The sequence below is a fragment of the Nelusetta ayraudi genome, unplaced genomic scaffold (genome assembly GCF_046127955.1).
Source record: "Nelusetta ayraudi isolate G7.1 ecotype Tasmania unplaced genomic scaffold, CSIRO-AGI_Nayr_v1 ptg000042l, whole genome shotgun sequence".
NCBI lineage: Eukaryota > Metazoa > Chordata > Actinopteri > Tetraodontiformes > Monacanthidae > Nelusetta > Nelusetta ayraudi.
Window position 1 is genome coordinate 3,993,788 of NW_027466092.1, and position 72,089 is coordinate 4,065,876.

Genomic DNA, 72,089 nt, shown 5'->3' on the forward strand with positions numbered 1-72,089 from the left:
TAGAACAGCTGAGGTACTGCTTTGTAAGACGCAACGCATGAAACAAGCAATCGACCTTCTTGCTGTGACAGTGCTCACCTTAGAAGAATTTACTAAAAAATTGATGGACGTTTTTTTCTACTTGCTTCAATAGAAGGTTCATATTGCACCACCACGTATCGACAGTAGCCAAGAATGCTGATATCACAAAAGACAGCACTTTATCCAAAATACATCTATACAATATGAATAAACAATATCCAAAATTCTCACCTTCAGATGTCACTGAATCTAGGGCATATTAAAATGCCCAAAAAAATAAATCATATTTACGAGAATACTTATTTTCTCTGCAGTAGGAAACTATAACTGGCTGTAATAATACGCCTGTCAGTATGTCTGACCTGAGATGAACTCGTGACTTGTCCAGCTTTCACCCTGCTTCTCTCACTCAGTGACAAATGGAATGGGCTGCAGCCCCCCGTGACCCTGTTTGCAGAATGAGCAGTGATATATAGTGGATGGATGGATGGATAGACGGACGGACGGATGATTAGAAGCTACGGCCAGATGAATAAAACCCCCCAGCTGCATCGTAAACCAGCGTGTAACACACACTGTTTGCATGCGCCCGTTCATGTCCGGCAGCTCATCTGTCAGGGGCTCTCACCTTATCACACAGCCGCTGTCAGTCACAGCTGTTGTGTCCCAGACTGACACAATCACTCTTTAATCCTCCTCACTTGATCTGCTTTTCTCTTTTCACTCAAACTCTTATCAGACACCTGTCCCGGCCAGATGGATCCCAGGCCATTTCGGCAATGCAACACCTACGCACACACATACGCACACGCACACACACATGCAGGCCCGCAAACATACGCACACACACACTTGATCTGCGGCGCCTCATTAACCCAGGAGATTTTTCCTACCTGATACCAAGTTTTCAGCCTTTCAGCGTGACAGATGAGTCTCCAAGCCGGTCAGGAACACTGTCAGACTCGTTATGCGGCCTTGAAATTAAGATCGACTGATGTGGAGCGTTCACATTTTTCAGGTTTACCATGCAGAGAGGTCTTCAGTGTATCTCGAGGGCGTCTGTCATCCTGCTGCAGCTCGAAAACAGCTTTACGAAGCTGATGGGTTCGTCTGATTTGAAGAAAAGAATAATCATTAAGCATTACTGAGGCGCTCCAACTAGTCACTGCAGTGTGATATAATTCAATGGTGCTGGATTGGCTGCAGGGGCGACGTGGCAGTGCAGCAGTCAGCACTGACGGCTCACAGTAAGAAGGTTCCCTAGTTCAATCCCCACCTGGGGCCTTTCTGTGCATGTTCTCCCTATGTCTGTTTATGTCATGTTCTGTGTGTAGTCAGTTGTCAGCGTCTTTAATGTTGCTTCCTGCCTGTGTCTCGATGTCAACCCTGTCCAGTCATGGCTAAATGGTATCAAAGATTCACAAGGAAGTGACGTAGATTCTAAGGAAGTCTCGAAAAATCCTGTTGAAGATGAAGAAAGGTCAAAGAGGGTGGCTAACTTTGATAGAGATAGGCAAGGATTTTACCCCATGTATCATCCTTAGCCTCCAAATCTATTCTTGACCGGTACCGTATCTTGAATTCTGATCCTAAACGTGACTCGGATCCAAGTCCTAAACCTAACCGTTACCCGAGTTCTGATCCTAAACCTAACTCTTGATTGTTTGATTTTATTGAATTCATGCTTGCAGTCAGTGGAGCCTAAGCTACTCGGACCCTCCATCTCTTCCGACGATAGTTGGAAAGAATCCGACGATAGTCGGAAAGAATCTACGTTATTTCCTTAGAATCTAAATCACCTCCTTATGAATCTTTGACACCATGAAGCCATGACTGCTCTGCCCTTGATTGTTTTCACCTGTGCTCTCCTGCCCCCAGTGTATAAATAGTCCCTGTCTCCCTTTGTCTATTTGTGTCTTTGTTTGTTTGTGGCTCAGTGATTTTGCCATTGCGTTCAAGCCATAGTTTCCATGCCGTAGCATCCTTGTCATAGTGTTCTCGTCATTGTGTTGTTTGCTTTTTATTATTAGTAACCTTCATGGCACAACTTTAGTTTAGTTTTGTCATAGTTTCAAATAAATCTTTTTTTTTTCTGCGAAAACCTAAGTGTCCGCATGGGTCCTGCCTCCACGCACTGGTACTGACCGTTTAGGCCCAGATGAACAGACTGAAGAATGTTATCTCAGAAGCTCACCTGCTGAATCGCAGACCTTGCGATATTTGTCCGCTCATTTTATTGTGGTTGTAGTGTGGGTCACACTTTTTACAATCATGCAGCAGAAACACAGTTCAAAACAGTTTTGAAAGTATTCAGGTTCACCCAGGAGGTTGCAGATGCTTTTATGATTTACTCCTATATTACTTGATTGTGTGTTGCATTCCAAGTGTACAGCCGGCTTCCCCCAAAGAAGGCAAACACGGGATGAATATTTTATTTCAAGAAAGATGCAACTGGTGTCGTTTCACATTGAATCAGCTGTCTGCCGGCCCGGCTGCCTCCTTCCACAAAGAGGACCCTCTCGTTAGCCTCGCTACCTGACAGCTGTAGCCGTGCCACGCATTCAATCAGTGTCAAGGAAAATATCTCACATCATATTATTCATAAGCCCCAGTTGGAAATCTCTCATATTGGGTGCATTTTTAAAATCATGTTTTTTTTTGCGAGACAAATCGGAGCCGTCCTCTTTGAAGGCGGAGTTCTCAGAGCTGCAGAGGAAGTTGCCACAGTTTGACAGTGTGTCCCCTCTCCCGTCACCGACAGTTGTCAGCAGCGTCGCCTCATCACCGGCGTGTCTCCTTCACTTCCTGTCACTTCTTTCACACGTGCAGACCAACCATTCTCATGCCTGCTATCCATCTGCTGCCCTCCGTATCTCTCCTCATTCGCTGGCACACCTCCACGTCCACTCCGCTGCAGCAAAACGCCTCACCCGCCTTTGTAATTCAGGGTGACTTACAGCCGCACCGCCCTTTTGTTAAAAGCCACCTCCTTTCATTCCCCAGGAGGTCGTACAGGCTGGATGGATGTGACGGGCAGCAAGGGACACACTTCTTTACCGGCGGCGTTTGACGAGTGCGCAGGCACAATGTGGGAATCTGGCGGTGATTAGGAAGAGACACATTCAGGTCAAAGAGGAGAGAGAGTAGCGAGGAGTGATCGGCATCTTCAAATACAGACTGGTTCATACATTGAAGAGGGAGGTGTGATCTAACAGTAAAAACACTGACGAGGCTCTTTATCCGGTAAAATGTTGACAATCACACTGGGGAAGAGAGGGGCTTTAAGTGACACGTGTTCACTTAACCATGTTCACCACAACGTGGCACAACATGGTAGTTGGAGTCAGACGGGGCTGATCTGAGTGTTTCAGGAGGGGGACCAAATGTCCACTTTTCACATCCTGTCCTTTTTTTTTAAGCGATAGAATTTTGCTGATTTTCATCTTTTTCTTGAAAGAAATTACATATTTTATTTATACTTGCAATTCTTTGTTTTTCTGTTACTGAATTACTACATTTGTTGGTATTTTTTCTCAACTTCTCCTCCCTTCTTCTCCCAAGCAGGCAGGTGGTGGTGAGGAGGCGTTTTCCGACCTACTTTTCTGAGGAGTGCAGCGAGGCTCACCTGAGTAACATTCTGTAATCACCCATCTTTCCTAAAAAAAAAATAATAAAAAAAAAGGACAGCTCAGCGTTGCTCATACTGCTGGATAATTCCATTGAATTAGAAGTTGGGGGGGGGCGACGCGGTGGCACGCTGCCGCCTCACAGCAAGAAGGTTGTGAGTTCGATTCTGGGCCTGGGACCTTTCTGTGTGGAGTTTGCATGTTCTCCCTGTGACTGTATGGGTTCTCTCCGGGTTCTCCGGCTTCCTCCCACAGTCCAGAAACGTGCATGTGAGGTGAATTGTAAACTCTAAATTGTCTGCAGCAGACCCCCGTGACCCTGAGTTCAGGAAGAAGTGGGCATTGAAAATGGATGGATGGATGGATGGATGGATGGATAGGAGTTGGTGCCTTGCTGCTTCGCAACTCTTATGTATTTTATGCTCATCACCGGCCTACAGCCACCTGCTGAGTTTTTTGTTCCTTTGTTCTCAACTATTATATTTTCCTTCCTGATGAGACCAAAAGAAATACCTGAGTGTACCTGAGAGCTCTTCCTCGTCTCCTGCATTGTTGGGTCTGAGGTCAAAAGGGGCAGAGACTATAAACAGGGAACAGTAACACCTGGTTCAAACAGTGGTCGGTCACCCAAGTTCCTCAGATATTCCAAACATACCACAAAAGCTGTCAAGGCATCTAATAATTAAAAAAAAAAACACACACATCTGCTTCCTCAGTACTTCTACCATGTGATGTGACTTTAAGGTATCTAAACATAGCACTTGTGAAACTTCAAGGCTGTGCAGCATCAGCATCTCTAATACCCCCTGCCCTTCCCCCCATTTTTACCTTTCCTTTGTGGCAAAGTGAAATATAGCCGTCGCTGGTAAATTGCGTAACCTCTTTTATGGACGGTAAACACAGTGAAATTTTCACCTTGGCAGCATCTTGGCTGAATTGCTACCACAGGAGCAGCAGTATTACGCTGGGAGTGTCCTCATACTTCCAGGGTCTTCGGAGACTTAATGTGCTGACAGCTGCTTTTTTATATTTTCACTGCTGGGAGAAAAACAGCAAAAAGAAAGAAAAAAAGAAATGTTGAGTGGCACGCGGCCGCTATGCATGCGAAGGAGGGGGATGTGGCCGTCACATGAATGGGCAGCGGTGAAAGCAGTGCTGAGTATCCATTAGCCCCTGTGGGAAATAGGAAGCCATAAAACACTTAATGCGGCAGAAGGAGAAAAAAAACTGATGAGCTCTGTGGGAAAAGTAACGTCAGCGTTCCGTCTTCTTCTTCTTCTTCTTCTTCTTCTTCTTCTTCTTCTTCTTCTTCTTCTTGAGCTGTACGTCTATAACGGCGGCAGGTTCGGGGGGTAGAGCAGCCTGGTTATCTTGGCCAAACACTGACCTGTTGTCCCGATGGCTTTAACTTGCACCGCACAGTCGCGCTCCCTTAGGACAGCCAGCATTGATTGGTGCCCCAGGACCCTTTCCTGCGACCTTTATTCCAGTGTCATGCTTTTGCTTCACTCGTTCTGTTTTTTTTTTGTTTTGTTTTGTTTTTTTTAATGAGTCCATCCTGTCGCTTGTAAACACCTGCACACTCAATGACTGTATTGAACACATTCCTGTATGGTGTTGTGCTTTATGGGAGGATTTTCTTTTCTTTTTTTCAAAAGGAAGCTGCTGCATCCACTGATAAAATCTGCCTGTTGCTAAAACAGGCAAAACTGATTCAAATATGCTGGTCAGAGGATCTTCAGATCGTCTCTTAATGAGGATTAAGAGAAGAGAGTTTCTTATTTCAATGATTAAAATTAGCAAATTGGTGTTATTGTCGATGTTTTAGAAAAAATAATTGTTGGGTTTTCTGGGCACTTGGGTGACTCCACCACAGCAACGTGGAGACATATTTTTTTCATCTGTTGTTTTCTTTGTGTTGGAGCCCTTGGACACTGTGGGTGGAATTCATTATGTTCGTGATACACTGCGATGGTCCTGCTGGTTAGAAAATGTCACTAAGGCTTTTCAAAACCTTCAACAACTCCAGGCTGAGTAGTGAATGGAAGACCTGAGTGAGTCCCTTTCATCTTCTCTGTGAACCTGTGTCAGGTGTCATGCTCTAACAAGTGGTCATATGCTGTGCACCAATTCATTTGAAGCATGTTGAATCGTCCATTTCTGCTGCGGAAGCCTTGCACAATAAGTCTGAGCGCTCAGCTCTCATACAAGAATGCCACTATTTGCAATTCCAATTAAATTGAAACATTAATTATTTTTTTGGCAACTTCTGAGTCCCTCCAGGGGAAATACAGAAGGGCTGACTGTAATTGAATTAGCTGTGCAGCCACCAGTGTGATTGATGCAGCCATCCGCACGTTACATACATCACAAGCTCCTGCCATAAAGTAAGTGACCCCTGAACTTATATTGCTGTTATATTATTCAATATCCCCGGTGTCATTATGGTTGATGCAGTAGTGTGTGAAGCATGCAAACAAGTGAGACATCAAGAGAGCCACATAGTCACATTTTATTGTAATTGCTTCTCTGTAGACCATCACAAAGGGTTAATAAAAGAGACAACCAGAGAATTCAACGCTGAAAGAATTCCTTCTTATTCATCTTACCAACCTCCAACAAACAGCGTTTTAATTTGTCTCAATTTTCCATGGATTCCAAATATAACCAGCTTCACATCGTGAAAAAGAGGTGGCAGGTGTGAGAGCAAGAATCTGCTGCTCTGAAAAACCACAGAAGAAGACGGCAGGTCGGATTCAACGGTTGGTGCCCCATGAAGCATAAGATGAACCGGGAACAACTGAAATATCACTATACAAACCTGTTCACTCTCCATGTGTATGAGGATTCACATCATCTCCTACAAAATGAGAATTGTGTGCATGTGTCGATCAAAGCAACAGATCAATATCATGTCTGCATATCTCTGTCGAGACATCATCAGGAGACACAACAGCAACCACCATAGCTACTCTTAGTATACACAGGTGTACGCTGCTCGAACAGGAGGAAGAATGATTATAGTATTTGTCCATGTAACCCACTCACCAAAACCACTGTTCTGAAAATTTGGACTTGACGTTATCAGCAGCATAATATGGTCTTGTAGACTAAGGTTCAAGACAGTGTAATAATGGTTTAATTTGTGTCTGAAGGAGCAAATTAGGTGAAAAGTGTCGTGAAAGAAGATTTTTGCTGAGGTGCAATGTTGTCTCATTACACAAAGAGAGTTTTTGTGACTCGGCAAATAGACACGGAGACATTCAGTTTCCTCACATTTTGTTGATGATGTTGTTTTGGAAAGTTGAAAAGAAAAAATACTTTACAATTGTCTAGTGAGGCTCCCCTAGCAAATGAATGGATTTCTTTGCAAATCATAATTAAAATGATTTCCTGATGAAATGTCCAGTCGAGTCTCAGTCAACATTGACTCCAGCTGCTCCCTAAACCCTAAGCCACAAACTCACTGGGAAAAGGCGATTTTAAAATGGGCTTTTAAAACATCAGCAGACAACAGTGAAAGGACAAATCGTGTAGTGCCTCTGCACAGCTGTCTCAGGGTAGCCAAAGCCCCAAGATCCCTAATTAATTTGGAAAGCAGTTATTTACACCCTTTAATAAGCCGAAATCTTTACTGCAGCTGCAAAACTCTGCGTCCCCAGTGAGGAATTTAGCCTTCTGCCGGGAACAAACCATTTCTTTTCAAATTCAGTGTGGACTCTCGGAGCTGCAACAGTGTTTTGCTGTTTTGCTCACTAAAACGATTCCTGGTCAACAACTTCATAAATCTTCCACTGTATGGGGCCGTAGAGGTAATAAGTGAATTTCCTTGGTGGCTGAGCGATTCTCCTTACTTTAAAGAAAAAAAAAATGCCGTAAACAAGGAGGTCCTGTGATTGCGGTTGCACGTAGCATCCCTGGATTTCTTTCACTGTTCGCTGTCTCTCGGCTCTTCCAGGCTTTACAGCTTGTTCCCAGATGATCGTCTTGGAGTTATGGTCCTGAACAACATATGTATGGCTTCAGTGCCACCGCTCCTGTCAGCCAGCAGCTGTTTTCAGCCAACATGCTGCGATAAACCCTCTATTGTCGTGTGCGCAGGGTTACAAAGCCCCAGTGAATGTTAATTCTTCTGTAGGAGGAGTCGCCTTTCAGTATTGCACTTTTTGTTCTATGTTATTCACTTTTGGTAATGCGGAATCCATTCTCTAAGTTACTCTTCAGCTCTTCAATTTCAACAGGAAGGAAAATTGTAACAAAACTCTTTGAAGTAAACAGAAAGGAAGAAAATCCAAGAGAATCCATTCTGATTGAGGAAGCAGTTGAATCTCGCTGAGGTCAGATCTCATTCTTACCACTAACTCAAGGCTAACTCTATACAGCTGCATGTGCCACTTCTGACGCTCATATGAGTACAACAGGCACATTCACACCGGCTAAACAAGTGATACCACAGTGGAAATAAACTGTAGCACATCCCACCAAACCAAATGAGGTAGATGTTAAAGCCCATTATGTCCTAATGAATGATTTACCTTTAATGAAATGTAAAAAAAAAAAAAAAATGAGTAAGGGTAATTGTTTGCTTAATACTCTAAAGTAATTAATTCCCTTAAGATTGCTTTTGATTTAAGATGTGCTTTTGATTTGATTATAGCACCAGACCAAGTTGTCTGTGTATTTTGCTACTGTGGTCATTGCACAAAATAGATTCCAGTCGCTGCACTGAGTGGTTTCTGCCTGGAGTAGAGTGACTGTCAATACACTTCCTGTGTTGTGTCGGTGGATCATTTACTGTAAAAAAAAAAAAAAAAAAAAAAAAGCTAATGTGGCAGATAAGAAAATAGAACAGAAGGTGGGTATTTTGTGGACGGTATGAATGACATATGTGAGGAACTTGTGATGCAATATTGTTTAACTTTGTTTAATTCACACTATTCTGTTAATTGTATAATATAGTATAGAATAGATTTGGGTTGTCTTGTGTGTGTGTGTGTGTGTGTGTGTGTGTGTGTGACTAACCAATCTAGCCATGTACACACAAGCTCACCACAAGGTGGTTATCTGGTGAGTGGCTAATTCCTCCTTTAAGCAACAGGGAAACTCTCCTTTTCAAGACCTTACACATCCGCCTCCCCTCTCCAAGCTCGCCCCAATGGAAATGTGAGACAAATCCAGAGTACCCAGGAAACCTTCCATCTGGCGTGTCAGCTCTGAATTAGCCTGTCATGTCAAAAATTACAGCACCACCGATCTTAATTGGCAAACAAAGCTGTGCGGTTCCATTTATTCAATCATCAATCACTCCTCCATTGCATCCCTCACATTAGACTTATTAACTTGACTGTCACCTCCATCAGGCAGCCAACCAGGTGTTTCCAGCTCATAAGAAACCCATCAGGTGAGGCGGACGAGAGGATTTACATGCACTCCACGTCTGTACAGTGTTCTGCAGAAAAGAAGAGAGGTATAATCTCCGTCTTCTCCACCTGACTTTGTTATTTTTCCCTTCCGGTCTAACCACTGCTTCCTTTCGTCTCCAATCTGCTGAGTAATTGGCAAATGTGCCCCACCACCTGAGACCCCCTTTAACCTTGCCCACATCGAGTCGGAAAGAATGTAGTATGAGATTCTCTCTCCCAAAATTCAGGCGAGTGAAAAGTAGGACACAGAGCCGGATGGCCCCTCTGGGATGAAGGATGCAGAAGTACAGTTTACCCATTTCAAATGAGAGCATTTTGGATCCTGCTATGTCTTTATGAAAATGTATAGCAGTAATTAAGTATGTGGTTTCAAGGGAAAGTTATTGCAATCCTTAAACATGTTTTATTGCCTTGTGTGTTTCCAATGAACTACTGTCGAACATCCAAGATGTTGCTGTAATGTTTGTTGACACTTTAATAGATTTGTTTCCTAACATAGAAAGATCAATATTAGGGTGGGAAATGAGCTCCTCGTAAGATATTAAAATGTGGGGAGTTGCTTGGAGGACAGATACACTAGGTTCATTAAACTTCCATTAACAATCCATCTGCTTTCACCCCAGGTCTCTATGAAGTTTTCTTCTTCTTTTAAAATTCAGAATCATCCTGGGAAGCGAAAGCTAACGGCTAATCTGGTCAACGTTTGCAGCCTGCTCCCATGTCTGTCTGCTTTCATGTCCCTATAACTCACTAACCACTTTAGCAGCTTCCGCACATTAACTCCTGAAAACTATTGGTAAAATCTCGGAATGTCGGAATGTTTTTCCTTTTAAACGTGTTTACACAAAACTCAAGGGACTCAAGAAGAGTTCAGAGAAACAGCACTACAGGGCTGGAAAGTGGACACAATCTATCTGTAGCCTTTTCTGGCACTAAATTAATCACACTCCAATGCAAAAACTCTCCTGAGTAACAACTTGAACAGGACATTAAACTCTTGCTGGCTGATAGTGAAGGCAGAAACGTCCCACTTTCAGGTGATTCATCGATGCATCGAATAGAATAGCAATTGATCTACAGCAGTTATACATGTTTTATTCTATAAAACATGTATAACTGCTGTCCAACAATATATCTGTCGGACTGTTGGACATCTGTCTCCTTCAGTAAATTCATCCAGTATTTTGCCAGATTTTTGATGTGTGCAGCAGTGTAAGCTGTCCTCCCACTATGAATATTCCAATGACTTTGAACAAACTTGACAAACCATGAAGTGTAAGACCGCCCTAAGGACAACTGCAAAAAAGAATAATAGCCTAATGATAATAATAACAATAATAATAATAATCGAACTGCAAAATGCATATGAATGCACGCTGATTTCTTCTCAAGATCCTCTTCGTGCAAAGGAAGGCGAGGCCGGGGACTGATTAACGCTGAACTGCCGCTCTCAGAGATTGAGCAGGTCGGTGAGAGGAGTAATCACTCCCACACACTATCTCAGGGAGAGCGCCTCCATTAGCCCAGGAGGTAACATGTCGGCGATGCGCCCTGGACATTATTGTCAGCGCTAAATCACATTTTAGGGAGGATGAATTCCTACCAGAGGACGGATTAGTTGATTGTGCTTCGCCATTTGGCAGTGGTGCACTGAGAGGTGCGGCTCTCGGGGTGCCCCCGGCTACAACAGCCCTGTTGACAATTACGGGTGGTTGCACTCACACGCACACTCCTAAGACACTACGCTGCTGCGCGAGTGCTCCTATCCTAACCTTGAAAAACGATTATCCATATTAAATGGAACACATTAGAGTTATTAGTCATTACAGAAGCTCATTATGAGACAAAGTGAGCCAACACCGTCCGGGGATAACGACGGTCCGAAGGGAAGCCTCGGCAGCAGTGGTCAAACTGCTCAGGATGTCGTGAGCAACATCCAATGCAAGCAAGCAGTGTTGCCATTTGCACAATCGTGATCGTATTTTTACGATAATTTCGCCCTCCGGGGCGATCAATATCCCAGAATGTACGATCATTTGACAACTTGTGAATCATTTGTTGGGGGTAAGAAAAATGTAAAAAAAAAATGTAAAAAAAGGAAGGAAAATCTATCTCATCTATCTCAGAACAACACACAATGGTTGGAACGTTCAACTGGGTCTGCAAAACAACATACCCACAGATGAATAAAAAGTATGACTAAAAATTAAATATTCTAAATCTATTCCCTAATACTTTGGGTCTCACAGTTTCATTATTAGTTCCCTTTTTTTTTTTTATGGCGGACACATCAGTGCAACCTAACGTGGCTGCTGTGTTGCCATGAATCCATTCTGTACTAATGGAGTAGATATGGCCTGCACACACTTAGCAGCTGCAAAGCCACAAAGCCGCTAGTTACGCGCAGGATATGATCCACTAGGTTTGACTGTAATTGTGCAACGGTGAATTTGTGTTTTGGTTTTGACAGGTGTGCGATAATTTCACTCAAATGATGGTAATTTTCGAGTCTCCAGTGCGATAATCCCACATGTCTCATCTAGAGACGTTGACAGCGAGTGACCCGGTGAGCATTCATGTTAAAGTGTAGCAATATGTCTATACCATGTCTGCGGAGCAGGTAATGAGGCAGCAGGCTGATGGAACGCGCGGGTCCGAGTGGAAGACAGAGCAGCCACCGTGTCTCGGGAGATAAATGCCTGCTGGGTTAAAAAAAAAAAGACACAATCTGGTAAAAAAAAAAAAAAAAGAAAGAAAAGAAAAGAAAAGAAAAAAATACATAGAGATAGTGGTAATTGTGCCACTTTTACAGCACAGGTTGCAGTTCTCCTAAAGCACCAGTGACTCAATACAACATGGAGTGAACTTTAAAGTAGTAAGACGTGGTTTCTTTAAAGTCTGGAGGGCGCGTGCGTGCAAACCAAAGCGGCAAAGAGGCTTTGCATTCATTCCTCTTAGATACTGTATATATACCTGATGTATGCGGCATCATCTTAGCTAATGCTAGCATTCATTTGGAGAGCATTTTATGCTATCCATATCCCTGTGTGTTATCTGAAGTGGTGGTGCATTAGTGCTTGGAGGTTGGCATGTTGTCCCTTTAACGGGCCCATGTAATGCAAAATTCACGTTGACAATGTATTCTATAGGTAATATGGGTCCTTATCCCGCTCTGGAAGCCCATTTCTGTGATGTCACTCTCTCTCACTGATGTGAGCAGGCTCACAGTCACTTAGGCATGTCGACCTAAGTACAAATGATCTGCCGTCACTTATTATGCACGTACTCTGTTTCGGGGTGTAAATCACATGCATGCGATGTGTGTAAGATGGCTGATGATTGGCTTGAGTACTTTAAATCTTCCATTTTCAGCAGCAATGGCAAGAGAACAATTATGTTTATGAGTGTGTTTGAGGAAAGGCCACTACAGATGACAGGACACCACAAACCTGTAAATTTCTTCTCTCTGGCGTTCACAGGCATATTTTACTGCTTGTCAGACAGTTTAATCAGGCAAAAACAGCGGAACAGACTTCGTCACACTCATACTTCAAATGTGCTTCGCCAGTCGCAGCCCTCCATGCGAATTAAAAAATGAGGGATGTGGAGTTCAATCAGCTAAATGAAGCGGCAGTTATTTTACAGCCACGTAAACACTGCTTCCCCACTCAAATGAGCTTGTTGAAGAATTGCAAAGAAATGTTTCCAGAATCGTGCCAGACAGTAAAACACTGGCAGTCACACGTTTGATAACTTGATTATGTTGATCCATCTGCTTTAGTCTTGGTATGTTGCTACTGACCAGACAGGCAGTGCAGTGAAAGCGTCTGGGGAACCCTGAAGCACCAACAAACCCAACTCCTCAATGCTCCCTGTAATTTTTTTTTTTTTTTTTACAGCTAAGCCTATATGCGTGTGACCATGCATCAAAAAGATGACTTTGACCAATTCATGGTCACAGTACGGGACTTGGGGGCATTGTGAAGACTGTAATAAAACTCAAGAGGAAGTCAGAAATATATAGTGTTTTATGTAACTTAAATGTACAATGATTGGAGCTGCTGAAGCAATGAAATTAATTTGATCAACTTGTATTTCTTGTTTTGATTTTCCGAATCAATGTTTGATCACTCATGGAATGCTATAAATCATATATTATGATGTAATAATGATTGAAAAGTATTCAGCTGCCTAAAGTGAAGTAAGACAACTACTTGAATATACACGTATGTTCAACGCATCTGTCCATATTTTAGGTTGTATCTATTTGTTGATTTATATAAAACTATTAGATTTACATTTTTTTGTATTACTTCATCTGAGAGTCTCAGATGAAGTAATGAAAAAAATAAGCATCAGTAAACTGATGCCATAGGTAAAGCACTAATGTGACTTAAGATTGAAGCCTCCTTGTCACTGAACTGTAAATAAGCCACAGGCTCCCTCTTTAACACCTCTAGTGTTAGTCTGATCAGTAGCAGTAGGCTGTACTTTTTGCTTACTCGTTTTATATGACTGATGACTACCGGGACATAAATTTGATTCACATTACAACTTAGCATTTCAGGGGCATTAGCTAAACGCTCCATTAAACAACTGATCTGCAGCCTGTGATTTATTCTCTGCTCACCTCGTGCAAGACCGATGCCAACGATTGGAGAGGCTGCTGTGTTTACACCATCGCATCACGATAAATTCTGGGCGGCTGAAGCCCCTCAGATACGTAAGGATGGAAAAATAATGTGGGGTTGCAAGTTTCAGGCAAATGATATTTCTTCCTCTAGCGTCGCTAAGGCTTGTGTTGTGTTTACGTGGCGTTTTTCTGCACCTGATGGTACCCAACGCGACTTACAGTTGCCTCTCATTCACCCATCCATCCAAACACATTGATGCACCAGTGACAGCTGCTGCCCTGCAGTGCACTGCCAAGCTGTTTGGGGCAAGTCAGGGTTTAAGTGTCTTGCCCAAAGACACCTCCACATGTGGACATTAGAAACCATTGGTCCATCATTGGTCGGTTTGCTCTACCAACTGAGCCACAGCAGTAATACTCAACATTTACATTGTACCCAAAAGGCCTGAATATGGTTGAATTTATATTTTATTTTTTTATTCTCAGTATAAAATTCCAAGTTTTTATGGACTTCTGGAATTCTCCCTTCAGGAAAACTTCAGTGAGTAAATCCGCTATGGAAGGACTCTGTTTAATGGCTTTGCGCCGTCGGCCACCTCAGTGTGAATATGTCTCTTGCCAAAACACAATGTGAAGAAGGGCGCTGTGCACTTGCTCGTCTGCCCCGCAAAAAATATAGATAGCAATTTCAATGTATACAAATAAATCACTTATGTGAATGAGGGCTGATAAAAAGCTGAATGGGGTCACGGGTGACTTTGCCTGCTCCTCTGACAGGCCGTCACCTGAGCCACATATGCAAAACCAGCCCGCTCGGATGAAACTTGTCTAATATTTATCTCTCTATGCCTGCATGGGCTGTCCGGAGCGCAGCAAGGTCACCACCAACAAATTGAATCTATCCACGCTCCGCTGTCCTTGGAATCTTTTCCCCGGTAGCTCAGGGTTGGGGGTTGGGGTGGCGGTGGGGGTGGGGGTAGGGGTGGGGGTGGGAGAAAGAAAAGGAGCAAGGCATTAGCAGGGGCCCTCAGTGAGATATTACAGCCAGAGTGAGTCCTGCCTCATGTGCAGCAACAGTATAGATCAAGCTGAAGGTGACAGAGAGCAGTAGAGGTCCACAGCCTGCGTGGGATAAGAATAATAGGCCCGAGGATGTGGAATCAAACTGTGTGTGTGTGTGTGTGTGTGTGTGTGTGTGTGTGCGTGCGTGCGTGCGTGCGTGCGTGTGTGTGTGCGCCTGCACTTGCAAGTGATATCCGTCCACACTGTGCAACACACTATTGATTATCTTTGGTGCCCCGCAGGGAGCAACGAGTGCTGAGCACTCTCATTTTGATGACATGCATCGTGGAGCAGCGTGTCCATCACAGAAATTAATTATGATTCTGCTGCAGCACTGGGAAGAATGGGAGGGAGGACTGGGGCGGCATGGAACCAACACACTGGGATTACTGGTCTGTAGGCTGATTTTCTGTTGTGTGTACGTGTGTGCTGCGTGTGTATGTGTGTGTGATTTGTGGGGTGGTGTTGAGGGAGGAAAGAGTGATGACTTTTAATCTCAGGGGGGGCAAACGCTTGAGGTTTCTCGACAGCCCCCTTCCAAGACAAACAGCCTTCATGTCAACCTCTGAACCACACACACACACACACACACACACAAATACACATGGCACACACATACACGTTGACATTCCCAGGGTTCCCAGCTTCCTGTTTTTACAGTAGGTGTGTTTATGGGGTGCTGTATCCAAATAAACCAAGATGAGTTTGTGTGTCGGATTAAAGAGTAATTGCAGAAGTTGGGGGATGGAAACAGATTTGCTGATAAGGTTGTGGTGTGGAAAACACTGAAGGAGTCTTTCTAGTGTGTGTGTGTGTGTGTGTGTGTGTGTGTGTGTGTGGGTGGGTGTGTGTGTGTACTTCAAATATCAAAAAAATGTCTGATTTCAAATTCCAAAGTTGTAAGTACAACAGTCAGTTTCCTGTTGTGAACGCAACTTCTCCTTTGGTTTGGTCACAACCTGGTACAGTTGCTTCAACAGCCACAGCAGAGCAGCGTATCTGCTCCAGTCACATTGTCAACATGACCCAATATTTGTGTATCTTGTCCTTGTGCACTGTCAAAACAGTGCACATTGCAATCTAAACCAGACAGCAACCACTTCTCATTTACACTGACTATTACTCAGCGTGTCGACCCCGAACCTGCAAAGCCAAATTTGACTCAACCCCAATTTTGTTGTTTGTCTAAAATTGAAAAAGGGAAACAACTTGGAGTGTCTTCCTGAATATATTGCCTGCACACGGCTGACTTATCATCTCCGGCAGGTGTGTTTCCCTGTCTGATTGAAAGCTGTCCAGGCTGCATTGGCACCTGCAGCCCCTGGTAGCAATCCACAGAGGTGACAACCACCTTGAGAAATGGACTTTTGCTGTTAACTGTCACTTCCATTTCATGCTGTGGGAGGGAATTCCGTTGTATAGATCTCAGACTACAAATGGAACCAATCAAGAACTTCAGTTTGTTTTCGTCAGATCTTTATTTTTCATTCCAGATGGCAGTAAAGACGACTCACAATAATTTACCCAAATACTCACATTAGATACGGAAAATAGCGTATTTGGCCAAAGGTAAACACACCAGTGATGTGTCACCGCCCACTGTGACGTCACAGAGGGAAAGACATTATGATTTCAAGAGCCTGCAGTTTTTGCACACAAGTCCTCAAGTCCTCCGCGAGCAAAAGACAACACAGGAGAAACGTATCACATTTTAGTCCACTTTTAATCCTGAGACACCGATAAAGACATTGTTGGAAAACATTGGAAAAGTCACTTTGGAACAGTGCTAACTCTGAGTACTGTTTGACCTGTATCACTGGTTCAAACACATACCGCTGCAAGCAGTGTTGTTGGGATTACTCCATAAAAGTAGTCCAACTACTGATAACTGATTACTCCTTAAAAAGAATGGAATTACTCCTTTAACTGCTTTGCTTCATAAGTAATGAATTACTAAAAAAATAAAAAAATAAATAAAAAATAAAAAAAGCTGAAGAAAGTGAGTGAGTGAATGAAACATAAAAGCGGTGCTACACAGAAATAAATCATGAATTATGAATGGAGCGATGGGAATAATTCATGACGACGATGTTACAGATCTCGCTGACGTTTCCTGGCGTCTTGGGTTTAGGATTATATGTTTTCTGTTGTCCGGACCCTTCGGCAGCTGCTGCGACACTTAACCTATTGATCGGATGGACGTCCATCTCCACTGTTGCACTAATCTGAAGAAAGCCTCGTGAAGGAGAGTCATCGCCAGCCGAGTGATTTTGCATCAGTCGTTTGTGTTTTTAAGTGGAGAGGGCGGTGGGGGGTGGGTAATCTGTCAATAATAAAAATGTTATTTTTCTGGAAAATCTGGAGAAATATGTTCCTCTTTTCAGACCGCACGCGCGCTCCTCTCCTTGTCCCCGCGCTCCGAGTAGGCGCGCGTGTGAGCGAGGGAGGGTGGGGGTTAAGGAATCAGGTAAAAGGGGGAGGGGAAGGTCGGAGATTGGGGCTGGGGGGGTGGGGTGGGCAGTTTACAAAATAAGAGGGTCGGCACAGCTGGCGGAGCGGACGCGAGATGCGCAGCGCCAGGACCGGTGCGCACCGTCGCAATTAGCCGCGGACAAATTAAGGGGAAATAACCGGATTATACGGATTTCAGAGAGAGCGCGAGAGTGAAAGAAACCACGGCAATAATCCCGTGTCATCCGAGTTGAGGCGGCGGCGGCGGCGGCGGCGACGGCGGGGGATTAAGTTTGGCTCCTCGCCACCTCCGGAGCGCCGACATGGGGATTGACCGGCGCCGGAGAGCGTCGCTGGCTCTCACCCTCAACTTCCTGGCGCTCTTCCTGGCCGTGTCGGCTCTCACCACCAGCTACTGGTGCGAGGGGACCCGCAAAGTGGTGAAGCCCTTCTGCACCGGGCCGATCACCGCCACCCGGCAGTCCTTCTGCATCCGCTTCAACAGCTCCAACCTGAACGACACGCGCCTGGTGCAGTACATCTGGGAGAGCGGCGAGGACAAGTACGTGATGAGGAAGTTCCACACGGGCATCTGGTTCTCCTGCGAGCAGAACATCAACATGACCGGTGAGTGCCCCCGGCGGTCCTGCGTGCCGTGGCGGTGGATGGATGGATGGATGGATGGATGCAGGCTGTATGGCACCGGAGCGCGAGCTGAGCGCATGCAGGACATGCGCGCTGTACCAGGAAGCGCCACGGGAAAAGTCGTTTTTTGTTTGTTTTTTTGTGGTGGTGATTCTCGGGATGAATTGAAGATTTATTTATTTATTTATTTATTTATTTATTTTTATTTATTCATTTATTTATTTATTTTTAGAAAGTTTGATGCACCGTATAATCAGGTGGCAACACCACAGTGTTGAGTGCTTAACAGGTTCTCTTGGCTCTGGAGGAAAGACTCCGGCTGTTTATTCAGTGCAGCGTCAAGTATCAGCATTTTTCACATCTTCCATCCGGCTCCACTGGAGCACAGCAGTTTTTTTTGTTTGTTTGTTTTTTTGACTCGCTGTCTGCCAGGGGCCGGCTACAGCAATGATTGTTCCTCAATCTCAATTTTGCATATATCTGAGATAATCCGAGAAAACCAGTTGATTCTCTGACCGGATCAATGACAGAATCACAATATTTGTGATATGAGGGAAAGTGAAAGAGCACAGTTTATGGACTGGAAATAAATTTGCTTTCTTCATACGCTCACATCATGACTGCATTTCTCTCTAATAGAAATTCCACAATGTTACATTGTTACATTTTTTTTTTATTGTTGAAAAAAAAATAGAATCTGACCTATTCACCACGATATCAACATTTTTTTTTCATTCCATTTGACTGTTATTATTGCCACCCAGACTGCAGTGGCCAGAGACTCCAATGGATAAGCATTAATGTGACTCTCATGAGTACTGAAACTTGCCTATAAACTAACTTGCAACACTCAGGAGAGCCACACTGGTGCTGTTCGTGCGATACCACAATACCAGATTGGAGTAATGCTTAATGTATGTTACAGTCAACGGCTCCCACTGTGAAACCTGACAATGATTATTTGGATTAGAAATTGTGACCGTGAGCCTCCAATGACACTGTGCTGAGTAGTAAATGTGTTGTTATATTTCACCTTTGGGAGTCGTATTCTATTAAAGTCTCTTCGCACGGATGAAAATGCACCATCACTGAGTAACCGCGGCTGCTTTCTGCTCTTTTCCAGGTGAAGTCTGCAGAAGCTTCCTCTATGTTGCGCCTGCAAATGAAAGAGGTGAGATCCCAGCGCCAAACATTTCCCCGATGTCAAGTCTGACATTTGCAGGGTTCATCCAAGCTCCACAACAAACGCTTGAACTTTTACCAGGCGTGGATTTTTAGAATTCATTCATGACATTTCCATTCCATGTGTTGAAACGCTGGGCTTCCAATTCTGGTCCGACGCTGCGGCGATGCTTAATTGGGTTCAACAAAGTGCTTGTGGTTTATCTGTTTCCTCTGAGTTTAAAACCAGCACAATTATACGTCCACACGCACGTACACACACAAACACACGCACACAAACACACACTAATGAGGTCCCGTTGCAAATTGCAGTGTGATTAGCCAAGACTTGTGGAATGACGCCTTATAAATGTGTTTTCAGAAGACGCACAATAAGAGGTCATTGCATACTGGTAGTAGTCATTGTTGTAAGTCTAGAACGTGAGTCCATGAAGACGACACTCCTTCTGATAGTAGAACAAAATGCAACAGTCGCGCAGCAGTCGTTCAGAGGGGCTCTGATACATTTTGTCCTCTGAAGGATCAGTGCTGTTTTCTGATCAGTGAGTTGCTTAAGAGCAGCACCAACAGTTGTGACTCAACTTTATTTCTGGGGACTTTTCCCTGTTATGGAATAAGGACTCTGTCACAGCCAAACACTTTCTGCTTTGTGCGTCTCTCCTGACATCAGATTTGACGCCATCATCCACCGGCTGACTGCTTGTTCTGTCCCTGCTCCAACCCAGCACCATCAAACACAACAGCACAGCGCCGCGGCTAAAGCCCTCAGTGTGCAATATCTTACCCGCTTATTTTAGAGCCAATGCTGCAGTCATTTGCACCAAGTCTCTTCCCAGTCTCCCCAACCCCTGTTTTCTCCTCTCAGCTCAGAGCACCTCGCACCTCGACGTGCCTCAGTATTCAGAAGTGAGCGTTGGTTTTCTCGGATAGCATGAGAGGAAAAAATCAGTCATCGGTGCCGATTCCTGAGGTGGCTTTAGATAAATACAGGAGATTAGATAATCTTTCAGCTCAACTAAAACGTAAAGAGTTGCTGGACTCTTGAGTAATGTTGAGATTTTTGAAATAAATTTAAGTCTACCCTCATCTTATCTCATCACGAAGCCACGTTCAGAGAGTCGGACACGTCATGTGGCTTCCGCTCTCCCCCTCGCTGGTTTCACATTCGTGAAAGATGAGATGTATTGTGTGGAAGTGGAACAGAACATGCTTACAAATCAGGGCCAATTGCAAGACCTAAAACATATCCTGATTGTTTTTCCCCATTTGCTCCGTTCTGCAACATCATTTTAGACAAGGTTAATCAAGAAGCTCTCACTGCCAAAGGAGAACTTCATGTCCATAATTAAAGGGGGACATTTTAGGTAATAGGCCATCTTGAGATTCATTAAGTCCACAATAAGCACCTCCCCTGAGTGATGTACATGATCAGCCCACAGGTTGTACTTTCATCCACTGGTATTTTGTAATATCACACACACTGACCTGAGCGTGGTTGCTGTGCCCCGGCTGCTGTGTGATATATGTTGAATCCTAATGATATTGGTGTAGTGGTGGAAGGTTCATCTCTCTCGGCGAGCTCTCCTCCCCCATTTCCTCTGTCTTTGTCCTTCCCTTGCGTGTCCTTTATCCCATCGTCTGGCCTCTCTTTCCCCAACACTTATTGCTACAGTGCATTTGCTTTTTCTTCCTCTGCTCTGCAATTGTTCTTCACAGTTTTATTTGTTCCCCGACAGGGGTGCTGTGGCTGTGCATCGTTGCGGAGTGCCTGTACATCCTTTTACTGGCCACCGGGGGCATCCTCATGTCCATTGAGGTTTGTCACTTTGGCAACGTCATCGATGGCCTCAAGCTGAATGCCTTTGCTGCCATATTCACCGTACTCTCAGGTGGGTGTTAACAGAACCTTGGTAGGGTGGGTCCTGCTGGGTCACCATTACGGGGTAAAACGCTGACAATGCTATGGACCCAGAAATCCTGGGGGGACCAAAAGATACTATCATAGATATTGTCAATATGCTATGTATGGGAGGGTTACCCGATATGTAGTCATATGGCCCAAAATTGCTAATCACTGATATCAATACCAGTGATATTTTAGTTTAAAGGTCCAGTGTATAATATTTGGTTTGATTTACAATTTTTATATATTTTTTTAAATCTTTGCAGATTTATTACAAAGTTCAGTGTTCATTTTGTAGTAAATCTGCAAACATTTAAACAAGTCTGTGTTTTTCTGGCAATATCGGGTGTTGTGTGTGCTTGAACGAGGAAAAAATGAAATTCATTGATTTTAGCAAATCACTGCAATATGACAAAGATACTGAATACTTTCCGAACTCACTGTTTATTATTTATTGTATTATATATTTTACAGTTACCGCCACCTGAGTGTGATTTGTAGCTGTTTTGTGGCTGATCGGATCAAGCAAGTGCTTGATCAGAACGCGAAACTTATCAATGTTTCGCATTCTTAATAAATAAATAATAAAATGCATATATTTACTTTATATATGATAAGGTGTGTGTGTGTGTGTGCGCGTGCTATTTCTCCATATACACACACCTCATCATCAGCTCTTCAGGGAGGAGAGAGTTGCTCTGACGTCAGAAACACTTTGACAGGTGAAACTGCGCCTGGTTTTGGCTGGCGTTGTTTACGTCTGTGAAGCGGACGTGAGCGCAAACTCTTTCTGGATCAGGCGCTGTTTCGATCGAGGCATATTTGCATAGAAGTGGTGTCATGTGGCATGAAATGACTCATTTAAATACTTTCAAATGAGTCTCGGGCAGCCCTGACGCTACCTGCACTTCGGCACATTTTCCCGCCGCTTTTCACCTTTGCTTTTTGGTGCTACTTGCATAGATTTTCTGGTGTACAATGCGTGCAATCTCTCCGGCCCTGAACCTTAACCTTTAAGCAGTTGGCAGCTGCCAGATGACACTCCTGTCATCGTAGAATATCGATGTACTGGGACACCGCTGCTTTCACAACTCCAAGTGAGCACGTTGCCTCTGTTCTTTCTGTGTCCTGCTGTTGGATCATCACATGACTCAACAGTGCTTGGTCACAGCAATCAGAGTGACACATTTAGCCAAAAAGAGATGTGAGGTTCAGTGCTGGCAAAGTGAAAGTTGAGAGTTCAGTCTTTTACTCCAGTGTATGAATCTGTTGTTCTCTCCTATTTGTACTGTATTATGTGTTTGTTGGTATTGAACTTGGCACTCCTACTAAATGTTGCAGTGTCACTCACCACAAATCTGCCTTTTAGTGTGTAAACACCATTTGGTGTATGCACACACAGTTTGAAAGGAAATTGTCATCCCTTCCCTGCAAAATGGCAGTATGTTATTTAAGACAATTCTTCCCATTTCAAGATTAGCGAAGCATACATTAGATGTATTACATTGATGGCCACCAACAGAAGTACAGCCATAGTAGCAGCTATTACTCAGCCGACTGTGCTGACTGTGTCCTCTTATAGAAAGCAGACAGCTGGCTCTTCAGGAAAAATACAACAGTATTCTTATTTTGTCTCGTAATAAAATGTAATTCTTCCTTATGCTGTGTCGGAAGGCTGGTTTTGCGTGCCAATCCCATATTCAGCTCACTTGTAGCATTGAGCTCCTGAGAAGATTCCCAGCCATTGTACAGACTCTCGGCTGAGGACTTAACAATGATTTTGTCTCTAATCCTCTCTGTGAAAATGATCCCGACCTCCACTCTTCGGCCAGCGAAGACAGAGAGAGAACGTGAGAGAGTGAGAAAGAGAGAGAGATAGAGAGAGAGAGGGATGCTCTTCCCTCATTCTTCTTTTAGTGACATGAAAAAGCAGGTTCAGGAAATTGCTAAAAGAGCCTCAGGAATAAAGATGTTTCTCCCAAAGGTACAACCCTGCCCCATGTGTTGGCTATTGATTCAAAGCAATGATATTATAGTAAAGCTGCTTTCTACTGCTGAGTAGCCCAGATATCTGAATGCATGAGTCATGAGTCAAGTGATGGGAAGTATAGGAAAAGTGAGCAGAATAGGGAGGTATGTAACTTACAAACGGGAACAACAAAGTCACGTATAGTACTTTATTACACTGAGGATCCTCTTCAAATAAAATGATTAGTGAGAAAAGTCTGCAAAAACTATTTTGAAACAAAATAGCTGTACGGATTAGGAGACAAGAGAGGTGTCAACGTCTACTTAATTATTCATCATCTTAAAAAGATCATCTGAAGACAAAGATAGAAATGGGTCGTTGTTAATGGAGAGAGCCAAAGTAAAAAAGGAAACCTGACACTCCCATCAGTAAGATCTGTGTAAAACTGAATTTTAGGGACCAGTAGGGACCATTGAAGTTGCAAAAAAATAAATAAAATAAAATCAGGAAATACGCCCTAAAAGTAAAAATGGTCATAAAGCTGTGGTTAAAGTTTAGTAGTTAGCTCCTGCAGTTGGCTCACCGGCTGGTGGGCAGGTGTTAGGACGCACACAACACTCACGCTCCAATCATAGCTCGCCTCTGGTACCACCCACTCATCCAAATACAGAATCAACCTGCAGTCCCAAGGCAAGCCATCCATCTTGGGCTTTAGAATGCAAAGCAATGTGTGTGCCATAATGACGACTCCATCCATCTTTATACTGTGTCAATTCTTTGAACGTGGATCTTCTCAGGGTTGATGATGATTTTAATATGACATCACAGCTGGTGGGCCTGTGCATGATATGAGATCAGAAAAGAGGGACTGACCTTAAGATTGTTTGCCATATCCTTTCTGATTGGTAGATGCTATCAAATCATACACCCGCTGCTTTGAAGCGATGCTGTAGATATTGGTTGAGCCTAAAAGGCAGAATAAACAAAAACATAGCTGTTAGTGCAACCTTAAGACATATGCTGCAATGAAAGCTTTGACCTCAAATGGGGCAAAGGACTCAAGATTGATGGGATTGTGATGTTCCAGCCTGAAATCAGGGCATGCATTAGCAGGAGAATACCTGCTTTTCTGTGTGGTGACCCTCAGATGTGCACATTTCTACATGTGGCCTGAAAGTGACCTGGCAGTATCCCAATCCATTTTCATTTTTTTCTGCTTAGTCATATCCAGTTTGCGCGGCATGGGAGGGGCGGATCAGAATTGGGTCACTTGAAGCGTTTATTGTAATAGTTCAAGTTCTCATAGCAGCTTCCAAAAGGATGTGATGTCATTTTTGGACATGGCCGCAGACAGAATAAAGCACATGGGAAGACTTAAGCAGCCTGAAGTGAAATTTGCACTTCTGAGGCGTTGACAATGAAGATCCAACGATACTGATAAAGAGTATTTCTGCCAATTGCATCTCTCAGTGTTTTAACTGGAGAGCCGTGTGCTTAATAATCAATAGAGGTTTTTGTGCCAATAAAAGATTTACCATAACTTTAGATGAAACAATTGGTGTGGTGAAAGCGAGTCTTTAAGTGTGAAAAAGAGGGGAAAAGTTCCACGTTGACAGTCATGATTTTGTAACTTTTATGAGGTCAGCAAGCATCCCTCTGAAGCACCACTGTGTCAAGATAAAAAAAACATTAGCTATTCTGAACAACTACTGACCTCATTTACAAAGTTTTGGAGAACCCCTTTCCAAAAAAAAACAAAAAAAAAACCACACAGTTGCTGAGCCGCAGGCAGTGTATTGATCTTCGGGGGTTCTCCTGCTCTGACTAGCGCTTTGATTAGAGTCTGCCAAGTCCCCTTTGATCAGCTGAAAACATGAATCAACGGAGAGGCCAAACCATCTGCTTTAAATACCCTGACATTTTGTAATAACTGCCTTATTAGTGCCGTGGGAGCAATTACTGTTAGTTGAGTTGCTAGGAAAATATCTTGTGTTCACAGGTGAAAGGTGAGAAAGGTGAAAATGAGATAAATAAAACCCGCAAATAAAAATACATGTAATAGTAAGTTCCAGTCACTAAACCACAATACTTCAGTGGAAATACTACAGTCCACTGTTATAAACCCATGCAAAACATATTATTGTGACATGTGTTTTCAGAATGTAACAGGTTTCTCTCGAGGCCAGAGAGAACATCGGGAAATGGAGGGCAAACTTGAAGAACTTTGACTCTTTTGTTCATCATATTTAAGAGGACCAATGAGATTCCGCACAGGCCACTGGAAGTCTGGCTTCCTGGTGAATTCAGAGAGAGAGATTGTTGTCCAGTTCTGACAAAGACCGCCAACATTGCAGCCACCATTGTTTTTTGAGTTTCACAGCAATTTTCTAGTTAAAACCACGAGCACCTACTGGACTCACTGGTTCAGTCATATTTGAACCAGCTCAATAACGATGCAAATGTGGGGCTTTGATTGTGATTTGATTGAGTCTAATTTCAGTTTCAAAATAAACAACAACAGCAACCTTCCAAAATAGGAATCTGGGTCTGAATGTAGTTTCAAGGTAGGTTTTTGCCCTAAAAATTCCCTGCTTGGAGGGCAGAGTAGTTTTCAATGGGTGCTATAGTTTTGGAGATTGGGCTACAGTGTTGCTGTGTTGTGAGCCACAGCTCCGCAGTGAACTAACTGCCACACAGAAACTGTACTTTGTTTGATTAGTTTGGGTTTTATTTTACAGCTTTTGACCCATGAATGTTTTCTCAGGAAGTGACCAGCAGCAAAAGACGACAACTTCTGCTCACTTGTGTCTACGTTTTCCGACTTTTTTGAAGTTGTCTTATGTTTGCGTGTCATTGAACAAATGGACACAGAAACAAATCTGAAATAATAGCATTGCCTTTGTGTTGCCTAATTAAAATTAGTAGTCATATTAGTAATAGTAGTAGTGGTAGTGGTAGAAATAGTTGTAATATTTTGGACAAAACCACAAAAAAATATTATTGTGACTACAAGATTTAACAAGTTCAACACAAAATCAGAGAGTTTAGAAGAACCCCAATAAAGCCTTTGTCCGACCTAACTGGGCCCCTTTGTGGAAGAAAACCCGGGACACAAAGTTCTTGGTTCTTCCGGTGGAAAAACGGCAGAAGACTTGCTTTGCGTTGAGTGTTACAGTGTGTTTGACGGAAGCGGAGGTCAGTGTGACCCTCGCGCTGCCCGTGACCTCGCTGTAACAGCCGTGCCCATTCTAAATTTCCGCCAAACATAAAGCTGCCATCCTTGTCTGGGGATGTTTTATTCACACTCAAATTGCGGTCTGGCTAGAGGGAGGATCTGTTGGCGAGCTGTTACATGAAAGCCGCCGGGTGCTGTTTCCATCCCCAGGAGCGCCACTCTGAGCCTCTGTCCCGGCCCACTGGCTTTTTTTAACGGCTTCCCCGGGTCCTATTACCGAGGGTTTAGCGTGCCTTGTAAAAGTTGAACATTAAGGAAGGCATCTGAAAGCGGCTCCCGTTTTTTTTTTTTTTTTTTTTTTATAGGACTCTATTCAGAGGGGTTATGGTAATGAGGTTCACAGGAACAATTAAGGAGGGAAGTAAAAAAAAAAGAAGCTTTTATTAAAGCTGTCAGTCACCGTGAAAAGGTAGCATCTGAGTACAAGACGTGACAAATGGAAAACTGTTGGCTGAATTGCCATCGGCTTTGTGCCGCATTTGCGTGTTTTCCCCAATTAGAGCCAGGCTGAAATGTTATTTTGGGGGATAAATGAAGCCAGAACAGAAGCACTTAGTGAATTCGTTTGAAATGCACCAAACTTGTGTTTTACACGATAAACAAAGTCCCGGCCCTCCATGGGATTACTTGCCTGAGGTTTTGTTTATATTCAATTCAGCTTTAGTTGTGTCGGGCCACGAAACAACGGTCCTTTCAGGGCACTTTACATGTGGTGCAGGCCTCTTATGGCCCATTTTCCCCCGCCGAGAATGAGCACCGAGCCCACAACCTGAGTCTTGAATCAAGGGTGGTTTGTTCATCCACCTGAACACGACAGAAAATAACATCAGAGAAACATGCGGCAGTGTTTATTTACAAAGATTATTTGCGAAATTGTCTGGTTGGGAAAATAACACCTTGGAAATGATTGACTATAACCATTGAACTGTTGAAACCATTGAAACGATATTGAAAAGATAATTGGCAGAGGTGTTGGAGGCAGAAACTCTCTGCAGCCTGATTGGCGGAACATCTGCTGCCAGGCTCCCGCCCCCCATTAATCAGTTCCCACCTGCGAATCAGTATCAGTCTGATTCTGATTGGCAGAGCACTTGCTGCCCCTCCCACTCCCCCGCTGTAATATCAGTTCCCACCTGTGAGCCCTTTTATAAGCCAGAGGGGCTCAACCTGTGAGAAGGCAGCCAGACTGAGACAAGCTGAATATTGACGACAGACGTTTCCTGATTGGATTGTTCAGCACACAGGGCTCAGAGGAGCTGCACAGTTGTGTGCGTCCATAGAGGACAAAGTGATAGTTTAGTCTTAAGGCTGATTCTTCGTCTTTTCCCTTCTTTTTTTTTTTTCATTTCTTAACACCGCACCTATATGCATCTGCTTCACCTCATTTTCTTCCCTCTGCCTTCTTAAAAGAAACCACCTCCTCAACTAATGACATCATTTCAGCCCTGCCAATTACAACTGGGTTTAGCTCTTCTTTTCATGGTCGGGAGGAATGGGAAGTCTTCACAGTGGAAATGTTTGTTCTCTGAGGACTCTCGCTGCTTCTCTGCTTCACCGCTCTCCACTCACACCATGGGTTGACTTGACACACACTGCTGACTGGGAATTCCTTACTTTATCAGACTATTGATTGGGTAACACCTCTGACACACCCTATGATAAAAAAAAACAAAAAAAACAACCCTTGCCTTGAATACATGGACTGCCATCCAATTAAGCGTGCTGTGGGAAGCTGCAGTGTCTCCCCAGATGGCAGTTTGTCAAGTGCCGCTATAGATCCAAAGGCATCCAGTCGCATTTTGCAGTTTGTATTGGACCTGCTTTTGACCCACAATTCTTGCCACAGTAGAAGACAAGGCTTGAAACATGACTTTTTGGTGCACAATGTTTTTAGTCACATTTGAACAAATTCGGACCGTTACAGTTGCTAAGAGAGGGAAATTAGACGCTTCCAGTATAAGAGGTGATGCATATTATGCAACCTTTTTTATTTTAACTCTTTTTTTCTTTTTGGCCAGGTTAGACCAGGATTCTGTCACCTTCCAAACATCTTAAAAGGTCTAAAATAGCATCAATTTTAGTTGTGGGGCCTTTAAATTTATGATGAAAGGGGAGAAATAAATCAAAGTCCTTTACGTAACAAAGTATGTAAACACACAGATGTAACCGCAGGCAGTTTTGCTGTGTACTTACCCTTATCACTGCTGTGTCTACTTCTTCACATCATGCAATTTATTACAAAGATTTATTGCCGCAAGGCACAAAATCCCAAACTTTTTGGAAGTAGTCTGCCTCATCGTTCAGCAATGGCCGGGAAGAAGCGGCATCTTAGAGAATTCAGTATAATTTTGTATTATGATTCTAAGCAAACGATCTATCAAGTCAGTAAATTACAGAAATAATTGTAAAGCAAAACAGGTTCAATGGTCAAATAGATACTCAGGGCCATTTAAAAAATATTTAGAGACAAAAGTTGAAAGGAAAAAAACAGCCATTAAAATGATTTCATGAGGCCAAACTTCGATTTGAATGGTTTGTCATTCAATTTGATTTGGTTTGTATTATTTTAAAATCTTGCTTTGCCCTGCTGCCCTCCTGGGGCCATTGTCGGACGTCTCCTCTCCGTTCCTCGTGGTTTACACGAGCCTCCATGTCCTTGTAACGTGCTTCAGTCCTAAAAATAAACAACCTGGACTGACACTTATTGACTTTATATAAAAATGTTTGACCTTGCGCGAGCCGAACATAGTGTCAGCACAGTGTTACGTGCCAAGACTGCTGTCTCAGATTTGTTCCACTCGTCCTGACACAAAGCTGGCTGCGATCTGCATAACATTATGATAATGCGATGCCAGGGTTATTTTCAGGAATAAACATGAGAACTTACATGGATCAGATGGGGAATTTAGGTGTTTGCTCCTGATTCTGGTGCACTCATGTTCCGTCCCGGGATTTGAAGGGTTTATGTGGTAATCGGATTGGCAGGATACACAGTCCGGCTTTTTCTTTCTTTTTTTCCCCCCCTCCTTTCTTGCTCTGTTTCATAGGCATAGAGAAGTGTGGGGTGGAGAAAAGCCTTCGCTTTAGCCGACAAAATCTGGGAAATAATTGATGTCGGGTTGGGGGGATGACAGAGCAAGAAAACCATACATGTTCTCGAAAGGTGTCTGGTAAGACGAAGTGCACTTGTGATAAAGGACACTGACAAGAAGGCTGCTGATTGAAGAATAAGTTGTAGATGTTGGACCTGTCAGACCATTCTTGAAGCTAATCTCTTCTGTTTCAAGTGCGGTAATACTAAATCCATTGCCTGAGGGACAGACTTTTTAAAGTTATTTTAGCCTTGTGCCAAATCCACTTGACTGGTGCTGTATGACATTGATGTGTCTCTCTCCAGCCTGCCAGCGAACTACCTAGAAGTGAGAAAAGTTCAAATTGTATAAAAAAAACGGTATGCTGGAACACACAGTTCTGAAAATCAGTTTTTGTGATGTCACAAGGGTCACTGATTACTCTGTAATATTATGTCTAACACTCCCGCTTAAAGTTGGCTTTTGATTGCCTGGTTTTGTCACTGTTACAAATGTGGAAGATACAACAACGTATCAGTTTTAGCAGGAGGCTAAATCTAAAAATGTTGCTAAATATGCTATTTTCTTTCTATTGAATGATTTTAATCCTCCACTGGAGTATGAGAAGAAAAATATTCATCAAAAAAATTTTTTTATAGGTGAGCACTTTACAACAAGCACCACAAGGGCACCTCATGCACACAAGATGTTAAACAGAAACAAATTGGAAAATCACTCGTGTGGGATTTAGAGACAAACACCACATAAAAATGAATTTGTTAAATGTAATAAGCTTTTATGAGTAGCCGGTGGCCATGGTATAAGAAGGTTTTGTTTTTTTTGTTTTACCAAAATGGAAGTTTGTTGCACTCTTTCACCAGCTGGTAATGGGACCTTTTTTATCGCCTTTTTCTGACCATCAATAGAAGTTTTAGCTCTAAAACTAGTCAGCTGGGACAGGTAAGTGCTCCCGGTATTATCCAGCACTGTCAAAACAAAACTGTGAAGAAGATCTGCTGCGATCCATGAAATCAGCAGTTGTCTTCCTCAAAGAGCCGTCGTTTCAGACCCCTGAAAACACATTTCGGGTGATGCATCCAACTGAAACTCTCCTTTCGCACTGCGGAAGAGCAGTTTGTGGTGCATGCCAACAGGCATTAATGAGGGGGGAAAATGTTGTTCTCTCCCTCTGACTTGTTTCTTCCTTTTATCTCCCAAACAAAAGCGAGATCAGATGATTAGCAGCAGATCCCGTCCTCTGCAGCGTCTCCCGCCTGTTGATCACAGCTTGATTACTGCATGAATAAATCATCCACCACCACTGTTGCACATCAGGAGTTCGGGACCTATTCTAAATCAAAGAAACATGCATGAAAAGAGCAACAACATTAAAAAAAAAAAAAAAAACAACCTCCAGTTTGGACTCCAGTTATTCAAGAGTAATAAAAGCATTGATCAAATTTTGAAGAAAATAACTTTTCATTTCTCCAGAATGGAATGTAAACAGAATAAATCTCGTTGCCTTGAGGTCAGAGTATGTGATGCAAGATGTTGCCATGTTTTCATTTAATACCAGTGAATTTATCAATTTATCACCTAATGAGATATTTAAATCATTTTTAGAGATAGTATTTTCTGTTATTATATTTGACAGATAAACTGAGAAATCTGTATTTTTTTTTTCTCCTCCTCCGTGTGATATTAAAAATTTGATTTAATGCCATCGTTAACCTCCAACGAAAGGAAATAAGAGTTTCTAGAATTCAGTTGTGCTGTTCGGTATATTTCTATTCACGTCTGGCAACCAGGTTCTGCTCTGTGTGACACTGCCACCCTGTGGTGACAAAAAAGAAGTGCAGCGATTGTCCTCCGGACTCTGTTGGGGTCTGTCTCTTATCTCGTCCTCTGTGTGCCAGGCCTGCTGGGTATGGTGGCCCACATGATGTTCACCACAGCCTTCCAGCTGACGGTCAGTCTGGGCCCAGAAGACTGGAAGCCTCAGTCGTGGGACTACAGCTGGTCCTACATGTGAGTTCACATCCTGCTACAAAGTCTGCACATAAATTTCGCAACAAGCCCCGTCCCTTTGTCACATGGTCATTATCGTTTTGACAGCTTGTTGGAGTGAGTAATTGTTATTGTAGGAGAATGGCATATTTTTCAGAAAAAGCAATTATTTCTTTCACAGAATAAAAGCTTTTTGTTTAACGGTCAACAAACAACTATGATGACAGCTTTGAAAAGTCTTTCCTCTTTTGTTTGTTTGTTTTCCTGTTCCAATTTCATTGTCATACTACCTAGTTCAAATGTTTATCTTTGAAAGTGCCAACACTGGGTCCAAAATTAAAGACGCAACTCCTCACATCTCCCCCTCAGTTTGGCCTGGAGCTCCTTCACTGCCTGCATGGCGTCCTCGGTCACCACCATCAACCGCTACACCAAAACCATCCTGGAGTTCAAGCACAAGCGCAGGAACATAGAGAAGAACCTGAAGATCAAGCAGAAGCTGCTGGAGCTGGACTCTCCGGAGCAGGTGTGGGACATGTACATCAGCTCCGTGCCGAGCACCGCCGAGGAGCTGCTGGATCTCTCCACCAACGGCCGCAAGCTTTCCAACACCTCCATCTTCCTGGACCTCAACGACCTGCCCGACCCACAGGGAGAGGAGTACTGCTAGAGGGGAGCATTTTGGAAGCAGCAGCCGGAGAGCGTGTCATGTCTGATTTGTGCCAACAGACCATAACTACTGTAAACCAAAGGAGATCATGGCTAGAGGTCCAACACTGCACCCATGTTTAGATCTTTATTGTTCATCCTTGGGCTTCAGCAGAGCAGTTTGCATGGTGAATTATCTAAAAACAAAAGTCCGAGATCTCCAGAAAACAGCATATTTAACCTTCTGTTTACAACCTCCTGCAAAAACGCTAAATTTAAGTTTCCTGCTGAACCCGATGTGTTGCTGGCCCTACTTCTAGTAGGGCAGAAAGAAGGGGACGTCAGGGGCTGGAGGGTGGAAGAGGTATTAGTGCCCTTTGTCTCATCACAAAAGGCAGATTTACAGAGCTGCGTGTTGTGGCCCAGACTGTCTGAAAATTGGAACATGCAAAAGGAGTCAACGATGGACTTTCATTATTGTCTGGGGAGCAAGACGAGAGGTCTCAGTGCTGGTGCGCAAAGTCTGTCTGTCCCGTGCCAAACCAGTTGGGGGCGCTGTGTCAGTGGCCAGGGTGCCATTGTGCCTGTTACAGGTCAACAGAGGGTGAAAACTATTCAGAGACTTCTAATTTCAAGGGTTAAAATTTACATTGATCAAATGTATATTTTGGATATGAACAGTGTATTCATTCCACCGTTAGAGGATTAGACCGTTGATGCTTCAGGCGTCACCGAAACCAAACAAGACTAAAATTGCTTCTTGACCTCAGTGTGTCGACAGTCACGCTTACAGCTTTAACTTGCTTGAGTGTTGCAGAGTTATTTTGAGTTTGTCAAATATAATCCCATGGGATGCGGCGGGGATTATCTAATATTATGGTACAATTTTAAACTACAAAAGTTTTCCAAGTGTCACAATAAGTTTGGATAAGACAAGTTGCCTCTCACAGCCTTGTACATGGCTAAGATAGCCTTTCCAGCCATGGTCTCAGTTGTTTACAGTAAATACATAGCTTAGTGTGCGTACATTGACGAGGTGTCGTATGCATAAATGTTCTATTGTAGCAGCCTGCAGGACCAGTTGTCACCCCAGGGACACCAGGGTGGCGTTAGCTAGCGTGAACTCTAGCTGTACCTCTGCTGTGGCAACGCCGCTCTGCGCGAGTAGAGGTCTTCTCAGTGCCAATGACCGTTCCACTCAAAAGTAGCACAAAACCACTCTGCCGCCTCTCTCTTTGCTGATGGCTGTTTGTCTCTGACTCTGACTAATTCGTCTTGGAAGGAGAAGAAGACACAGAGCGGGAGCGGAGGCCTGCTCGGCCAGACGTGAGCGCTGGTTGGTGTGAAGAGAGGAAAGCCTGAGGATGCCAACGGGCCGTGCTGAGTGCCTTTTACTTCCAGCAGCATGCATCTGACCAAACAGCATGCTCTCCGCTTCTGCCATTTGTTACACGAATGACTCTGCTCCTCCAACTCGATGTCTCACCTTAGAGGAAACCTGTAGCTGTCTGTCCAAACTGCCAAAAAAAAAAAAAAAAGGAAAGAAAAAAGTCTTTCAAAGCTCTCTGTGTCACATCTTGATAATGGGGTGCTTATCTTATGACGTCATTAAATTGTACGGTTGGAGACGCGCAAAGGGAAATCTTGTAATTTATAGTTTAAGTGCATTTTGGGAAAAAAAAAATCTAAATGTTTAATTGGTTAATTGTTGAATGCAACAAGAACTGTATTGTAGTCAAGTTGCAGGTTTGAACATGGTTTGGTTCTAATTCTCTGTCGCCATTTCCTCAGTTGCATTATCTGCCAACGCATGGACTGTTGTATCTTTTTCGTGTACGTCAGATGTTTGTGTGGTGCTTTTTTCTGTGGGTACTAATTTGCAGTTTAATGTATTGATATAAAACATGTTTATATGAAAAGTTATTATACCAAGTTATGAAAGAGAAAATATAATCATAAAGAATTTAAAAAAATAGTTTTTACCAAGACCTCCGCTGAGCTCGTCCACTGCTCAACTAGCGTTTCCTGTAGCATCCACAAGATGGCAGTGTCGGCTGCGGTTGACTTGCTCTTAACCGCACACATCGTTTGATCACAGTTCGCCATCATCACCTCATTTAAATGCATAAATACTATAATCCAGAGTGTGTTTTTTTGTTTGTTTGTTTGTTTTGTTTTTGCTGTTGTTTTGGGGCTCATTTATTCCTCTACCGAACAACAAGATCTCTCCCACAGGCACTAGAAGAAGTATATTATTTTTAGTGACTTTTACAACATTTTCAAGCCACATATTTCTGCGTTCAGTGTTTCAAATTAAAAGAGATTTTTACGTGAAACAATGGGTCTTTAATATATAAACAATAAGAAAAAGGAAGCATTTCGTGAGAAACTAAAAAAAAAAAAAAATACAAAACTCAATTGCTTAAAAATACTTTTTATTTTTTATCCTCCCAAACTAGTGCAAATACATGCAAACATAAAACAGTCAACCCTGTAGGCAGGCCCTCTTGACAGCAACGCAGCAAACGCTTTGCATGCCTCACTCAGAGAAATCCCTTCTGAATGCAGTGTGACCTCCACTTCCTGTTCCTCCCTTCTTCTGCGGTCCCTTTACTTCCTGTAAGGTACAGTCGGCTGGCTCTGCAGCGGGATTACAGACCTCAGACTGGCACACAATTGTGCCGAAAGGGGGAAAAAAAAAAAAAAAAAAAGCATCGAGGAGATAAGTGATCCTCGCCATTTCCCCCTACATCCATTTATCCACATTCATTATTCAGGAATACAAAACCACTCAGTCAAATCTGAGCTCACATAAAGCTTTGCTCCCTCTTCTGCATGCCACATAAAATAATCATCCCCTAAACCATTTTCGGGAACAATGCTTGCTTAGACAGTGTTCAATAAGGAGGCATTGACTGGCCTCCAATTCATCTCCGGTGGGCAAACAGGTTGGAAAAGTTACGGAAATGCGGCAGGGATGTGAGGAGGGAAAGAGAGAGAGAGAGGGAGACAGAGAGTGTGTGTGTGTGTGTGTGTGTGTGTGTGTGTGTGTGTGTGTGTGTGTGCCACTAAAAACTAGAGCAGTAATTACTCTGCAACCACAGACACTAAAGGTACACCGCATATTTGACCTTTCAACTTTTAGCAATCATCATGTGACCAACCTTGCCCTCGAATCCTTATTCAGGTGGGAACAGGTAGCCTGCCAGGGGGAAAAATATAAACTACAGAGAGACACCCATGTTGAATCCCTTTCAAGCACCTTTGACAGAACATGTAAGATGGATAAAATCACACTGCAGCCTTTCAAACTGATGTGACTGATGGTGGTGAACGGGGTTGACAAGCCTCTGACGTACCAGAAGCGAAACTCAACTCCGGTCTAGCAATCTTTTTGAGTCGGTCTCCACTTGTCTTTTCGTCCGTGGAAAACGTCTTTTCCCGCCTTGCGAGGGGCTCACTGCCATCCAAAGTCCTGTCCAGCCATCTGGTAGAAGCGCTGGTTGTGAGGCCGGTAGAAGTCCCTCAGACTCTGCATCACCTCCGGGTCGATGTGCGCGTGTGTCCGTCCCTTTGTCTTGCCCAGGCAGTGGGGCTTGCTGCTGCCCTCGGGCTTCTTCAGGCAGGGGAAGCCCTTGGTCTTGTTGAAGTAGAAATGCTTGTCGGTGACGATCCTCTGCAGGCCCAGAAAGTCCTGGACCTTGCCCAGCTCTCCCGCCGGATCGGAGATGAGCCTCTCGCCGCTGACCAGATGGATCTGAGTCCTGGGGAACCACGCCAGCCAGCGCTCCAGGTGCTGGGCGTACAGGCCGATCCACAGCGGGCTCCACAGGGAGTCGATCTGACCTGGGGTGGAGAGAGGCACCATTTCTTTATACATCACCATGATCACCTTGTGCTTGATTATTCATGATTTCTGTGACGTTGCAGTTTGTTTTCAGCAGTACCTGTCTGCGGGAGGCGCCTTAAATTTCCAGATTAAGTGACAACAGTGCAAGAAAAAATATATAGAGATCCACATTGGACCTACTATCTGATCTTTGTTTTTCATCCTGGACTCTGCTGGAGCAGTTTAGCACAAAAAAGAAGTGAAATTGGCATATTTAGCTCCAACTAATTAATGCTCTGATGTTTCTTCAACATGTTGGAAAGTGGAATGTTTGGAATCAAAAGGTAAAGCAATGCCAGAGTGGAACAAGCACTTGGCTGGAAGTGTTAACTCTGACCTGGCAGAGTGATCACATGATGCAAGCAAAAGAAGTAAATAAAGAATGAATTTTAACTCATTTCTGACGGGACAGTGACTCAGGACCTTTAAATGATTCCAGTCCAGTTCTGTTAACTGTCATCAAGTAGTGATTTGCCTTATCTGTTAATGTTTGGAGTCTGAAGTTTGCATTAGGATATCAGTGCGCAAGAGAACATGTCTTTAGTGAAAACATTACTCAGTGTCCCACATGAGCTGTGTGTGAACAAATAAAAGCTGCTGACTATGTAAATAACAGAACAAATCAGCAGCTTGGCAACTATGAACGACTCCCTGTCACAAACAAACCTGCAGCGTTCACTCAATAAGTCGAGGATATTAATCCCCTGTCTTGACCCGTCGATGTGGCTTTTGTTTTATTTTCTCTGAATGTATTTATTCTGTATATAACCTCAGAAGTTAGTTAATTAATGATTCAGCCCAGTGTGGTTCCTTCGGTTCTTTTACCATAAAGCATCAAAATTAATGAGGATCATTATACAACAATAGACCATAACAACTAAGCGCTGGCTGTTGCTATGACGCACTCATCCACCCCGTAATAGGCAGACTGTTCAACTGCATGATATTTCAAATAGCTAATCAGCCAACCGCATGGCCGCAGCTCAGTGCATGCAGTCACATGGTGAAGATGACTTGTTGAAGTTCAAACTGAGCATCAGAATGATGAAGAACGCTGATTTGGGCGACTTTGAATGTGGTCAACATGGTTGTTAGTGTCAGACGGGCTGGTCTGAGTATTTCACAAACTGCTGATCTACTGGGATTTTCACACGAGACCATGTCTGAACGCTCAGGATCAACCTAGAAGCAGAGGGGCAGCAGAAGACCACCCAGGAACATGAAGCTGAGGCTTCAGTTCACCAAAATTGTGTCATAGAAGACCGAAAAACATAGTTTGCTCGGATGAGTCAGAACCCTTTGCTTCAACATTCAGACGGTTGGGTCAGAATTTGGTGTAAACGACATTAAAGCCTGGATCCACCTTGCCTTGTATCAACAGTTCAGGCTCCAGTGGTGGTGTGATGGTGGAGAATATTTTCTTGCAACACTGTGGTCCCCTGAGTACCAAGAGAGCCTTGTTTAAATGCTGACCGTATCCACAGAGCGCCGTCTTCCAATCGATACTTCCAGCAGGGTAATGCACTACGTCACATTGCTCCAGTCATCAACTGTTTTTTCTTCGCTTCTTTTTTAGCAGAACCTTCACCATACTCAAATGGCCTCCTAAGGATTCTCAGATGTCTGGTGTGTGGTAAAACAGGAAGTTAGCAGTACGGATGGGAAGCATGATGTTCTCGTGTTAATATGGACCAAAAACTCCATGCCATGAAGGTGTGCCTAATAAAGTGGCCAATCAGTTTACAAAATAGAATTTTCAAAAGCATATTATGAAGATATGACGGCTTCATAAAATGTTCTGACAATAATCATCTTGGAAGATAGAATCTAACTTTATCAGCAAATAATTTTTTAATGTTTGACACAAAACGGCTGTGACAGTCAGTCTGTAGATACACAGTATACAAATAAACTGACAGCCAAAATAATCTACCTACCCATCTACCACGGAGCTAATGTCTGGCCGTCAGATGCTTTATATGGGGAATGCACTGTGAGAGCAGCTTCAGTACCTGTGCTGCGGTTCTTGAAGGCGAGGCTTTCGAAGGATGGGATGTCGGGGGTCTTGGAGATGATCTGTGTGTAGTCAGATATGGCTCTGGTCACCGGGTCACGGACAACCACAATCAGCTTCACATCCTGAGACATTGCGTGGACTCGTGCTGGTGTTTCCACGGTAACAAAGTAACGAGGCGTCTTCTCCATAACTAGCTGGCCATCCAGGGCTTTAGGCATCATGCTCCTGGAAGGACAACAAAGAAATGGGTTTTTCTATTGGGGGGACTGAGAGACAGGAAGCTCAGGCCAATGTGTGCGGGTTCAATTCACAGTCAAACATTCTGTCGGTATAATATAACGTATTGGATATTGAATGTGGAAAGGTGTCACAGTTTATAGTGCATAACAATATACCTTTCCTTTCGAATGAGAACTAGAGTATGGATCGTTCTGATCGCCTTAGTTCAGCTGAGCATGAAGGCGAGCAGCGGAGGGGAAACGGCAAAATGTGGCCATTAGTGAGGAATTCAACCACAGCGCAATAACAGAGTAATAACAAACGATAGTAGAGTTGAAAAATGGAAACAATAGAGGAGCTCACTTTCATTTTATAATTGCTTTTCTGACATTTGGAAATCCACAAATGTTGGGGACAATAAGTTTACAGTCCAAAATACATGTATTTACCAGGATATAGTATATACAGTATGTATTTTTTCAGGTGTAGAGCAGTCAAAGATGATCATTTTAATTTACATACTCGGGTGAAACTGATATTCTCATCCTTGCTCTTAAATAAACCCCGGTCAGTTCCATTGGCAGACAGTGCACTCTTTCCGTGGGAACAGCGTCGAGCCGCGTGACGGGACGCTACACAAACACTCCTCTGAATGAGTTTGGCTCTGCTCACCTCTACGTCCGCAGCAGAGACCCAGCAGATGGGACTCATTTAGAGATAAATGACTCCAGAGGGCCCAGGGGACCGGCCGGGCATCTCTGGGACATCTGCCAACACACCTGACTCTCTCACACACACGCGCACACACACACACACACACACACGCCTACCTGACTGTCTGAGCAAACACATGCTCAGTCACACAAGACCCTGAATCAGCATCTCGCCTGTTTAAACTGTACTTAAAAGACCACATGACTGTCTTTAATTCTCTGACAGCAGCTCATCGTTTGATTTGATGCTGTGTGGTTTTAAGTGGATCACAGTACCACAGTACAAATGGGCCTCTTCATTTCTTCTGCTCCTCATGGCACATTTAAATAGAAGGAGCAGCATCACAGCTGTCTTCAGATCTTCTTTTTTCATTGCAGACAACAGTGGACACCTGGCTGCGTGCAAAAAGGGATTGGTGCTCTTTGTGACATCGCATCCCAGTTTCTGAAAAGTAGATCAAGGCTGCATTGGTGTTTTTCCAGAGGTGTTATTGTAGGAAAACATCAGTAAGCTGAATTCTGAGAAATACGGGACCTTTAAAGATGCATGGAACATATATTTGGTGTGAATGTCTTGTTTGAAACAGTGAAACAAGCATGTTGGGGTCTGTTGCAGCAAACTCCTGCAGTACCTCCTCCTGACTGCAGAGGACCTCTTGAGGAATTCATTTAGAATCAAATCATCTGGCCTTTGACCGTGTGGTAACATGTGCTGTCCACTGGACTGAGATTAGCTCAGAGAATTCAGACCAGCTTGAAAACAAACAGCTCTATTTAGTCGTCTAAAAAAAGCAAGAGATTCTCATCTAAAAAAAAACAAAAAACTGAGCAGTTGAAGTAGACTTGCCATTTGAAAAATGAAGTGATGGGTCCACTTAAGCACAATTAGCACAATCCAGAGCAGCAGAACGCAACCTTAAATATCGTCATGGTGAGCTGATTTGAAGTTAGCCGCAGCTAAACCTTGGTTTGTGTGTGACTCAACTGGATGTGACCTTGTTTGTGTCGTCTCCCTCTCCACAGACGCATCACAAAATGTAATGAGTCAGTTTTCAGGAAAACGTCCCTGAGCATTTACAGTCAGAGACAGTAATAGAAGGACAACAGAAGAATGGAAGCGCCACAGAGGACGACGCGGCAAAGTCAGGATGCTCCGGTTTCAGACGCGGCTGCCGCACAACAACCTGCTGTCAATATATCCAAACACCACACACCAGACCCAAGGCGCCCCCTCCCCCGACAACCGCCCCCCCCCCAACCCCAACCTCCCCCACACTGTGATTTTATCCGATTTGAGCCGTGTGAGGCAAAGCCCACCACCACTTAGCCTGAAGACTTCCCTTTTAAGTCCAATACCCTGCATGAGTGGGAGGTGCCGCGCAGTCTGCGATACACACACACACACACACACACACACACACACACACACACACACACACACACAGACTCTCAATATTTACTGGCCGAGCAGTTGCGATTGCGCTTCTCCTCTGCCTCTTCGGTGTACACATCAAACTGCCACACGTCACGCCACAGAGACGTACGAGGTGGGTGCGGTGGATTGTTGCTGAGGTCTACGAGCGTGTCGGAAATAAAAGAGGGAGGGAACAGATGAGTGAGTGATGGGGAGGCCAAACGCGCACCGATCGCACCTACATTAGCAATCTGTCTGCAAAATGCCTCGGAGCCAAGAACCCCGTACAATTACCTCAGCACAAAGGGCTAATTACCAAGCACATGACCACCATCAGAGAGCGGCCTCTCTGATAAATAAGCTTCTACTACATGATTTGCACAGACACACTAATTGGCAAACAGAGTAGCTGTTCATTTTTCTTAATTATTAAACACACTCCTTATGGCACTTTGGATAAAAATGTTTCCAAAGCTATGGCAAGATGGAAGCTTTGGTTCCGATTTACCCCCGAAACTAATGCAAACTGGAGCCTCGGTCATGCAATGTTTCTTTTCTGATATCAAAGGCTCATATTGGGGCTGAAGAAGACAGAACTATAACGATGTACTCAGAAGGAACACCCTCATCTAACAATCCTGTGTACACCATTGCAACTCCACTTCAGGAAGTCACATGATTGGCAAATCACAGCCTGTTTCCATTTCACTTGCGTTTAGACCCTCTTGATACACCAACACTAAAGAAAAGGTGAAAGCCTGATGGAAACTCATCCGCCGCATCCACCGCCAGTCTATGCCAACTACACAAAGGATTGCAAATTTTGAGGGCGGCTGGCAGTTGGGGGGAGGCAGAGGGTATTAAAAGTCAAATCTCTTCACTGCAGGTGAATGGGACCGTCTGGTGACACCATGTGCTACAGAGGAAATCCCCGAGGAGGAAACAAAAAATACAAAAGCCAACTCGATTAATTGGCTGTTTAAAACCCCTGTTTCACCAACATCCTCGCAGAGAGATCAAACATCCAGCATGATGAACACAGGGATTATCCTCAAGCTTATAATAAGCCTGTGTTTTGCCTTTGAGTTACCCAATATTTTAGCGGGCTCTCCCCTCGGCCTCCGTGGATTACCTCAGGCCAGCCAAGGCCACTGGCTATTGATCCTGCGGGGGCATAGCGGGAAAGCAGGCATGGACGGGTACGGACGGTGGCGCACTTGGGAGCAGTCAGGACTGCGTGTATTTGGAATGGGTGGGCTGGGGATGGGGGAGCGGGGGAGGCTTCGCTGCTAATGCGAAGGGACGGGCTACAGCCTGGGCCTCAGCTGGAATCCAGGGTGGCAGGTGGAGACGAGAGAAGCTGGGACCCTCTGGACCCCCATCAGTACCATGCTGTGTCATGTCATTGGTTTTTGTGTGTGTGTGTGTGTGTGTGTGTGTGTGTGTGTGCGTGTGTGTGCGTGTGTGTGAGAGAGGGAAGATATGCAGCAAAGGATGGGGAGGTTGCGAGCGGCTGTGAGATCAAAGATGAAAAAATCTGCCCTATTTGAGGTTTGATGTTGGATCCAAGTGGGGAAACAACAACCAATCAAAGAGCAGCAGACTACCGGCTCATTATTCGCACCTGAGTGCTCACTTAAAATTCAGATATGGGATTCTGAGCCGTTATATGTCCAGATGAATGCATGAGTGTGTTTTTGTGTGTGTTATTAGGGGCCTCTCATCTATATCCCTGTGCATAGGGGGACCATTAAGGGGCTCGGCCCATTGTGGCTGCGCCCTGTCCACTTCCCAGAAACATCCATCATACAGGGGCCCCCGGATCCCCTCACATTGCCACATCCCCGTCCCAGGGGAGGGCCTTAATGAGGACCAAATCGCCCCACCCGTCTGGGTCCTCTGGTGATCTCACCTTCAGTACAGTACCGAGACAGGACAGACCACACCTGAACCCTGGCTAGCATGCGTCCACCAGCAGCAGCAGCCAGCAGGGAGCTCACAACTCAGTCAGCATTCACAGTTTTAATTACATCACACTTGGGTGTGACGTCCCGGGACGGACAAACCGGCCAAAGACCACGAAAATATTCAAATCGGATTCACAGATTCAAAAATTTGCCTTTGCTGCTGCTTTTTCCGCTCACTGCATTCAGCAGCCATTCTTCTCTGATTTGCATGGCAATTATGTTTCATTGTACAAACACAGAAAACACAAATGGTGCCATGTGCCGTGTCACAGGCAGGACAAAGCCGTCAAAGCATGGGAATTAATTTAGAACCTTCGCTTAACAAGTCCGCTATGAATTGCAAATGATCCTGTACCACCAGAGCAGCTGATTCTCAGAACACAAGAGCCACCCCCCGACCCAGGCCCTCTGGCTCCTAGTTATTTAAAACCAAGCAAGACCTGGGAGGAGGAGCTGCCAATATCTTAAAAGGTAGGAAAAAAATGCAAATCATTTATTTATTTGTTTAATTCTAATGTTAAGTGTTTGACTTTCAAGCTCAGGGTGTTTGTGTCTGTGTTTTTGTGGCCACTTACTTTGTCTGTTTGTCTTGCAACTTTTTGTCTCACTGCACTTGTTTTATTTAGTCTATCTCCACAACCACTAAAATACAATGTTTGTGACCTTTTGATCATAACATTTCAGTAGATTGCATCACCAGCTGGCCTCCCTTACTGATGTAGAAGCGGGAACAACGCAACCACAGAAGACGAGCTGGAAGAAGCCAATACGAGATGTAAACAACGGCTCCTTGGAAGAGATGATAGGGGGTGCTGTCATAGTGGCAGTTTTGTCATATCTTCAACCACCTCTCCCCAAGAAAGGAAGAAGACAACTCGGCAAAGATGGAACTATATTTCACTTGTTTCAATCGCAGTCCTGGGTGATAAGATTCCATGAAACACTGCCATGCATCAGCAGCCAGCTAGAAGGCAGTGACCCTCTTCTAATATTGTAATTCTGAGTGTCCATGCTGATTGGTCTGCTTGACGGTAACGAACAGAGGACTTGCCCAATCACTTTCCGGGTTTTGGCCCCCATTTCCAAGTGCCTCCTATGGGCTCTGTACAGGATGGATACCTTGGAGAAACCCAGCAGGTTTTTCTTTTTTAATTAGAATAGTTGCTCACTTCTTCTTCTTCTTCTTCCTCTTCTTCTTCTTGGAAACGAAACTGCAGCAGCAAACAGTGACGTGTCCACCTATCAGGTTTAAGCTGTGCCAGTAAGTCAAAGTCAATAACATATTGACAAATTCTGCTGTTCCTCAGGAACATAATACAACCTGCATCCACTGTCTCCATACAGGGACACAACCTGAAAGAAGTCGGCCTCACACACACACACACACACACACACACACAAGCTCATCTTTACTGTCAGCCCTGCCCACCCCCCACCCGTCTCCCGGGTTGAGGCAAAGGTCACCTGAGATGTGTGAGGTTGCGACAAACACTGACTTCACCCTTAACCTCCAGCTCACCAAAAGCCTTATCTGTATTTCATGCAGGGTTTTTTTTTTTTTTTTTTTTTTTCAACCATCAGCCTGACGTGTTGTCTCCCAATGAGGAGGAGGAACCATCCCACCGCTAAGACACTGAGTTTCCAGCCAGGCCAATTTTAATGGATTCCTCAAGAGCTACAGCCAGTGAGCGGAAAAACAACGCGTAACCTGATCCCTGTGCGGCTACACCGAGGAGGGTGGAGGGCTGTGGCGGGGGGGGGATTATGCCAATGTAGGATAAAGCTTCCTGCTAATTGTAACAGAAGCCGAGCTGACCAACGCTAACCGCTCTAATGCCCGGAGTCAAACCAAGGTCAGCGCGAGGAGATAAAGCTATCGATCGCAGACGAGCGCGCAGATGGAGGAAACTTCCAGTCCATCTCGTCGGCCCATCGCACCGCCGTTCCAATCTCCGCTCCACAGCGGCATTAGTGGAATCTTTGTCCTGAGGGGGGGTAAAGGGGGGGGGGGCTCTGATATCTGTCGCTCCCGCAGACGTCAAATTTTATTTGACCCGCGGATTGACTCTCAGGGAAGATATGCTGTATCTCATTCTGCCTGATTGTCCCTGATAGAGTTTTGGTAGGGGGGGAACAGCCGTGCGCAGAGATGCTCGGAGCACCGCGGCCCGACCGACCCTCCATTTGCTGGCCGATGCTGGAGTGCACTCGAAGGGATAATTCTCTAACCGCCGGCTGTAAACATCCATCACAGCGTCGGAGAGGTGCTTACGGATGCACCGACCTGCCAGGCGAACGCTGAACGTGTCAGTGGGCTTCTTTTCAGGCAGAGACAGACTGGGTCTTCCAGCGGAGAGGAATATGATTTTGGTGTCACATTTGGCAAAGGAGCAAAACGCCGCCTCCTCGAAATTAAATGAGTGAGCACACACACCTGACATTGAAAGTTATCGTAGCGGGAAATGAACCAAATAAATTGGAAATGGGCTCCAGTCTGCCAAGACAATCGCCGTCAGGAATGAGGCATTGCCGGCTTTAAAAACACAACCCATTTAATTAGATTTAATGAGCATTTAATGATCGCTCAGGCAAAATTTGGCACCATTGTGTGTGTGCGTGTGTGTCTGTCTGTAAATTACCTCTTTGAAACTGCAGTGTGGGACCAACACAAACTCTTAATAAGTCTTTTATATCTTTGTGGAGAATTATGACCAAATAGTGCTGCTCAGTCTTTCAGATGCCCACTTGGCTTTAGTTCTGAATATTGCAGATAATAAAACTTTTCCTACTTTTCTATCGGAATAAAGGAATAATGTTACAAAGTGGCAAGCCTGGTACTGAAGCACAAAATCCCTGTGTGGCCAATCAGGCCATTCCCCAACTACCATGGTACCATTTTGTTATTGGGTTGTTGTTGCTGCTGCTGCTGCTGCTGTTGTTGGAGCCAATACAAGCACTTAAAAAAATCTCCATATATCTTAAATCTCACTAAAATCTTTAAATAGACTATACATGGAATGTATAGTGTATGGACTAAGCAGGAACTTGCAGTCAAGGCCAGTGTTAGAGAATAGGAGTGCAGTAGGTCACTTGTCAGAAATTAAATTTGCGGAACAAGGGAGTGAAACGGTTCAGATGAAGAGAATAAACTTTTTAGCGGTAGACAACACTTCCTTGTGGAACAACCAACACTCTCAGTGAATAATATTGGTGACCCTGCAAAAGTGGCACATTGACCTTAGCATGCTAGCTGTCCACTAGCAAGCCAATTCGCCTCTCGCCATAGCAGCCCATTTTAATCAGGTATCAAAAAATGTATTTTGTTTATGTGTGATATATTGAAAGGTTTAAAGTTTGAGGAAAACACGTTTTCAAGCTGAAGTTGTTTTGTTTTTGTTTTTGTTTGTTTTTTTGCTTTGTTTTTTGCCCTGCCACTTCCAGTAAGTCTAACGTGACAATCTTCCAGGCAGTGTGTGACGACGAGGTTGAAGTACATAAACCAAGATATGCAAATTGCAGCTAAAATGCCCCTAGGTGAGGTCACTACTTAACCAGATTTTTTTTTTTTTTTAACGCTAGCGCAGGCTAACATCAGTAAGGTCCCACAAGAAAATTACTCCAGTTTTTGTTTGTCAGGTCAATCAGAAAACCACAACAATACGCTTCCACTGTCAATAACTTTGTAATTGGAACTGCCAGAATTCCCCAACAGAATCACCCCAACAGTATACCAAGAAACTAAGATCATCTTGTATTTTAATCCAATACGTAATAGTATGATTTAAATAACAGTTTAAGAGAACAAATGAAGTGGAACAACTACATGTGATATTTTATAAGTGAACAAGTTTGATTATTTTTGCTGCTTTTTAATCACATGAATCGCTTAATCAGTTTTCCTGTATAAAGAAATTGATTATTTGCAACATTTTATATCCTATTACTTTCACATATCAAGCTGCACTTTTTCCCCAGCACATTATTACAGCAAATATAATATTTGTTTTTTTGCTCTGAATCTATATCTGAAGGGAATGGCACATTGCTACTATACTTTTTTTTTTTTTATCGTAATAATAAAACCAAACCACAATGATCCCTAAGAGGCAACGCATTTAAAAAGTCTTCAATTTAGATGACAACTTGCAAACTCTAAAATATTCACTCACTACCTGCACTCTGGTGTGTGCGTGCTGCTTTTTATAAAGTGCTTGTGAACACATCATTAACTCCCACCGAAGAGTGACCTGAAGTCAGAGGTCAATTGACGGAGCTGACAGTGATGTCAAGTGGCCGACCGTGCAGCGAGCCCCAGCTGGCCCGCGGGACACGACGTGACAGTCTGGTGTCACGTCCACATCAGCCGCTGTGACACACACAGGGGACTTCCTGCCACACAGGACACGCGGCTTGTCTCGGTCCCTTTGGAGTGTTACACTCCCCCGGCATTACAATCAGATAGGTGGTGTGTTCGGGTGTTCGCCATCTCAAGGTTCCACAAAGAATAAGACGCTTTTCATCAGTTTAATAACATTACTATGTGTCTGAGTACACTGTTTTCGAAACCTGTCTAAAACATGCAGTTCTGGAAAATAGCCCCTTGCGACGTCACAAGGGATTTGATAGCTCACACTTGTCCCAGCCAGTTGCAAGACAATTGTTTTCTGTTCCCCTTCCAAAAGTGAATGGCTCAAATTATACATGTTTAGCAGGAGGCCAATCACGGGTGTGCTAAAGGCTGTAAACAGGGGGCAAAATCAAATGTTTAATGGACGTCTGCATTGATTGAAACCTTTTTTTGTTTTGTTTAATTTTGGATGAATAATTATGTGAAGCTGTTCTACTGGACTCCAAGAAGAAACATGAATATCATACATCTTGGTTTATGTAATCTGGAAACTTTAAATCAAAGTGTTTTGGAGGAAGCTTTAAACAATGGGCTAAATATGCTGCATTCTAGAGACCTGTTTATCGAGTGTATATACAGCACCATATAGAGGGTTTTCTGTTTAGTTTTTTGGGGGATATTCAATCCTACAAGGATTCTGATAATGGGAACAATATGGAGCCTTTTGATTTATCTCTTCTTTATTCGGCCTGGTTGTTTCCGTCAAGCCAAGGAGGCCAATGCCATGTCTGGAGAAGACGTGATACACTGGTGAACAGCAGGCCGCACAGTCCAGATTAGGTTGCAGTGTAATCTTGGAAAGATGAAATCACTGTTGACGTTGGTTATTGCAAATAAACACAACAAAGCCTTGAAATGTGAAAGGACCTCCTCTGATGGAGAAACTCCCCCCCCCCCCCACCCCTTTCTTACCAGATTGTTTGAGTGACTTGAATCTCACTCAAACCGCCATTTAAAAACAAACAAACTCATTCATGTGTTTGAATGTTCAGAGTACGTCCAAGTTTTCACAGAACAGGCTCAGAACAAAGCCACATGACAACAGTAACATCTGGCTCGAGCTCCAGAGATGATTACACTGCTGCTCTGTGACGACTCATCCTGCACACCCACGCACACACGCACGCCCCGCCACCATCCCTCTGTCCTTATGTCTCTCTGTTTTCCTCTCTCTATCCCCACTGTACACACGCAAACCCAAACGCACACACACTGAGCAAGCGGCGCAGGCACACGCATGGACACATAAAGAGAAGAGACAGATTGGCGAAGCCAGATGGCACCAACCCTTGGACTGTCACCTAAACCTCTGGGGGAATAGCTGTAGACATGTTTGGGTATGTGGGCAAACAACACGAGGATATTCATTTCTTCAAGAGGAGGAAGCTACAGTAGCTGATCCTGCTTTATTTGGCCAACTTGGACTCCAGATGGGAAACAAGAGCACAGAAAACTCGAAAAGTAATGAAAGTCTATCAAAAGTAATTGATTGAAATGATGAAGGGCAAACAAATGTCCCCAAAAGTTAGATTTAAAGTGCGTGAATCACTTTTTTTCCTCTAGTAGAGGGTTCTACATGATTGCACTGTGAGTTTCCTCAAGTTTTATGATAATAAAAAATCCTAAACGGAAATTGGACTCTCTGAGGTGCAGTCAACAACTTTCCTGCGCTACAGTCAATGCGTAATAGGCGCTCACCTGTACCAGTCCAGTCCCCGTGCGTAATGCCGGTCAAAGAAGTGCGGTTCGGAGCCCAGGGCGCGGATGTCCGGATGGAGTCGGAGGAACTCCAGCAGAGCCCTCGTTCCCCCCTTCTTAACCCCGATGATGAGAGCCTGGGGCAGCCTCCGGGTAGCCGTCCATTCTTTGGCCGAGCTGTTCGCCTCCAGCTCGGGGTGTCCGCCGCGCGCGTCTTCGCCGGCACCGGCACCGGCACCGGTCGCCTCCGCCTCCTGCTGCCCGGTTTGGCGGCTTCTGTTTCTGCCGTACGGCCATCCGGACACGAGGAACGCTCGAGGGGGAGGCTGCTTGATCTCGGAGGTGTCTGTCAGCTCCGACTGGCAGCACCCGGTGAGCAGGTAGACCAGGGAGAAGCAGAGGATGCTCAGAGAGGACGCGATGGTGAGCCGGTGGAAGAGCCGCCGGAGGTCCGCGCTCGGCTGCTGCTGCTGGTGCGGGTGCGGGTAAAAGGCTGCCATCCCTCGGAGATCATCCGGTGAGGTGCCATTCTCACCCGAAGTTCACCTCGCGCCCCCTCATGCTCGACTCGCGGAGGGAACTCCTGGAGAGTGCGCTCCTCTGCTCGCCTCCTCGCTCATGCTGCGCGCCCGGAGCGCGCAGAGCCACCTCCCGGGAACCCTCCCACTCCGCGCCGGTTCCCGACCCAAGCGGACAGCAAAGGATCAGGGGGAGTCCGTTTTTAAACCGTGACACCCACAAGGTGCGACCACTTACTTACTTACTCATCCAAGCCCGGAAACCATCGGCGAGTGAGGCTCTAATGTCCAAAGTGGGAAACTAGCGGGATCTCTGTCTCTCTCACACTCACACTACAGAGGATTACAATGATCTCTCTCTCTCTCTCTCTCTCTCTCTCTCTCTCTCTCTCTCTCTCTCTCTCTCACACACACACACACACACTCACACACACACACACACACACACACACACACACACACACACACACTCTCTCTCTTTGAGATTGGGGGTCATGGCCTGAGGCGCCCACATTCTCACTATTATTTATTAGAAGAACCTGAGGGGGTGGGGGGTGGACACATGTCCTGTCCCTTAATCGTGCTATTATCACCCTCACACTCTCACAATATGACTGACTGACTTCAACTCTGTCCCATATTGCGCTGTGTCCGCCGCAGCTGCGTTTCAAACAACGCTGCCCATAAAACGTATATGTGCCCAGTAACACTTCAAGAGATTCACTGCCATGGAAAGGAAATTAAAAAAAAAAAAAGAAAGAAAAAAAGACATAATTTAGGGACGCTTTTAGTTGGATAAAATCAATAGCCGCCTTGGTTTAATTCCCAAACAATGAGCATGTATATTTGCGTAAAGAGCAGATCCACTTCATCAATATTGTGTGACCACATGTCCATTCTAGTCCAGAGCATCAAACAACGCTGACAATCAAACTGGTTGGATAAAGTCACTTGAAATGAGTGTGTTTCTGCTCCCAAACGTGAAATATTTATATTTACATTAAGATCATCCACTGGTAAAGTACGCTGTCACATTGCACCATTTTCCCAGCATCCCAGGTCACAGATCATAATAAGTTTACTCTAAAATCAGAGCTGATATTCGGGAAAGCTCTGTTTAACAAGGACATTATATTCAATATACTTTCTAACCATTGGATGCCGCTAAAACTGACACATTGGGGTCTTTAAGCATCCCAGAAATGCCAACATATCAAACACTATAGTGTGTGTGTGTGTGTGTGTGTGTGTGTGTGTGTGTGTGTTTAGAGAGACAAGACACGCAGTCACCTGTAAACATGGAACAAAAATGTGTTTTACTTTACATAAAGGTTGATTTGTTGGACAAACACCTTAGCCAATCACGATGGCTGTGGTGAATGGGTGTCACCTTTCAGAGCAGCTGACTCAAGCGCTTTATCTGTGACTCATCGCTTAAATGCGGTTCCAAAAACGAGACGCTAATTATTCAAAACAGCCGCATCTAAAGGCCAACCACTGGTAAAATTACAACCACCAATAGCTAGGTAACTGAAAGTGATGATGATGATGATGATGATGATGATGATGATGATGATGATGATGAAAATTTTATTTTATTTTTATAAAAAAAAAATAAGAATATAAAACTTCACTATACCAAAAATGTATTGCTGTTGAAGGCTATTTTATATCTGTTGGTGCAGTCGCCCTCTATGAACACTTAGTTAACCCTGTCATGTGTTACTATTACATAACATTTGCATATTCTACGTAATGAAACACTGTACTCAATAAGGTACCTACTAATGTGAACATCGTGTGAACTGGCACCTCATGCAAAGCATCAAATGTTCCTCCTGAAATATGGCACTTTGACAAAATCAATATGATCCATTCGTTGTAACGTCAAACCTGCAATTTCAATGAGTGCATTCTAGAAGTCTAGATCCCTGTTTGCAGACAGCTTTGTAACACTCAGGTGACGCTCTGCGCACTAAGACTGATCACATGATTGGCTTACTGGTTAGATAGTATTAGACAGCCACAACAGCACCTGCCAATAGCCTGCGCTGATCCCGACCCTGAGGCCTGATGCTGACTGCGTCTTTACCCAAGTTCAAGCCTCAGGCATCAATGACCGTTCACTCTCAAACAAGACTGTTCATATCCACGACGTCAGTGGGCGTTTGTGATCCAGGGAGGCGTCTGCACCGGGCATCTCTCGCCTTGATGTGAGGGGTTTGTGTCATGTTGCACTCCACCGTTAGGGAGCTCAGAAATGTTGCCTTTTGTTATGGCGCAGCGCAGTGCTAAGGTACGGATAATAGCTCATCGGAGACTCATTAGTTCCCCTCTCCCAAACATGCACTCTCACCGACACGCACGCACAAACACACACACACATTCCTCATGTTCCATTTGGCTTACCCCTGTCATTATCCCGCAGCAGATGTGACCCGCGGCGTAAAAAAAAAGAAAAAAAGAAAGACAGTGTTGTCCTGCGACGAGAGATGCAGAGCAGCCTCCCAGTTCCAGCGCCAGGAAACTTCAGTTCATTGAAAATGTCTTGGCGAGAGGGCACTGGAACGTGACTGCGTTTATGAAACTGAACAAGTCATGACAACACTGAAATTAAATGAGTGTTAAACATCTACAAAGGTACACTACAGGACTGTACTTCTTTATTTTTGATGAATCCCCGTCACCGTATTCTTATTGGTGTTTATCTTTTTTGGCAGTGGATGGACAACACTTTAACAGATTTATCATCTTCTGTTGACATTAAAATCCATTTAGCTGGTGACCCATTGTTTTTGAGCCATGAAATCTTAAACAATTAGAATGACAGTACTATAATAATACTGGTTTACACCTGCAATCCCTTCAATGGATTTATCACAATTAGTCAGCATATCAAGTTCACAGTTACTCAAACTTCTTGCCATATCTTTCTTCAGTTATAAGATTAATGTATAATGTATAATGTCTTATGTATAATGATTACATTTAATAAATTATGAAAAAAACAATGTTTAGACACCTGTCACTTGTGTTGAAAGTAAGACAATATGTTAGCATAACGATATACAACAGATTCCGTCCCATTGACTTCGTCCTGATCTGTGTATCTACCTCATTTTGGATGGAGCTCCTCAATCGTGAAAATATTAGCCTTAAGGCCTCCACCCTCTCTCCAATATAAATTAAATAAAAACACCTTTTTTTTTAAACGCCCTTTCAAAAGTGAGTCTAGCAGAAAGACAAAGTGTGACGTGAGGGAATTTGCACACGGGCCGACTGGACGCTGGCGCTTCGACGTCTCAATCTCGGGTATTATTCTTTGTTTGTTCCATCCTCCAACCTCCCTCCACGGCTGGCGAGGCAAGGTCACTCCGGGAGGCTGCGTGTCTTTTGTCTGCAGTCGTTCAGCAGATTGTTTGGTGATGAAGTGGTTGTCCATAAAAGGGCGACCCCGGGGTCAGGGCCGCAGCGCTGGCGGTGATTCATTACCCGACACGGGGCCGATGACTTGGCTCCTGCGCCGCGCTGCGTGAAATCAAGAGGTTTTTCTAGGAACGTTCGGCTTTAATCGCTGCATTATCGCCTTGTGGAGATCTGCAAGAGTCTGTTTTGTTTCACTGTAAACTCCTCTCAACTTCAGCACGTTCATCCGTCTGAGAACCCTGAACACGCATTTTTCTTTTGTCCCCCCACTGTGTCCGTCACCGCTCACCTGAGTGACAGTCTAATTAGGGTTAAAGTAATGGTGTATGTAATCAAGGCCAAATTACAGCCATAAGTCACTCCGCGGTGAGACATTACAGCCGTGAGCCAATCACTGACGCACACTAATGAACCACAGACGCTGGACCGCTCACCTTCATCCATCCCGGGCATAAGGACCCTCAGTCTGACTCCTCTCAGCACCACAGGCAACACTGACGCAGCTTCTGTGTGTAGGGTCATCGATCTCACACACCTCCAGAAAAAAAACAAAAAACAGAACAAGGCACGTTGCTAATTGGCGTAAAGCTGTTCAGATGGAACTGTGTCATGTGACTCATTTTTATATAATAGCGTGTCTTTTTTTTTTTTTTTTATTGATGTCAACTTGGAATGAAAAAGCTGTTTTATTGTTTAAAAAAAGTCATAAATTAAATATTCAGTTATCGTCATCTTTGATAAAGCCAAGGCTTCACACGGCCATCACTGTTTGTCTTTTTTAAGTGTAAATATTAAATGATGAAAACATTTTTGAAATTCTAAGCTAATTATGTCGCGTCCCACTGAATGGAAGGCATTCCTCTCCTCATGACTTGAGGATTCTCCCCCAAAAAATCACTAAATGACACAAAAAGCTAACTGTTCTGATGCAAAGAGTTGTAATGAAAACTTAACACACCAAGCAAACTGCAACAAAAGGTTTGACAGAATGTTACAAGGCAACGTCTTCAGTCCCTCAGCTGAAAAATCTCATTCTGCTAATGCTGTCATCTGTAGAATTTCTGATCTATTGTAAGTTATTTTCACTGTACGCAATGCTATGTCTTTCAGTGGAGTTTCATTTCCTAAAATGGGTTTATTTTTAACAAGCTGCAGTAGCCTGCATCGCCTCTAATCTACTTCCACTACCACCAATCTACCACTACACGTGGAGCAGTGGACCAGTGTTGGGAGGGGTGAATAAAAAACTGCAACAATGAAATCATCTGCTGCCGTCCCAACAATTTCAATTCCATCCCAAACCTTAATAACCCACAGCCAGGTCCCCTGTCTCGGAATCCAAAACCCTGCATATGTTCCTCTCATCACTGCACACATTTCTTTCCCCGGGGCAGCGTAGCCGGAATGGTCTTGTGCTGTATGGCGTGAAAATGGAGCCTGAGTTGACGTGGACATGAAAGGGGGTGGGGGGTGGGGGGTGGCATGGGTGAGAGGCGGGGGTTGGAGGTCTGATCGCTGCCTGCAGAGGAGCCGTGCTGCGTTCCTGGAGCCACACCCAGATCACAGGCCCGCACCTCCTGCTCCCGCTGCACCTTCTCCACCTGTCATTGATCCACACGCTGGCAGAGCCACTGCACCCTGATGAACAGCCCTGTGTGTGTATTTGCGTGCATGCGTGTGCGTGTGTGTGTGTTCGTGTTTGACCCATAGGGTGAGCCTGGATGAGAAGTGCCACATCAGATCAGAGCAATCCGAGAAGGGATAAGCTCCTCTATGCTACTTTGGGGAGCGCTTTTGTCTGTGCGTGTGTGTGTGTGTGTGTGTGTGTGTGTGTGTGTGTGTGTGTGTGTGTGTGAGTGTGAGTGCGTGTGTGTGTGTGTGTGTGTGTGCGTGTGCCCGTGTGTGTGTGAGTGCGTGCCGCAGGCCTTTTCGTCTATATGGCTTTTTTGCTTTTAATGAGCAAGATGCTTCTTTGACCCCTTCAGTCGGCGTGGCAATGAGGTTATTGTGCAGTTGTACAAAAACAGGTCACGGTCCAACGATCGACTGAGCCGTTTCAATTATAAATTCAGGTTGTGGACAGGGTCCATTTGAGAGATTTTCACACCTACACCGAGTTATCAAATGTGTTTCGTCAAAGGAGGAAAGGCAGAAAGCACCCAGGGAGGGAGGGATGGGGGTTTCTTTGCGACGGCGCCGCAGTCTGTGCTTACTGAGGACTAAATCACAACACCGAAAGGACGACGAGCTAATCAGTGCAGGGAAGAGGGAAGACGCTTTAAATTCGCCTTTTACCAATATACAATTTTTTTCCATTGACAGATCCGAGTTTTTAATATCAGGCTCCATCACCTCTGCAGACATCCTGACATCCTCATATTTAGCCCTCTGTTTTCAGCCTCCAGCCTAAAACAAATACTTTGTCAGCCGTTTTTAGGAGTACGGAGTTATGCGTAATGTCCTTATGTAATTTAATTACAAAATAAAGGTAATTGTAAATGGACTGGACAGTTTTTTTTTACTTACAGTTACTTGTGAATTTATTAACGATTACAATTTTAATTACATCCGACCAATTTCTACAAAAAAGCCTGCAGTTCTTATTTTTATGGTATTGCTTTATGTTTTTTTGTTTGTTTTCTCTTTGCATGGTTTTCTCATGCACTGACTTGGCACAAGCACCATCCTTTACTGTTTCCCTCCACAAACAAAAGTTTGATAATATTCTGATGCTTCTGATTGGTTCTCCTTTCAAGTTGGGAATTGCAGCGCCCCCTACCACTCGCCTGCCAGTTGACTTATCTCTCTCTGTTTTGAGCCCTGCTGGGAGCCCAACAATGTCGGGTCGAAACAGTTGAGAACGTTGATTCAAAATTTAGAACAGTAGTCAAAATGTAATCAAATGTAATTAGTTACATCTTTTTGATAAAGTGGTTGAAATAGTTACATTAACTTGTGATTCTAACCAATTATATTTGTAAAGTAAACTTCCCAACTCTAAACTGTTTGTTGGGAAGGGGGACAATGGCATAGTTGTCGCAAAGTGATCTCAGGCTGCATCCTGTGGAGAACAAGAAGCATTTCCCAGTCATTTTCATTTCCTCCACGATCTGACGCCGCTCCATGACTCCATGCGCCACTTAAAAACATGCCCTGGGTTACTTATGTTGCCACTGGCCTGGGAGAGGAATCACTGCCCTTTGTGACATCATAAAGTCCCAGGTATTCAATCATAGCAGGGACTTCGTAAAAGTTGCCCTACACCGTCAAGATCATGAAGAAAAGATGAAAGTTGGAACGTCTACAAGTAGCAAGAAAGGAGTCCAGTGGTCTTCAGCGCTTAAAGACTATAGTGACGTTGACAACACACACAAACACACGCATGCGCACACACACAGATACAAACACACACTGCTAAAGTGAATTCATTTTAATATAAGACATTTAAATGTGAAAAATAATAGGATTAAAGGTCAACCCAAAGCTTTGCATGAATTAGCATGAGAAAACAATCATTTTACATCAGAAAAGGAGCTCGAGCAGGACCGGGTTTGAACATGTGGCGACCTCAGGAGTAGAAGAACAACATGTGTTACCAGAATGTGGTTCTAATCGAGCATGTTCTCGATTCCCAAATTAGAAAGGTGCTCCGGTTCTCGGCGGGGACTCATTCTAGTCCCCTTGCCAAGACGATCTTTTTATACCAGCCTGACGCCTCCAACAGCGTTGACCTGAGCCCAACTGCTCAACCTACATTCTTGAAAAAGCTTCCCGGCCGCCGTCCTCCTCGGCGTTGCCGTGTCTTCTCGGGCCTTTAAGTAACAAAATAAGTGGACTTTAATGGGCTCGCTTGGCCGACCCTAATCTGGCCGTAATGCCCCACTGCTGGTGCCAACGCCACACACTGCGACTAGCAGAGTGGAGCTAATCAGCTGAGCCACCACCTCTAACCCCTCTGGTGAGAAGATTAACACAGTTGGGCTTGGTGGAGTTCTGGGGGTCGAGCGGCCGCGTCGCAGTTCTCAGCTCGGGAGCTGGAAGCAGGCTTCAGGTGCCGCATCGACGCCGCGCTCCCTCCGCCGATCACCTCATGGAATAATAATGAGCTGTAATTGCGCATCGAGTCACCGTGCATTTTTCTATTTATTTTTTTATTGATTTATTTTTCTTGCTATTGACCCGTCTGCAGTCCGCCGAAGCATGAACGCCTCGCATCGAGTATTGATTTGGCTTTTTTTTTTTTTTTACAAGGACCTGAGAAACTAATATATTTTTCCAACGCTGATCTCCCACCATTAAAATGTGCCATTACACCGCATCTCATGCATGAATGGCCACCTGCACGCACGCACAAACACACACACACACACACACACACACACACACACACACACACACACACGCGCGTCACACTGATAGCCAGTTGCACCAGCCGACTCTAACTGCCACACACACACACACACACAACAGGTTGATGCCCCCCCACCACCACCACCACCGCTTCCCTGCACTCAACGACAGGGAGTTCAGGCTTAAGATTACCTGCTGGAAAGCCTGTCCTCATTTCCGCAAGGCTTCCAGACACATCTGCTAGCATTGTTTAACATACCGGTGGTAGAGGGAGCGGGGGATTAGCGCTCTCGCCGGTCTCTGAGTGGAGGAGAGACTCTGCAACGACATGGACGTTATCCCAGATAAATCTGTTATCCGCCGTTTGCTACTGGGATACTCTCTGCAAGGAGATTAAAAAGCGGAGATAGAGGACAGCAATATGTGTGTAATCCCACCCAGTTTACTGTTTTTTGGTTTTTTTTTATTGTTTGTTTTTATAATTTTTCGTACCGTTCCTCGAAGCCAGCACCTTGGAGAGAGACTGGACGTCCCCAACCCCGATTTCTGCTGTTTTTGATTTACAGGCTCGTCCAAAGGTTTCATTGACTTTCTTCCCCACCTAATGGCAGCATCATCGGCTCTGCTTCATTTTTTTTTTTTTTTTTTTTACTCTAATTCCACGGCTAACAAAGAGGAAACATTTAATCCTCATATGGATTTGTTGGAATAATTATGTGCTCTGTCTGTCTGTCTGTCTGCGGGCTTTCATTTGATTACAATAACACAGGCTTTAATATGGGTCTAAAGTGATTTAGCGACGGTGAGCCGTTTTGGATTGTCTCAGATTTAAACAAAAGAGACTTTTGTTCCAGCTCGTTAGCATTCTCCCCGTCTTTGCTTTAAGAGTGACCGCCCACCCGTCCGTGCAACAACAAGTGCAGGAAACACAATAGATGCCACGTTGTATATTAGCCCATACTCATGTGTGAGATCACGGAAGTGGGTTACTTTAATCACAATTTATTATGCATGAGCGAAGCGGGGATTAAGTTTTTCCCTTTTGCATCTCATAGCGCCGGATTAGCGCCCCCTTTGACCTCTAATCTCAAGGAGGATTACGCTCCTAATGTATTTACCTGTCTTTCATCGTGCTCAAGTCCTCCTACAAGTGTGGATTAGGTGATGTGTTTGAAGCGATTCTCCACACCTCTATGAAATCCACTCACGCCAGGATGTCGGATGATTGATTTCTTGTCGGGACGGCACAGGATTTTGGATTATTTCTCGTAAAATGTTTTGAATCTAAATCGTAAAAATCGCCTTTCTGATCTCATTGATCTCAAACTGTAACAATACCAACCCCAGGTGTGAAAGCTATTACGCTGGACAAAATCCAGTTGGCTGTCACATCCTTATTCACATTCTGACGTGGACACGCACGCCCGTGTGCACTCGCGCACACACACTAAATCAGATCTTGTTCCCTGCAGGCCGGGGTTCTCATAGCAGCAAGTAGCCACAGAGTGATGAGTCTGGTCATTTATTCAGCTTCCCCTCGGGGCCTTCAGCTTTACTGCTCTCAGATAGACCTCACATGTATTCAATAAAAAAAAAAATGATTAAGGCTCAGCTGGCTATCAATAGATATTCACCAATTGACTTCTTCTACCACTATTTTTTTATGCTGACCACATCGGGTTTATTAATTTTCACTGGCTTCCTGTCAGATTGATTTTAAGATACTTTGATTGCTTCAAAAAAGTATTGGATCATCTTGCTTGGTCTTAGTTATTGCATGTGCTTCAGCCCAGCAGAACTCTGTCTTATATCAGCACTGTTGAAAGTTCCTACCTTTTTAATCTCGCACTTAAGACAAACTTTGTTTTTTCCTCTGTGAATGTTCAACTTTTTCATATATTTTAGTGATTGATATGTTTTGTTTTTCTGTTCTAGTGTCAAGTTTTCTTTCTTTTCTGTTAGTCTTTTAATGTCTCATCTAACAAGCGCTGTTTCAGTCCCTTATTATGTGATGGATTTGGATTGAAATGAGTAAGGTATGACACGTCTCCTTATAAATTCACCATCTGATTAGAAGGAAATCCTAAACATAACTTCACTGTAAGACAGTATGATCATAGTTGATCTGTCTCCACAACTTACTTGTTAAATCATCGTCGACATTTGATGCGTTGGTTTAACACAATAATGGAGTAATATCCATTTAAACAGCTTAGCAGAATGTCAAGATAAACATTATTTCACAAAAGCTTAACTTAAATATATTAATATTTAAAGAGAAAATAAAATCGTCAACTTGCTGGATGTGAATAAATAGTCCACTTGTTTGGATTTTTAGCACAATGCGTTCCTGAGGCTTCTGTTTGTCTATTTGTGTAATACAGTCTTCTCTTTGTGTGTCTTTGCCTGTTTCCTGGTCCCGCCCCCTGTGCTCTGCCAGCACAGTCTGCACTGACACACCTGCTCTGCCTCAGCAATCAAGCCCACCTGTTTCTCATCAGCTCGTCACCACACAGTAAATCAGCTCCACCATCTTCACTCCCTGCAGCGCCGTTTCTGCTTAAACAGTCTCTCCACGGCTTCTTTGTCAGTTGCAAATCATACCGCTTTGCCCTGACGTAATCGTGTGGGTTTTATTGTAACAATTAGTTGCTCAAAGAAACAGATGACGCAGCAACATCAATACCGTCAACATTCAAATCATATTACAAAAACCCCAACCACCACTGCGATGACCCGATTGTGCAGTGAGAACAATCCCGTCTTGTAAAGGGGTTAAGCTTAAAGGAGAGCTTTACATATGTTTTGGTGTCGGGTGTTTGTGCGTGTGCGTGTGCGTGTCTGTGCTCCCCTGTGAATGCCAGCTGTAAGAGGTGTATTCCCACTGAGACAGAGGCCCATCTGACAGAGCTGGGACATATGCTGTTCTCACCTAATGGAGCCACACAGGAGACACTGCTCACTTGTGTTTGTCACACGCACGCACGCACGCACGCACGCACAAGCTGCTTAATGACACTGTGTGGGTTTAGGGACTGTCTGCACCCTCCTATTGTCTTTATCAGGAACTATTTCCAGTGAGGACAGAAGGTGATTAGGGGCAACATCATTCTTAATCATACGGCCTAAATAGGATTCATTGCAACGGGCAATTGTGTTTTAGACGCAGGTTACAATGAAGTACTACAATGGATTCAGTGAGTATTTTTTGAAAAGTTTCAACTTTTTAATTATTTTAGGCAACACCTAAAAGGAACAAATAAGTAAAGTATAAGTAAATACTGCAAAAATGCTGGACTGCTTTAAAGCTGTGCGATCATTTTCTTACTCTTGTTTTGTCTTGTTTTTTGGTGCAACTGCTCAAGCCAAAATCCAATACCATCGTACGATCGCCTTTTAATTGTTGCTCTAGCAAATCATGCTAGCACACAGCTGCTTAATTACACATCCAGCAGAAAAATGCCCATTTGGACTTTTCGCTCGTGCTGGGCCAACGTTCCCTTTGTGGCTCTTTAACAGCCAAATGTTGCTCAATGCTTCCCGGCTACAGTTGCACACGCGTACCTTTTATGGTGATTTGCGCCGAGAAGCGTGCTAGCGGCAGTCTTATCAGAGCTCTCTTGCAGAAAACAGCTGCTGGCCTGCAGCTGGATATCAGGTTGATGAGAGCGCAGAGAGCGAACATAAGCAATAAAGCGGCAGCCATAAAAGCAAAGCAAAGACCTGAGAGAGGCTGGAGTGCAGCGTTGACTGATTATTATCAGAGGCTTCGCCATCACGGGAGCCCAGAAACACATTACGCTGTCATCAAGCATTGTTAATGCAGGTTGTAAATATTATTTGTAGCAGTTTTATAGACTTTGACTTGTAATTAGTGCAGTAAACGCCAACGCCATCTTGATTGTTTGGAGTATTAATGCAAACGATTATTGCTTTGATAACACACATGCGGCAACTACACTCGGTGCCAATTTGTCATTGTGGCAACCAAAGAAAAGGTGAAGCCAAATTGCACCGAGCCTGGCTGCAGCTCGGCAGAGGGTTTTGCACATTTTCCCTCTAAGATTATCCACTGACTGGTTGTCTCATGCACGGTGAGGGTGCTTGGCTCACTTTAGCAGGAGAAATTGCACCTTTTATTGTTTTAGGCCATGGTCTGGGGACACTGAAAGTTAGCAAAATTGACAATTGACAAGCAAAATTGTTCTTGATTCAATATTCCACAAATAGTCTGCTTCAGTTTTTAGGACTCAGAACAAACAGAACAAATACCTGGCAAGGAATGTTGTCTTGAACCTGACACCACAAGGTTCTCATTGCTGGCTCCATGTCAGTATTTTTGTCTGTCTGTCTGTTTGTTTGTTTTTTAGCTGCTGAATGGAATGGAACCAAATCTTACCTGACGACGAACTGCCATTTCTCTGTTCTCCTCCATAGTTCAGGGAGGCTGGGATGTTTTATTTAACCTTTTTAAATAAAACGTAAAATTTAATTTAAAAATAAATAAATAAATAAATAAAACTCCCGTTTTTATGTAAATGACTAAATAAATGCAAGCATCCGTATTTCACAGAGGAGCGCTTTGTGTTATCCACACACAATAGTGCCATATAAAATATTTAGCATGCCCTCTGTGCTGGTGGTGATTACAGGACATTTAAAGCATCTCTTCCAGTCTGTAGCTGAGGATTTATAAACCATCCTAAATGGGATTCCTTTCCACACTGCGTGGTGCGTTTCTTTTCCTCTGTAGCTCATCTTCCCTTCAGGACCTGGAGCTGGACGTCAGAGTTACTTTACTGCCAGGTCAGTTGGAGCCTGATGCAACAAGGGTGCAAACCGCTCACATCCTGTAAACCCGATGGTTGTATTTTATTAGATTACTGCTGTGTGAAATGAGAACCAAACACTGACTGGAAATAGATGGCAGATGATGCACAGTGCTTGGCATTAGAAGCTGTTCACTGTTGAGCACACACTCTCTGGAAGGTGAAGCAAGCTGAGCTCTCTGTGGAGTGGGTTGACCAGGCAGGGACACCGTTTATTATTTGAAAAATATTGGCAAGGTGAAATTTACATGATGTGGGAGATTTTGCACTGTAATGTAATTCTGTCTCATTATGAGGTTCACCAACTTCCCGGACACTTTGAGTTTCTGTTGCCTTTCTATGGTCTCCACCAAATCTGCCCATTGTGACCTCTGACCTCTGACATCAACAAGGCATTTTCCATCACACAACTGCCCTTCATTGCATATTTTCTCTTTTTGCGACCATTCGCTGTAAAGCCTGGAGATGGTTGCACCAGTGTGAAAATCCCAGTAGATCAGAAGTTTGTGAAACACTCCTGGGACCTGCAGCCCATCTGATACCAACAACCATGTCCATCCCATTCGAGTCTCTAACCTCCCATTTCTTACCCATTCTGATGTTCACTTTGAACTTTGGCAAGTCACCTTCACCAGGTCAACAAGTCTGAATGCATGGACTTGCTGCCATGTGATTGGCCGATGAGCTATTTCACTCAGCAAGCAACTTAACATTGTACCTAATGAAGTGACCGGTGAGAATAAATTTCCAAAGTGAGACTTCTGTGGGAAATTTGTCTCCTACTCTGAAAGGCTGACTTGACACCGAGCACCCTGCAGTCACTTCCACTTTTGAGCTCATAGTGGAAGGAATAATAAATGGAGAAAAAACACTCCAGTCGATGGAACTCTTATAGAAAACAAACAGACGGGCGAGATCAAACAAAGGAGGAGCTCAAGTCAATCTAGATTATTTCCTGTCTCTAGCTTTGCCTCTGATAAATGTTTGTCGAGCTAAAACCCAAGTCTGCCAATATTTGCCTTTGTCCGTGTTGAGGAAATGAGTAAATACGCTCAAGGATTCTCCATATGAAGGGTTTCTTAGAGCATTAAAAACTTATTATTGATAACATTTTTCCACCATCGTTATATTCATGCATCAATACACTGCATGTTTTAATATAGGAGCCCTGTAATTGTACTATACTTTATGGAAAAATCAATATTACAACATTTGTTTGCACAGTTGTCTCCAAGCATGTTGTTTCTTTGTTTAAGGCGTATCAAAGCCACTCAAAGCCACCCTCCCCATTATCTACATACTCTAATACTCCCACAGAGACCAAAGCAGTTTGCTATTATTTCAGATGAGCTGAGCAGATCCCAGGCAGCGGACCCTGCATCGATCCCCGGCTCCCTCGAGTCCCACAAAGCTTCTAGCAGCGTCCCCACAGTGGCCGCTGCAACCCGGCCTCCATCAGGAGTAATAGCCGTCCCAAATTCATCAAACAGTAATAGGCTGGCTGAGTCACATTAAGCACATCTATGAGCCAAAGCAAGGTGACTATATAATTAAAAAAAAAATAAAAAGTCAAATGAACCTGTTGTATTCAACTTGGATTTGCTTTTTTAATATCTGTGAAAGTCGCTAGAAATGACTTTGCTTGAATCAACATCTCGATTGGAACAACTTTTCTCTTAAAATGTATGCACTGCTTTCTTTAAGCTGGCTCACTCGTTGGGAGAAGCACTGAATCAAGAGAGGCTTTCCTGATTGCTAGAACTTTTTTCATAATTAAAATCAATTCCTTTTATTTCCTGTAACCATCTGGTAAATGTGGAGCCAGAAGGCTTGCTCCCGTGTTTCCAATTGAAAATGAGAATGTTGTTTGAAACCAAATAAACGTTGTGAAATTGAGGTTGTTTTCATTGTGAACAGAGGCTAAAAATCATTACATACACTCACACACACACACACACACACACATTTATACATTTATATCTAGATAGATAGATAGATAGATAGATAGAGACATAGAGACATAGTTTCATTTTGTGCAGACTGAGGCCAGTTTATTGTATGTATTTAAATATGTATATTTTTTTTTTTCATGTATTTTATTTTCATTTCTTATTTTGCAAAGGAAGCTTGAAAAAAAGTGCATGTACATAACACAGGGCACGTTGTCCACTGCCCATTAACTTGTCACAAAATTACCCAACAGCCCACATGGCCTCCATTCAAAACTCCAAAATAACCTGCCCACAGTAGCACCGCAGCCAGCCAATCAAAGGGCAGAGTTCTGCAAGCAGAATCACAACAGTTAGCAGCCGCTCCTTTCAGAACCGGTGATCCGAGACCTGTTAGCAGCGGTAAGACACACTCATAATACACGCACGCACACACACACATACACATACAAGCACACACACACATAGACACACACACACTAGACCTTTTCAGTGGATGAATTAAAAAGAAAAAGGCCATCAGTCCTGCACAAAAGAACAAAAGTCTTTTTAACAAGACAATTATAAATTCTTCCTGGGTTCTTGTTTACATCCATGCCTGCGTCCCATTTGTCAAACTTTTTCTCGCACTCTTGCCACTGTGGTACCCCTGTACAATCCCTGAACCGAATCACACACAGTCCTGCTTTTCTTGACTGTCAGCTCTGTGTTTGGGTGCTGTGAAAGGGGGGATAAAACGTTTTAATACACCATGTATGGGAGAGGGGCCCAAACTGATTTTTTTTGTCATAGGGCCCAAAGTTGCTGGCCACACCCCTGCCTCTGTAGGATCCAAACAAAGAAGAACAAAAAGTTATAAATGGCAGGACACTGACACAGCGACTGCAAGCGGCTCCTACAGATTATTTATTAAAAATTATAAGATAAATATTTTAAGAGGACCTATTGAGTGTGTGAAAATCTGCATTTAGAAGTGTTTTGCTGCATCTGTTTCTACAAGAGAGAGAAGAGTTTTATGACAGTCACAACATAAAGGTCTCGGGGCTGACAGATTTGAGAGTAGTTTTCTTTTCTAACATGGCAGAGCAGTGAGGCGAAATCTTGCAGAACAAGCTTGAAAACCACCTGCCAGCCACCTGAATCCCTTTTAAACCAGTTGGAATATTTTCACCTTTCCTGACTGGCTTTAGGGACCCATCCTGTGGCTTTAAAGGTCCCATGTTGCCTTATGTTTGTGACAACACACGGGCCCTCTGAGACTACCTCATAGCTACCATGTTTTTCGTCCAGCAAAATATGTAGAAGGTCCAAAGCATCCGTTTTAGCAGGAAGCTGAAGCCCAGAGTTCCTGCAGGTTTTAAACAAAGGGTTTAAAAAATATTTTTGTTTTATTTGGACTCCTCCTACCTGCTTTTCCAGTGGAGTCTCATAGGGAAAATATACTGCATAGCACTTTTAAGATATTTTCACAATGTACATGAAATAGATCTCTTGCGTGCATGCAGTAGGCCATGTGGCATGTAAGAATTATTTGATTCTTCTTAGATATCCATATCCATCCAAGTTGAAAACATTAAAATAGTGAAAATTAGAGAAAAAAAATTAGAATCATTCTAAGTGTATGAAACATAGACTCCAATCCTTGCCATTGTTGGCACAGAAAACTTTCCCCACCCACATTTAAAAACAAACACCTGCTGGGGATTTAACCAGATCCGTGACGTGTGACTGAGCACTAAATATGAAAATTGAAGCGGCGATGTGTGTGCACAAGTACTCTTTCCCTGAGCGCGCCGTGGCTTAGGTGAGGTCTACTCCGGTCATCCCAGTTATGAACCTCCCCTGCAATCCTCGGCACACTTAAGCACATGTCCAAGCTCCTTCATCAGCGTGAGGCAAGGCTCTGAAAGGCACCGATCCCCCCCACCCCCCACCCCTTCAGTATGATGTGGGTTGTTTTTTTTCTCCAAAGAAAATCCAATCAAACGCTGTGAAAAGCCGCTGCCACTCACAGAGCCATGCTAGGTCAGAGTACGGTGGCCCAGGCAGGCCGGAGGAGGTGAGGAGCTAAGCCGGGGTCAAGACTACCAGAGACGGCGGGCTTTAGAATTCCCGGCTCACTCGGTGCCCCTTCTGTTTCATTAGCCTCCGCCCCCCTCCGCTATTGTCACCCCCTCTAATTTGGCCCATGAGTGGGTGTGTGTGTGTGTGTGTGTGTGTCTGTTGTGTATGGGTGGGGGTGGGTCACTGCCTTTATTATGTGTGCGCGTGCGCCTCTGCGTGCCTGTGTGTGTGTGTATGTGTGCGTGCGTGCGTGCACACGTGTGTGTACGTGTTTATTTGCCAGGGTGATTGTCCTCCTTCCTCGGAGCCAAACAAGATTCCAGTGATGCAACTCCTGCTTTTCTCCCCGCGACACATCAGCAGACCTAACGACCCCGCTCTAATTGCACACTGTCAATACGGCTGCATTTGGATTCCCAAAGCTCTCATACAATATGCAACAAAGAGGGGAGGATCATCAGAATGCAATCTGCCAGGAGTTGAGCAACACGCTCAGATCCTCGCTGTCGACTCGAGGACTGTTACCCTCGTCTCAGGATTCCTCGTTTGTTGTTTTCCAATTTTCTAATTGCATTTGTAATGATTTTGTATTTCTTGTATTTTAACTTGTGAAGCACTTTGTGAGCCCTCTCTGTGAGAAGTGCTATATAAATAAAATGTACTTACTTACTTACTTGTCGTTTGGTTTTAAATTTGCCGCCTCAAGTTGTTCAGCTGTGTAGCAGTGAGATTGAACAAGACTGTCAAGAGTGATGTGTTCCACCTGCAAAAATAAGTGTTGAAAATGTGTCCAATTAAATGGTGTGCTTGTATTCAGATTATCATAATCTGAATGGAATGTTTCCTTTTTTATTTTTCCAATATCCATCTGGTAAAAATCCCATAGAAAACGTTTGTAAAGGGGATTAGACATTTCATTTTACAGTCTATCAATCATACTTAGGAAAGGCAAACAGATTTGTTATTGTGCAACATTAGCTACTGCGCTCCACGATGTTTCACTGATTTTTTTCCCCCCAGGTGTGTCTGCTGTCAAGAAGACACATGTGGTCAGCCAAAAAAAAAAAAAAGCCAGTGCCATTTGATGTGACACATAAAAATAACTCCAGTTGTGATAAAACTGACAGAACATAGCAGCATCCTGGCCAATCTCTTCAGCAACAGCCATCGTTTACAAAGCCTGCTTGCTCCTCTGTGGCTGGCACTTCTTGCCATTGTGTCACCTGCCTTGTTTTACATAAGGGAACCTAACTGGTTATGCGATCCATGGAAAAACTAAGACCATCTGAAAACACTGGTTTCAGAGTTGGAAATCTGAGTGATCTTCTCTTTTTGGATGGATGTTCTCTTCAGGAGTGGACACAGCCAATCATCTGCCAAGCCATCTAACTGTATCCTCTGCATCATCTGAATCTCACATCCACTAACTTCATGTCCTCCACTACATCCATAAATCTTTTGCTACTTTATCTGGGCCTGTTGCACACCAGCTCCAACCTGTCCCTCCCCTGCAGTGTTGGCGAGTAATCTAATACTAAGTAATCCACTACTGTAATTAAATAATTAAACTACTATTTTTAGTAACAGAGTAATGTAACGGGATTACTGTGGCAAAACTGGTAATTATATCATAATTACTTTATCAAGTAACGATTCCATTACTTTTCTGAAATATTTTGCAAGCTAAAAATATCTTATTACCCACAAAGTGTCTGAAATTTAGAAAAACAAGCGAAAACAATAATGTCGCAGATTGATGATGTAGCCTAACGTCATTGATATGCGATGACGCACCAAAACAAGCATGGCGACGGCCAAAGAAAAAAACAGCAATTGCGTTTGTAGCTGGAAATGCAAGCATTCTTTTTAGTTCATCTCTTTTAAATCAAAGAATATTGTGGTTTGTTGTACGTTATTGTGCAGGAAACAAGACATTCTCAACTGTTGCTTTATCTTTTTAAAACCAAAGTAATTAGTCCTTAGTAATTCCTTAAGAAACAAAGTAGTTAAAGAAGTCATCAAATAACTAATAACTAAATAACTAAGGAGTAATCAGTAATCGGTAGTTGAACTACTTTTATGGAGTAATCCCAACAACACTGCTCCCTGGCACCTGTCCAAATCACCTCAGTCTGTCCTCTCTGGCCTTATCTCCAAACACCTAACATACACTGTGCCTCTTATGGACTCATTCCTGATTCTTCCCATCCTGGTCTCTCCCAGAGAGAAGCTCAATGAACATTAGACAAGTTGGCGACTTTAAGTTGCCTACGTGAGTGCCAGTGTGAATGGTTGTTTATCTATACGGCCTTGTGATGAACTGTTGACACTGAGTGCACAGAGGTGGTGACAGAATATGGATGGGTGGAGACATCTTGTCATTTACATCCTATTTACAGTGTGCAGGCACAATTTCCAAACTGCCGTGAGAGATCGATCCAAATGAAAATGAGGAAGAGCTCTCAAGCGATTCACAATAAAACATTTAACACTGTCAATAGACAGTGAAATAGCACATAAAGTCCCCGCCGTGCGTGCGCAATGGAAAGCAAGACTGCGGTTATTTACTGCAGCGGCAATAAAGTCAACACGTCGGGCCTGACATTGAACACCGCACTCTGCCCGATACATTGACTTATTATGGGCAGGCGGTCGATAGGGAGACTCGAACCTTATTAGCATCTCCTTCGGTTAGTGCTGCACAGATCAATTGAAGCTGCGGCCTGCTGCCACCGGTAACAAAGAGGAAGCTGCGATGGTCAAACTCCAAAAGAGAGATCTGATACGCTTCGCTCCTGTAAAAAAAAAAAAAACAGACACTTCCGGATTTATTCTGGGCACGAGGAGTCACGCTCCAATTTAGCTGCAATCGCACATAAAGGATTTCAACCCCGGCCGACCGTAATGCTTATTCCCTGAAGTTGTACTGATTTAAATCTCTGTCCAACCTCTCAGTCGCTAACATAATTATATCTGCAGTCCCCTCTGCACGGGTTATGGGAAACATTAAAATGCTTTTCCGTCCAAAATTGGAGGATTACGGGGAGCAACATTTAAAGTTTCTAATCTGTTGCGGGCCGCGCCGCCTTACTCTCCAGGAGATTGTTATGTGTCTGTGAGAAAGTGTTCAGAAGTGAAGGGGATATGAGAACCAGTGCATGCCGGGATTAATAGGAGATTAAAGCAAAACTTTTCCTTTAAGATTAAATATGTGTAATCTTAAACCAAACAAGGCTCAGGGATTAGAGAGACTTCTTTGACGGAAGAAGAAAAAAAATCCCTTTCTCAAGATGACGTGTGATGCTGTAAGATTAGACCATGAAAGAATAGTTTTAATCCTGCATGGTGAGCTCGGGCTGACGGAATGGGTTTGACTAAATTCTTTACTCCTGTTTACAGCAGACATCTCCAAAAGTATGTTTAAGGATTATTAACGGCCCAGCTCTACTTGATTTAGCACATGTTTACAAATGATTTAACCTTGTGGCGGAGATGGATTGCGGAGAGTCTTGAAGTGGAACATTTCATAAAGACAGATTGCAGAAAGCTGCAGTTTGACACATAAATTCATGAACCGATCGGGGTCCTTTAAGTTGTCGGACAAAAGCGGAAGCGACTATGACGAGATGTGGCAGGAGAAGCAAAATACACTCGAGTGGATGTTGTGCTTTTATCCAGACTGGAGGTTATTTTTACAGCAAAAGACGCACAACAAACACCTTTCAAAAATGTGGCTTTTGGAAGATTTAGTTGCTTTCAGAATCAGAGTTTGTGAATCAAATTATTTGAAAACTGAATTTTGTGTTAAAAAAAAAAAACTAACAGCGAGTTTTATTGGCGTTGACTGATTTATTTCATTACTTGTTGAAAAACAGACAAATGGGCAACATGTAATGACTTTGACATAGGATGTAACAGTCAACTGAATCTGCCTCCTGGAGGCGATGAAGATGTGTTAGACTTGATGTGATCATTTGACAGACGGCCGGGTTTTACATGTTCTGCCTTTTTCTGACTTGTTTCACATTACAGCTCGCGTACATTAACGTGTTCAAATGTTTTGAGTTCTTGTTTTTTGCTTTTCAGTCTTGCTAAACTCAAATTATTTTATTTGGATATTCTCGCTGTTATACTCTTATTTCTTCTATTTTTCCTTTTACACTTTCTTCTTTCTATGCCAGTTTCTTTTTTACAGTTGAAATGAAAATACTTCATCAAGTCCATGGTGCATCTTTTCCCGTGTAAATTTTATGTCACTCTGAGCGGAATTAAATGAGCTAAACTAAACCGAGTCCACAGAAATTGTACACCAGCTGTCCGTTTCCCTTTACAGGTGCATGTGTTGTGAGTTCATCTGGAATATCATACTAAAGATCAGCTTCACTGCTCCTGTTTGAAATAAGAGGAGAGAAAAGGTGAACACTGTATATAAAATTGCTGATGCTCTTGAATGTTTTGTCTCTATTTTGTCGTTGTTATTGTTGCCCTATAGCTAAGAGTGTATCCTAACTGCTCAGCTCAGTCCAAGCTGTCGCACTGATTGCTTTTAGCACCTTTCAGTTAAACACATCTAAGTGTTACAGTTAAAGCACAGGGCAGAATACAAATATCCTGAGGAGCCAAGGATGGACATAGAGACCCTTGCAGCACAGACACCACCTCAATGCTCATTGGGGCAATAATGTGCGCTATCAACCAATATTTTAAAGTAAGAGTCGGCCCCTCTGGTGTCGTACGTGAAAGCTTAGGGAATCATTACCATGGCCTCTGCATAACCTCCATAAGTCAGCTCTGTGTCAATAAGCTGAGCTTTAAAAATTGATAAGGGTGATCACCTCGCTCATGGAAAGACCATTTCTGAGCAGCAGACGTCCCTCCGAGGTGATTCTCATATATAAGTCATGGCTCCCACTCAGGATGTATGAGTCTGGCAATATGGCTTCAGGACAATCACCTCGGCCGTGTTTAGGCCGCTATCAACATACGAGCGCGGGCGGATGATTGAGAGAAACTATTAGGCTCAGATCATTCTCAGAAATGACTGCGCACCTCGATGCATTTCCGTTTGATTTACCTCCAAGCAGCAGCGGATCGGACGGCTTCCCACCGGCTTACGGCTGCATCGCCGTCCCTCCAGAAAAGAAATAAAAACTGTTTCGCTATTACTCACACGTGGGTCTGACCTCCAGTGCAGTGAAACATACATGATCGAGCTGCACGGCCTGATATATGTAAATGCCTCGGATCAAAATGCCAATTTGGAGGGTCCAGCTGAGTGCAGTGACGAACTCCTTCCTATTTGACATGTGGAAATGTCACAGAGCCGCCACCGCATTTATTCATGTGAACATTACAGACACATTCCTGTCCGTCGGCCCCCGGAGACAAGAGGCGGTGAACTCCCCAGAGGAGAGTGACCTGGAGGACAGACTCACGCATACCAGCTGGACTTTACTCCTCATTTGCATCCCGCTTGTCATAAAAAAAAAAAAGAAGAAAGAAAGAAAATGGCTTTTGTTCCCTGGGTTGGGTTCCTGGGGTCCTGCGATGTTTCATTTCTAATATGACTTCAAATGGATCCGCCAAATGTGTTTCTAAACATCAGCAATCAACAAATAGAAGGTCCATCACACTGACCAGCATCGATTGAGCCGGTGTAATCCTCGCAGGATAATACCATCCTGTCCTCCAGCCTTCCAGTGATGAGCACCATAAATTAATGGCTGACATGTAAATGGACGTACTGCATCTGTGTAATAGCCGCCCCCAAGGTCTAATGTATGCATCACTTATTGCAGAAAAGTAATTTATGGTGTTTTTTTTTTTTTTTTTTGTAATTCATTTGTTTTATTTTTGCAATGCGCAAGCAAAGAGCCTGAAGCAACATGAAAGAAAAATGCACAGAAAAATTAAATCTGTAAATGGGGGGTAAAATAAATCTGTTAAATTCTGTTGCTCAATAGTTAATGGGTGATGGAACTGAATATTATTTGAAAAGGAAAATAGATTGCAGTCGGAAAAACATTTGATTGAGCAACCGAACTGTTTTGGTCTTCGCACATATCTAGGAGTTGCTGCCATCTAGTGGTGTAGTAGAACGGTACAGGCACAACGAAATAACCTCTTGTACCTCGAGTATAGGTTGACTTAAGTGTGTTAAAAGAAAAATGAAGCGTGCATTTAAGCAGCATGCATCTGAGACACGTTTTGCTGAGGATAATTTAACATGGTGTTGTGTTTGGATATAAAATGCAAATTATCCTTTCAGAAGATTGAACAAGTTCCCGTTCCTGTTTCGTGTTTGAGTCCCTTGTTTGAATTTGCCTCTAAATAGCTGTCGGCTGTAACAATGCAAACGGATTCAATGCTAAATGGTCTTGCATTCACAGTAAAATGTGACATTGCAGTGTGTAGACCCCCTCAGAACACTTTACAACACTTGTCACATTCACCTGTTCACAGAAAGCTTCAGCAGTGACGCAGGAGGAGACACCTGTGATAATACAGGAGGTTCATAATTTCATCAAAGTCGGAAATTAAACAACTTTAAATGCCTCGTGAGTAACAGTGGTGGAATACTGCATATTTGATTTTATTTAGTGTATAACCATTTTTGATATCCTGTGGTCATTGCTGCATTTTGAACAGTGGGTCCTCGCTGATTTTATATGCTTCTTATTCTGTCCGTGTCTGTCACAAAAACTGTCTGAACTCCAATTTATTTCTTGAATACAAAACCAAAATTTATGAAT

General features: G+C 43.8%; 3 protein-coding genes across 5 annotated transcripts in view; 1 reads left to right on the top strand and 2 right to left on the bottom strand.

Moving 5' to 3' along the window:
• Window positions 1–17,137: 17,137 nt before the first annotated feature.
• On the top strand, window positions 17,138–33,864 carry gsg1l2b (gsg1-like 2b). The gene is made up of 5 exons (XM_076033738.1): window positions 17,138–17,843; window positions 18,985–19,032; window positions 20,780–20,932; window positions 31,138–31,249; window positions 31,598–33,864. Exons 1-5 carry the CDS (start codon window positions 17,540–17,542, stop codon window positions 31,896–31,898), a joined length of 918 nt encoding a protein of 305 aa, XP_075889853.1. The 5' UTR covers window positions 17,138–17,539; the 3' UTR covers window positions 31,899–33,864.
• A 439-nt stretch (window positions 33,865–34,303) lies between these two features.
• On the bottom strand, window positions 34,304–49,183 carry hs3st3l (heparan sulfate (glucosamine) 3-O-sulfotransferase 3-like). Its single transcript, XM_076033740.1, has 3 exons — window positions 48,202–49,183; window positions 37,778–38,007; window positions 34,304–35,722 (listed from the first exon to the last, which is right to left on the bottom strand). The coding sequence occupies exons 1-3, from the start codon at window positions 48,699–48,701 to the stop codon at window positions 35,334–35,336; spliced, it is 1,119 nt and encodes a 372-aa protein (XP_075889855.1). The 5' UTR covers window positions 48,702–49,183; the 3' UTR covers window positions 34,304–35,333.
• A 22,857-nt stretch (window positions 49,184–72,040) lies between these two features.
• dhrs7cb (dehydrogenase/reductase (SDR family) member 7Cb) overlaps window positions 72,041–72,089 on the bottom strand; it is a 7,208-nt gene continuing 7,159 nt past the window's right edge. For all 3 annotated transcript variants that reach the window (XM_076033742.1, XM_076033741.1, XM_076033743.1), the window contains one exon: window positions 72,041–72,089. This exon is cut by the window's right edge and continues 499 nt beyond it. The gene's annotated coding sequence lies outside the window, so the exon portion shown is untranslated.

Excerpts from the sequence above, each read along its gene's own strand:
- hs3st3l (XM_076033740.1), bottom strand. The coding sequence starts at position 48,701 with ATGGCAGCCTTTTACCCGCACCCGCACCAGCAGCAGCAGCCGAGCGCG. Across the intron at positions 38,008-48,201 it reads CGGGGACTGGACTGGTACAG|GAGCATGATGCCTAAAGCCC; the intron begins GTGAGCGCCTAT and ends TTGTCCTTCCAG. Across the intron at positions 35,723-37,777 it reads CTTCAAGAACCGCAGCACAG|GTCAGATCGACTCCCTGTGG; the intron begins GTACTGAAGCTG and ends TCTCCACCCCAG.
- gsg1l2b (XM_076033738.1), top strand. The coding sequence starts at position 17,540 with ATGGGGATTGACCGGCGCCGGAGAGCGTCGCTGGCTCTCACCCTCAAC. Across the intron at positions 17,844-18,984 it reads GCAGAACATCAACATGACCG|GTGAAGTCTGCAGAAGCTTC; the intron begins GTGAGTGCCCCC and ends GCTCTTTTCCAG. Across the intron at positions 31,250-31,597 it reads GACTACAGCTGGTCCTACAT|TTTGGCCTGGAGCTCCTTCA; the intron begins GTGAGTTCACAT and ends TCTCCCCCTCAG.